The sequence below is a fragment of the Manacus vitellinus genome, unplaced genomic scaffold (assembly GCF_001715985.3).
Source record: "Manacus vitellinus isolate BGI_N305 unplaced genomic scaffold, ASM171598v3 scaffold_18_pilon, whole genome shotgun sequence".
Taxonomy (NCBI): Eukaryota; Metazoa; Chordata; class Aves; order Passeriformes; family Pipridae; genus Manacus; species Manacus vitellinus.
Window position 1 is genome coordinate 9,940,210 of NW_021939324.1, and position 71,910 is coordinate 10,012,119.

A 71,910-nucleotide genomic window follows, 5' to 3' on the forward strand; every position below is an offset into this window, starting at 1 on the left:
AAAAAGACCAAGTTGAGCAATTCCAAGCATACAATCAAAACGTTTTTTAAATGACTGTGTAGCAGCATATTCTATATGAAGTATTTCATACGGTTTTATGACTGCAAATTAATTTAGCATTGTTGGTAGGCTGGATTCAGGTGCCTGTCACTTTGGAGCCATTGCATATCTGTATAGAAAGAACATGATGTCTGAGGTAGAAGAAGAGGTGCAAATATAAATAAGGTAATTTTTTTGGTTTTTTTTAGAATAGTACTTTTTTTTTCCCCAGTTGATTCCAAGAATCAAAATCTGCTAGCACTACGATTTTGTTTGTACTGAACATGTAGAACTTTCTGAGAGCCATGAGCAGCCTCATGAATTCTCTCTGCTGTTCAAAAAACGGAACAGATTGGGTAGAGCTGCCATTGAGCAAGCTTGTAGGGCAAGCTCCCTAGAGAGCAGGAATCATTAGCTAGGGTGCTACACTGTACTTACTGAAGGCTCTCTCAGGACACCTGACCTGCCATTCTCTCTCAGGACCACACCTGACCTGCCATCCTCACGGTGGTAATCGTAGTAGCTCAGGCTGACACTTCCTTGGACAATTCAATGCCAAATTTAGTTATTATATTGGCTGTGTGATAACAAAGAAGAGCTGAGTTGCTTGACTTCAGCTTACAAATGTCTTCTCAGTGAGCAAAAAAACTTACTGGTCTCACAGTTTCAAAGGACAAGAACAAGAACTTAGAGCACTATCAAGCTTTCATTGTTTTACTGAAAATTACTTCAGTAAGAATCGATGGACCAGCCGTGTCCATCTCATTGTGGTGAGATACAGGATGACTTCACTGATTTAGAAAATGTTAATAAAACTGCTAATTGAGAGAAGGATTCCTGCAGTGTAGTCAGACATGCTATTTGATCCTTGACCTTTCCAAAGAGATTGAGAACTCTTCACGGTTCGAAATTGTCACCAGTCAGTAGGACATAATTTGCTCTAAATAAAAGGTCTCATGGTGCAATAATAATGAATTATGTGCAAATATGCAAGATGATGAACCTCTTACTGTTTACCTATATTTCTCTTTAAAATTATTTTTTATTTCCGAATAAATTATATTTTATCAGTGCATATGTTGAAGGAAGGAATTAAGTGCAAATATTTAAAATACACTGTTTAGCTTTTTCTGTTCATGACAAAATGCTTAAAGGAATTTTATTATACTTAAATATTTATCTGACAAATAATTTATTATGATAGCATATTTCTTAGCAGTTACACAAACAGTGCTAAACCCTGTATGATATATAAATTGCTTTTTGACTGCAAACTGATTTAAAGAAGTGGCTACTGTAGAAACATCTATTTTGTTGTTTAACTGTTTTGGAAATACTTGGGGATTTGCTTGGTTTTTAATCCAGTATGTACATGGTATGTCTTAGATGCCCAGGCTAAGTCCAGAATGTGCTTTTTTGTTTCCAAAATTGCTGGAATGATTACACCATCTCAACCTGCTTGTCTGTTTGTTTGCCAGATGCCACTGTACCCACAGCTCTGTCATTTGACTTCATGTCAGTGCTCCCTTACCTTCTTCAGACCAAATCAGCTGGACTAGTTCAGACTGTGCAAATTGATTGAGTTGACTTTTTCTGAAGCAGGTCAGTGAGCATTCAGCATGAACTGTTCTGTTGGCAGAGGTGGGAGCTGGAAACTTTTGGTAGGAAAGACATAAAAGCAGCTGGGGGAACATTAAGCTGCCACTGCTGTTTAGAAAGTGAACACCTCTCCCTTTATTAGTTTGTATCTGTCTGATTCAATAAAGTGTAGAATCTAAGTATTACCTTGTCACTGTGTGTGTATATTTAAATTGTGTATTTTTATGTAAGAATTACTTAGCAAAAACTAAGCTACTGTAAGGGCTTGAAAAAATTAAGTTAGTTTGACTAAGCCTTGAAAATTGTCTTACCATCTGTTTAAAAGTGAAGTGTCATAGAGCTATAATTTTGAAGTGTTGGTGTGAAGGACCAGGAATCGATGGGAAAAATTTCAGAAGTGGAAAAATATGTACGGCGATTGAAAGGACTTTATGATACAGACTTTATAGTTATTATGTATATACACATTGTATGCTTCCCCAGAATTTGTATCTCCTGGGCATGTTCAGGCTTATCCACTTCCCTGCTTTCCTGCGGGCTGGCTGGAGAAGCTGCAGAGAGGAGACAGCCTCAATTCGCCCCTTCTTTCCCCGGTTCCTCCCACGTTCCTCCCTCTTTTGCTTGTGCCCCTATCCTGATTTGCTCCCCCGTTTTTCTGTCTCATGCTCCACCCTATATTCTGGCCCTTTCCCCACCCAAACTGCTAAAGAATCCGGCGCACGCCTCAATAAACGATTCTACCTGCACCCTACCTTGTGTCCCGGGCCGTGCTGTGCCACGGCCCCATCCCCCCTTCGGACCGCAGCATGTTGGTAACAGGTAGAAACATGAGCAGGACAGAGTTTGGGCTTGACATGTTCTCCCTGTAGGTTGATCCACCTTGGAATTATTTTGGGGATGGTTTATCACAGCCCAGTCTCGCTCTCACACATTGTAGTGTGCAGGTCGGAGCCAAGGGCTGGAGTTATTAAGAATCATACTGCCCACAAGTCAGCCGAGGGAGCCACTGCAGTGGCCCAGGCTTGTCATCTGGCTGGTGTTGCAGGGATCTGTGCCATGTCATTCTGATGCCATTTGTGTACATGAGCACCTGTTGAGGCTGGGCCTGTCCATTTCACTGTTCTAATTACTACTTTGAAGCAAAGGCCGGTGGCAACAAGCAGCTGTAACCATAAAGGATGAGGATAACTTGAAGGAGCTACAGTTGAACAGACTAAGAATTCATGCACTGCAGGACTCAGAATCCTGTAGTTTCATACTTAAGGTAGAAGAACACAGTTTAATAAGATTAATACACAGTTTAATAAAAAAATACTTAAACTAGACTTCAAATCTCACCTTCTTTTACAGGAGATAATTTATGCTTTTTCTTCTTTATGCACTATTCAACATGCTTGGGTCTTACATTTTACCTTTATATTGGTTCATTTATGTATTTATTACTACTGTTACTTTAATACTAAATGTTACAGAAAGTTCCTTAAGTTCCTGTCAGAGATGCTGTGAAGGCAAGTGAGGAATATGTTACATTACTTCCTTGCTCTGCACTTTGTTTTGAATTCTGCATCTCTGTAGGTTTCTGCATCAGTCTTTCTGCAGTTTGTTGGGGCCATTTGAAAGAGTCAGTATTGTGGGAAGTAGTTAGAAAATGTGGTAAACTTGCTATTTGCAAAATTTGAGCCCATGTAGTTGTACTCATCCGATATGCTCTGAAATAGTACTGTATGTTAGTAATTAGAATGGAAACTAGCAGCTGGTGTTTCCTGACTGTATGTAAAATTATGATTTTACTGTAACTCATACTCTGTTCCTCCTTTGGTGCCAGCTTTGTAGGCAAATTTGATCACTCCTAGTTGTCTCTGGTCACTCATTTTGAGAAGGAGCATTAATGTTGAAAACAGTGGGTCTGTACTACTAGCCCAGTCATCATACAGAAGTAAAACTTCCTCTTAAGGAATTTTGCTGGAACATTTGATGGGAAGCAAGAAAAAGTGAAACCTCCATAATTCAACTATGATAAAATCAGTTGCTTGTTCTTCTCAGTTGGTGTATTTTCCCAGGGTTTCAGGGTTTTTTTGGCTGAGTAATGTTCATCTGCTTTAAGTACAGTTGATGTAATTATCCTATCAGACTAAGGTGTATCAAATGTAAAGATTTTTATACATTACAGCCTGTCTGTATCAAAAGTGTTTAAAGGAGAAAAGAACTGTGAAATCTTTTGATCTGTGATAAGCTGAATCTGAGCCAATAGTTTAGAATCCAAATTTGCTCAGTTTACAAACTCTTGAGTCTTTCTGATTAATTTTACCATGGACAGGTATCGTGTTTATAATCTTGGAAATTAAAACAATGGTGTAATTTAATTACTAAGAAAAAATTACATTGAAGGAACTCAAATCTGTCTGCAGTTTTGTAAGGCTGAATATTGATATTCCTGCATTCTTGGAGCTATACTTCTCCCAGTATTTGTTTTGAAATGCCAGCAATATCAAAAGCTGTTCTTGAAGTAAAATTTAGGGTAGTCACTCAATTTTTATGCCCTGAGAAAAATCATTGTCTGTGTGAAATGACATATCAATGCTGCCTTAAGTAGATCAAAGTAACAGGGGACTGCAAGATAAATTGAGGAATAGATAGATTGGATGGATCTCAGCATGTCATTTCACAAAAACTGACCCTTTTGGGGGATGTGTGTTTATTTTGATGGGACTTTGACAAAAGCAAATGAAAATACTGCCTACCTGAAATTGTGATTGGATCAAAACTGCTAGTGCATTTGTGTAGTTATGCACAAATTTGTGGCAGAGGCACCTCAGTCTCTTACATCCTGAGGCTGTGTCAGGCTAGTCACCCTTCCCGGTGCAGTGTACACTGATTGACAGTGGTGAGAATAACTCCCAAATGGACTCCAACCTGCAGAGAGAGCTCCAGGACCACTGTGTAATTAGTAATGCAACCATGACTACCTGGTAATTGGTAATAAAGTGTTACTTGTTTGTCTAGTGCAACGAGACTGCCTTTTGTCTTGCGTGTGCTTTTGGAGGTCCCAAGTGCTATTGGCACGTAAGGCTAGAGAAGACCTAGAGATTGGATGCGGCAAGGATGATTCTGCTCAGTGCCTAGCTGGTGCCAAGAAATGCAGTATATTTAATTCCTGGTCTCTGTTAGAACAGACTCCCGAAGCTACTCCACACCTCTGCCCCTTGGGGCGATGCGTCCAGGCGGTGGGTGGTGCTGCGGGTGTGCCCGCAGGGCCGTGTGAGGCCTCGAGCCCCAGAACCGGTTTGTCGAGGCCAGCACAGGGCACCTCCCTCCGCACACCGACCGGGGGCCCCTTCCCTTGCGTGAGGAGGAAGAGTCCGGGGGGTTGGAGGCGAGGCAGCCCGGGGGGCAGCGCAGCCCCGGGGCCCCTGTGCGGCGGGCACAGCCCCGTCTGGGCTGCCGGGGCGATGGCCCGGGGGGCAGCGCAGCCCCGGGGCCCCTGTGCGGCGGGCACAGCCCCGTCTGGGCTGCCGGGGCGATGGCACCCTCCCAAACCCGCTTTTTGCCTTGACCGAAGAACAAAATGAGCGGTGGGGGTTTGGAAAGGACAAGGTTAAACATGAGCTCCTTTACATGTAGTGAAAGACATCAGTAAATGTGTGGATATGGGGTCAGAAGCTGATTTTGACGTTGCCTTCCAAAGGAGAAGTCCTGCAAACTGCCCAGTGCCCTGCTTCACCCCTGACCTGCTCTGGGGGGGTTCGCTGGCATCAGTCACGTCTCTGGGGCTGAGCCCCTGCCACCAGTCCCACAGCCGATCTGGGCCCCCATTTTGGGGACACAGAAATCAGAGGACCTTGCACTCAGCAACACAAGTCTCAGTGATGAGCTCTCCAGCTTTCATCCTGCACACCAGTCTGTGAAAGACCAGACTGCTCTGGAATAGGCTGCAATTAGTGAAAAGACCTGATTTGTGGAAACTGAGAGGTAGTTTCCCTGCCTCACCCCGGTCCTGTGATCGAAGTGTGACAACCAGGAGCCCTTCTCCTGGGCTGTAGTTCCTGCTTCCAGGCTGGCAGAGTGGGCAAGAAGGGAAAGAAATTGATAAAATATCACTGTTGCACTCGGTGGATTTTCCTATGACCTCTTTGAATCAGAAAATTACTATTTTAGAAAAAGATTCTCATGAATTGCCCTAGAAATTTTATTTCCAATAACAAGAAAACAAAGGAAACATTGAAAAGATGGTCAAATGATTAAATAGATGACTTAATTTTTAGAAACAATTTTATTGCCATTTGAATTTAAATGTTGTTATTTTTTTATTTTACCTCCTTGGAATCTTCAGCCAGTTCAAGTTCTTGGGGTTTTTTTCCATGTGCTTTTTGAGATAATTTTGGATTTCATCGTGTGGACACCACAACAGGAAATTAGAAAGAGACAGGGGAGGTGGGGGACACACACATGCAGGGATTTTCATTGTCTGTAAGTACTGAAATCTCTACTGCACTTTTTTACTTCATTGGAGATCATCCATATTTGTGATATTACTGAAAGACAGAATGAGGCCTCTAAGACATAAGTATGAGAAAAGAATTGAAGGTACCTCACTTTCTGTTTTGAGACCAACAAAGCTATTTACTTTTCTGCACTTTTTATTTTCTTGCCCTTCTAAGAGATGAACAATGTTGGGACATTCAATATACTGCTGCCAGGACTCTCTACAAAGGAAATTCAATATAACTATTTTATTGTTATAATATAAATATGCAGTTATGACACAAGCTGTAGGGCAATAAGCCAGACATTTTGTATGAAGCCATAGAAAATACCCCCTAAAAAACCCTGACAACCTCAAGTAGATAATTGATTGCTACTGCTACTTGAAAATAGAGTGGTTACTGGTAACACAGGGAGTGCCAAGTCCTGGAGACCCCAGAGCTTCCATAAATCTGTAGTCTGACAGCTCTGTACTCCTGTGATTTCATACATGGGAAAAAAAATCAGTTTGCAAAAGCAGCAAAAGTTTGGGCAACAAATCAGTATCATGGCATGTCTGGATTCTCACTGTTCTTAACTCATGAATTAACAAGAGGTATTAAGAGAGAGATTATTAAGAAAAATGATGCCGGGAACAGAAGGTCTTTTAACAGCGTGGACAGGAGAGAAAAGATCAGTTATTAATTCTTTGTCAGAACTACAACAGAACTGTCCTTGCAGTACTGTCTGATGCAGATACATTAAAGAAACATAATTTTCTCTTGTTTCTTGAAGGCAGTGTTGAGTAAACGCTTGGGGTTGTTCATGAATGTCCTGCGGTGCATTTATTTTTGCATTCTCAAGTAAGACATATGTGTGATGTTCATCAGCAGTAACAAATGTGGCCTAATTGTAACTAATTGCAGCTACTTAGTGCTGTACATTTTGTTTCCACATTTGCCACAGATTTGTCTTGAGCAAGGTGTCCTCTGACCATTGTTATCTGAATTGAAATTAAGTTAGTGGAAAGCTCTGGTGGATACTTCTTTAGGGTAATGACTGAGTAAGCTAAGAGTAAGAAATTTATTCTTCAAAGATTCTTTTGTTCATGGATCAAAGATCCCAAAGTTCATAATGATGATTTTCCAGTCAGGCATGCTCCTTGCCACAGATGCCAGGGGTGCCTTTTTATTTGGAACTGCTTTTTTTTTCTTTTTTTTATTTTCCCCTGTGCCCCCATGTTGTAATACAAGCAAAACATATTCTATGATTTGCAGAGAAATTTGGGAGGTTGCTTCATTTGTTTGAGGTGCTTGGATAATTTCATAGGAAAACTGGAAATACCTTTGCAAGTATCCAGCTTAATTTCTAACTCATTCTGTTACAGTACAACTGTGATTATTCCCCCTGAGACTATAGCCATGGGGAACATGTGAAAAGCAATTAAGTGAATGCTATACTGATTTTCCTTAGTATGCTCTGCAGTCATACTACCTCAAGCTGTGTTCTTATTAGGCATTAATGAACTTAGACATAATGCAGTAGGATGAATTTGCCTGAGAGGCCTCTAAGGAATAGTTAGTTGCTGCAGTTCCTGGTTCAACAGAGTGTTGTCCTCTTTGGTGGTATCATTGGACAAGTGATTTCAGGGCAAAATATTCTAGACAGAAGATATCTAAGTAATTATATTACAAGTGTGATACGCTAGGGAATTAAAGATATCTACTAACATTTTTGCAAGTAATTTAACCGCTATGCTATTTTCTTCTAAGTGATTAATCAAATGTTAAGGTAGAAACATGAAAAATACTCTAACCCTCAGCTAAACCAGCTGTAAGGTACTGGCATATTACTGTCCAAAGTTACTGAACAGGCTGTTGCAGCTACTTTAGCTGACTGAACAGATGTTCATTTTTGAATTGAGACATTGAGGAAAGGTCTCAGTTTAAAAGTGAATGTCACATTGTGGCCAGATTTTGGGTTCAAGTAGACACCTTTTTGTTTGTTTCTTTTTGCCCCCTTTAAACCTGGTTGGTTTGGTTGGTTTCATTTTTTTTTGTTGTTTTTCCAGTTGTGTCATGCCATGTGGTTACTGCTTTAGATTTTTTTGTATTTTGGTGGTGTGTTGTGTTTTAAAACAGAGCAGCTTCTCAAAAGAACAAGAAATAAATGCTGGAGTTTGTACCATTCACTGGTATGCCTATAAAATAATTTGGGGCCCATTTAGACGGCAAGAGCTTTGTAAAAGAACTGTTCCTGTGAGCAGTGCAAACAAAGGTAATCCATGTTCTGAAATGTTTCAGAACTACCTTTATTTGCACTTAAAATTTGAAACTAGAAACACTAGCCAAGTATTTCTAGAGGAGAAAAAGGTAGTCCAGAAACAGTCCTATGATGAGAAGCAAATTATTCTTGTAACATTAAATCAGGACAAATAGCAGAAGGTAAGAAAAGTATCATTACCCTTATGTTGGTTGTGGCTATTTTTTTAATAATACAATTTTTTCATCATGTTTTTCCACAGTATTGCCAGATGAGAGAGAATTTCAATATGCTGCTAAAATTAACAATTTGGAAACCATGGAAAAGCTGTTTAAAAAGAATGTTAATTTAAATGCTGTAGATACTGTGAGTATGAAGTGCCTGACAGATCACTGCTATGAAACGTGACTCCTTGGGGTTGCTTGGTGGAATGCCAGCATGCTGGTGTGTCCCATCAACTGCAAGGTGGTGGAACTGTGGGAGTCCCCTCTAGGACCTAATTAAGAAACATTTCACACATCCATCATGAACAGTAGGATTTGTGCAGCATAACTCACAGGTTTTTGCATTTAGCCACTAGTCAGGGTATCACATTGGGAAATAAGGACTTCTCGATTGTGTCCCTACTATAATATTTCCTCAGTGTTCTTGGGTGACCAATTTCTCAAGTTCCCCATCTTTTAGAGTGGGAGGACTTTACCTCATTAAGAATTAATTTTTGCTACTAACATCAAAAATTTCAAGGGTGAAGTATTACCCTTCGGTTTGTATGGAACCATGGGAGCATTCTATCACATCCTCTAGCTCCAGGCTGAGATCAGAGTTCATATTTTGCCCAGAGAGATGAAAATGCTTTTCTTATGCTGCCTTGAACTCTGGGCCTAAAATCTGAGGATGTATACTTCACAGTAACAAAATATAGTGCTGTATTCAACATGAGAAGTAGTTCAACAGCAACAGAGTGGTCATGACATTAAACTGGGAGTTGTGGATAATAGCATGCCCTCAGTGGCTACATATAAATCATCTATCCATGGACATCCAAAGTTAACCACAGGTTCTAAAAAAACTTTCTTTCCCATGACTGTGTTCATTTTCCCCCACTGGAGAATGTTCAATAGTACATGTGAATTCTCTGGTTTGTTTGTGAAAAAGAGAGGGAGACAAAATTTTCTTATGTATAAACTTCTTTTGAACAGTGAGAGTGTTCCCATCAATTGCATAGTACTCTAAAAAGTCATGTAAAATAGTTCTTGCTTCCTTATTGCTTGCCAGAATTTAGGAAATTTAACTAAATACATTTCCAGTCAAGTAGTTTGAAACTTTATTCTGTCGTCCTTAAATCACACGTGTATTATGAGAGAGTTATTAGCATAGCTATGTGGGGGTTGTGCTTTGATTGATTCTCCTAATAGGGGTGTAGCTTATACTGGCAAAGCCATTCTTTTTGTTCATGTTGATCATTCCTGCCCCTGTACTCCCAAGCCAAATAAGCAAGGCTGTCAAAAGGTGAGTTTTTATAGTACTATTTCTGTGCAAGAGTTTTTTTCTGGCATAAATACACATTGTAAATCCCACCTTTTTATGTTTTTAATGCATATCACTTTAAATTTAAACTTACACATGAATAAGTCAGATGATCTGCAGAGAAGAATGAGAACAAATCAAAACCTACTTTTAAAGTTAATTGGTTAGATCTCTTTATACTTCCTTGTATGGAAACTATTAGTGAATTATATTAAAGCCAGTTATGTTGACTTTAACTGAAAGCAAACTCCCTCCACTAAAGTTTAATTCAATTTAACAATCCCTTTTAAATTCAGACCATTCATTACTTTACAGAGCAATTAATCAAGTCTTCCTGATAAGCACTGAACCTATTTACCTGTGTAAAATTACTCACTGCTGGCAAGATGGTAGCTTTCACTTACGTAGATAATGACTCAGTCTGGGAAGGTGACTAACACTGAATGAGGGAGAAATCTTGTCATGCTTTGCAGAGATTTAGTGAAAAGGAGGATATGAGAAGCAAATCTAATTGTGTAAATCTAGCTCTCAGCTTTTCAAATCAATCCATATAATAAAATAGTAAACAAGGATGCTTCTTGTACTGCATTCATCTTCTCTAGGCGGTGTTTGATACTTCATCCCACTTTGACATTTCAGTGAAGGAACAATGCTGTGTAGACTAACTAAACCATTCTGTTTTTAAAAGAATTCTCTCAAGATCGATACTTAAATTCTATCCACAAGGGAAGAAAAACGTAGGTAAAGACCTACTGTGACTGTTGAAGGAGAAATATGAAATAGTATATAGTAACAGGTACATTTGGTAATAATCAGAGAATTCCAAAATCCTGATCACCTGCACAGGGAAAAGAACTGTATTACAGACCTGACAAACAAAGCTTTGCTTATTTCAGCTGAAGCGCACTGCGTTCCATTTTGCTGTTGCGGGAGGTCATGTATCAGTGGTGGATTTTCTTCTTCATCACAAGGCTAGGCTTGACATATCAGATCAGGTAAGCTGTTTTGCTTGTTTTGATTCACACGGTATAGGAACACCTTAGGGGAAAAGTGAAAGTAGATATTTATCTTCTGCTCCCAGTTGTGCAAAGTTAAATGCTTGCTGTAAAAACTCCAGTGTGCCTTAGAACTTCACGCATTTGTGTGAAAAAACGTTGTTAGAGAAAAACATGTTGCCTGGAATACTGGCTAAGTTAAATACTTGAGTCGGCACATGGCAAGGGTGGCTGAAATACACTGTCTGTGGTAATTGTAAATTAATCATGGGCCACTTCATATGAAAGCGATCACTGAAAGTAAAAATGAGCTATGGGGATCGCTAGCGGCTCAGAAAGTACTCCTTGTATTCTTTACCTCCATTTTTATGTGAGTAGCTTAATGCAAAACTGTCAGCTGCTCTGCAGCCTCCAAGATGTTAAATGTTTATCCATGTATGGCTGATTTGCTTGGGCCAGATGGTGATCCACAGTGCAAGATTTGAGTCAGATATTAAAACCAAATGTATGGTGTGTTATTAATAAATATGCTATTCAAACCAAGAGTTTTCCATTGAACTGAGTTATGAAAATTGATGAATTTACCTTTACCTTTTTCTGCTGTTTACTTCTTATCCACCATATGCAACAGTGTTTAAGTTATAAATAAGATAAATGCCAGGTTGTGGAGAGTGGAGGGAAAAGTCTGCCTTATTTTCACATTGTGTTGGAATGAAAATGAGAGATCTGTCAGTTGCAGTTATCAGTGGCTCATGGCTTTGGCATGTTCTTGCAGTGTAGGTAACCATTTCCTTGTTAATGCTGGTTGAGTTGCTCTGAAATGTGCTCCTGAGCTGCTCTGTCAGTGAATACCTCATGTGCTGCTCTGAAGAAATATATCCTCCTTCTGGACCCTATCAACTCCTAAGCCGATCTTGCACTGTTGTAAGCAACGTTTCCCATTTGTCTGGCAAGCTGAAAGACATTGCCTGAATGGAAGTTTAAAATTAATTGTCTATAATATAAATGCTAATGGAAAAGTACTGCAAGAAGTTTTCTTCAAGTATTAGTGCTCTCTAACAGTTAAGAAATAGATCCCTGGATCTTCCACAGAGTACCAGTGGGTATAGTGTAAATTTTATTCTGTATCTATTGTAAATTATCCTTTATGGCAAATTATTTTTCACTAGGAGTCTTTCAGATTTATTTAGGCAATGAGGTGCCTCAAAACATTTTATTGGTCCTTTCATTATCCTGATAAGTTGCATTGAAGCCACAGTGGAACCCTCCACGCATGTTGGAGTTTCTATTAGACATTTCTATTAGACATTCATCATTTTGAAAGACCATTGGAGACGCTCCATCATAGTTAGCTTACAGGACTTAAATATTATGACATTACATTTTGTATTTGACAGTGATTCATGTACTCTCTGGCAATCAGTTTGATCTTGCAACTGATAAGAAATAGCATGAAGATATTGTGACTTGATTTCTGACATACTTTTTGTATTAATAAGCATAAAGTCTTAAGCCCTCTCAACACTGCTCAGTACAAAAAATAAGTTAAAAACACAGAGCAGCATTCCAAGCAGCAGATAAGTGTTGCTCCCGTCTCTAGATTGGAGACTTGATGTAACTCATGGAGGTAGTTAAGATGTTTATTGATTAAGAAACACATTTCTAAGAAACTGGCAATAAACACACCACTATTAATTGTATTATTAATTAGTATTAATAGTATTAGTAGTATTAATTCACAACTATATCAATCCCAAGCTGCAGTGATTGAGTTACAATTTTATTGTTTGTTACCATTTTTAGCATTGATACAGAATTACTGAAAAGAGATCTTATAATACAAAGCTACAATTCTTGTCCTTCTGCACTTAATATCAAGGTAGAAGTTTATCTGTTCTTATCCATCCTACCATCCCAACTACTTCAGAGGTGGACCCAATGAAGAGTCCAAGGCAGTCCCTCGCTATATTGGAAGGAGCTTGGGTCTGCAGGTCATCTTATCACCCTTAGCACAGGAGTCCACAATCACACAATTCTCCACGTTTTTTAGTTTCCATATGATTTTATGCCTTATTTGCCTTTTTTTTGGTCTTTTCCTTTGCTCACCTTTTTCCTACCCTTGTACTTCCTTTTCTCCTCCCAGACTCCCCTCTGCCAAATAGCACACAGAGAGAATCATATAAAGTGGCTGAGGTTGCAACCTCTGGAGATGACCTAGTCCAGCCTCCTGATTAGAGCAGATTACTCAGAGCTGTGTCCAATCAGGTTTTGATTATCTCCAAGGATGGACACCCCATAACATCTCCGGGCAATTGATTCCAGTGTTTGATCATCCTTAGAGCAAAAAAGATTTTTCTTATGTTGAAGTGAATCTTCCTGTACGTCAGTTTCTGCCCCATTGCCTCTGTCCCTGTCACTGGACACCACTGAATCTGGATGGTTCTTTTTCACTCCCTTCCATCAGGTATTTATGCACAATGATAAGATCCACCCAAGTCTTCTTTGACTAAACAGTCCCATGTTGCTGAACATCTCGTATGTCAGATGTCCCTGGGGCATGTCTCTCCTACGCTGGAAAGCCCAGAACTGGACATGATACTAGAGGTGTGGTTCACCAGTGAGTAGAGGGGAAGGATCACTGCCCTTGGCCAGGTGGCAGTGCCCTTCCTAATGCAGCCAAGGATATAATTTGCCTTGCGTGCTGCAAGGACACAGCTGATTCATCTTTAACTTAATGTCCACCAGGAGCCTCATGTCCTCTTCTGCCAAGCTGCTTTCTAGTCAGTTGGCCCCAGTCAGTACTGCTGCCTGAGTTTGCTTCCCCTCAGGTACAGGACTTTGGATTTCCCCCTGTACGATTTCATTATCTTCTTACCAGGCCTTTTCTCCAGCCTGTCAAGGTTCCCCTGTATTGTAGCACACCAATCTGGTCTATCAGCCATTCCTCCCAGTTTAATACCACCTATAAATTTGCTGCAGGTGCTCTCTGCCCCATCATTCAGGTCATTAATGAAGATGTTAAACAGTGCTGGACCCAGGATCAATGTGTGCATTGCTTGTGACTGGCCTCCATCTGGACTTTGTGTTACTAATCAAAGAATATTTTGGGCCTGGTGGTTCAGCTGGCTTTCAGTACAACTTGGTATACCTGTTTGCCTACACCTGTACTTCTGTTTGTCTAGAAGGATGTTATGAAGGACAGTGTCAAAACTCTTATGAAAGTTGAGATAAACATTCATGTCTCTCCCCTCATCCACTAGTCTCATTGTGTAAGGCTATCAATTCTAGTTACTTTTTCTCCTTATTCATACTTAGGAAGGTTTTTCAGGGCAGACTTTTGAAACAGTCACAAATTTTGCCCAAGCCTAGATTTGTCTCATAACCTGCACACCAGATGCATGTTCCAGATTGCCCTCCACTGTTTTCCACTGCAATTTCTGCAAATACAGGAAAGACACTGATAGACTGTAGTCCTGTGCAGAGCCTCTAGGATTATTAGAACTGCAGCATGATTAGAACTGTGTATGAGGAGGTGCTGAGAGAGGTGAGCCTGCTCAGCCTTGGGAGAAGAATGGTAAAGGGGACACCTTATGGCTGTCTGCAGCTACATATGGGGAGAATACAGAGAAGACAGACAGACTCTTCTCACAGGTGCACAGTGACAGGACAAGAAGCAATGCTCTCAAATTGCAACATGGGAGGTCCTAATTAGATAGAAGAAGAAAAAAAATTCACCGTCAGGGTGGTCAAACACTGAAACAGATTTTGCAGAGAGTTTTTTAGTCTTAATCTTCAGGCTATTCAAAGCTTGCCAGGAGAAGGTCCTGAGTGACCTAATCTGGTTGGACAGGCTTTGAGCAAGAGGCTATAGCAGTGGGACCTCCAGAAGTCTCTTCCATCCTGTACTGTTTTCTTACTCAATGAATAGTTTATGAGTAGTACCCTGAAGTCACTATCACCTCATCCGGTCACTGGTCACCACAGGGAAGAGATCAGTACCTGCCGTCCCACTTCCCCTCACGAGGAAGCTGGAGGCTGCTATGTCTCCCCTCAGTTTCCTCTTCTCCCAGCTGAACAAAACAAGTGACCTCAGCCACTCCTTGTATGGCTTCTCCTTAAGGCCCTTCACCATCTTTGTGACCATTCTTTGGACACTCTCTTACAGCTTTATATCCTTCTTGTATTGTGGCATCCAAAACTGCACACAGGACTCAAGATGAGGCTGCATCAGCACAGAGTAGAGATAGCCTTTTTGTTTCTAAGTTAAAAACAGGGGGTTTTTTTCTTTTTTTTTTTCTTTTTTCTCTTTTTCCCCCTATAATAGAAATATTTTTTAGAGAATTTGAGAGAAAAGAACCTTAAAAAGTCTAAATGGAAAATTATGGCGACTCATGGATATAGAGCCACTACATATAGTCATCTGATTTGTCATCCACTGCACCCAGGGCTAAATATCTACATAGTTTCTGGAGAGAGAGAGAATAATTTGCAGGTAGTATTTAGTACCCCCTCCCCTCCTCCCACCCTTCCTTAAAATGGGATCAGTCCTTCTCTGGAGATGCCAGACCTTCTGTCAAGAAGAGGACACACTGGACATTTAGATAAGTCTTGTTGCATTACATTTTCCTTAATTCCACTCATACTGCTAGGTGTTAATATTGCTTTTCTAAGAGCCTGCAGAGCAGAACCTGATACACTGAATTAATCAGTAAGATTTAAAGAAATTTGGTGTGAGGTGTTTTGGTGGTAGTTGTTGCAATCCACCCTGCAAGACAGAAGTAAGTTTTGGGTCAGAGGCTGGAGGTGCTGTTTTTTTCCCAGTCATTTAGGCTGGGGCAGGGGGCTGCTTCAGAGGCACCCCTGCTCAGAATGAGGCCTTCTTGGGGTAGTGATGGGTGTGTGCACAGAAGGACCCCTTTGACATGGTCTGGCTCATAGGAGAAACGCATCACACACTCAGAGATTCCCCACTGGCCTCCACAAAGCTAAGAGTTTGTGGGCTAGGCCCCCTCCCCTCAGCCTTTATCTTCAGTCTCCTGGCATGAGGCTTCTTTGCACAGCTTGCTACAGTAGCAATGTTTTAAGGCAATTAAAAAATTCAATTCCTAGCTGTAATTTCTGTCTTTGTAATTTTATTTGAAGCATGGCCTGACAGTGATTCATCTTGCAGCTTGGACTGGAAATCTGGATATAATGCGAAAATTAGTTAAAGCAGGTGCTGATCAAAAGGCTAAGAATGAGGTTTGTTATGACAAATTTTTATCAACTCTAAACATGTTTGTTTGGAAAAAAAAATCAAACTTATTCTTACAGAGTCACTTATGGTTTTTCAGGAAGGAATGAATGTACTGCACTTTGCAGCTCAGAACAACAGCGTTAAAATAGTTGATTATTTTCTCCAAGAACTTCATCTGAATGACTTGAACAAGCCTGATGCGGTACAGTGTGTTTCTTTCTGTTTATTTCTTTGATATCATGAGGCTTTTGTTTAGGACAAAACAATCCTGACTTGGGGAAATTCAATTAATTTAAATTTATTGCTAGTTACATAAACTTTTAATTAGTGACTTTAATATTGAGAAACGAGTAAAACAAACAGCCAGACAAGCACTTGGAGAAAACACCTTTTCTCCCTCTTTGATTATCTCAGTTGAACTGCAGAAACTTCTCCTCCCCTGCTCTCCTTGCTTTTGCTGCATGTGATGTTCAGTTGCATTGGTGAGGCAATGGGAGGCAGAGGAGGTTGGGGCCAGTCCACAGTGGATTCCTTTTTTTCTGCTCTTTGTTTCTTACTCTTTTCCTCTGCTTCAGCAAGCTTCTTCCCTGGGCTACAGTCTCCCTGCAGGTGTACCTTCTCTTGTGTCTCCTCTCTTGCATCCTCTCATGTCTCCTCCTGTATCTCCCCTTGTGCCTCCTCCCTGTAGCAGTGACCAGCCTTTCTTAAATACATTTTCACAGAGATATCATGTGTTCCTCTGATGGCTTGAGTGTTGGCACGTGGTGGGTCAGTTCATTCCATTGTGGAGCCAGCTGTAAATGGCTATGGAAGGGCAGTCTCTGATGTCCTCCCACACAGCCCCCTGCCCTTACCAAAACCTGCCAGTTATGGCCAACATGGGCGTATTTTTTCAAGATAGAACATAAAACTCTGTGCAGCCATTCTAAAAAGATGCACCAACTCTTCAACAGTGCCAGAACCTCATCCTCATCAGGTTTACTGTGTTTTTATTTTCCCTTTCCACAGTCTTGGGATCTTGTTTTGAAAGCTTACATAGCTAAGTAGGATATTTTATTTTTACATGAGGAAAACTTATTCCTGTGAGATCTGTCATCAAAAGAATGATCAAAGATCTCCCTTCTTTTATTTTTTTTTCAGCCTTGAACTTTATTGACCCAAAATTCTGAATTCTTTTTACACATGACAAGGCTGACAAAACAGAGTTAATTTAACAAAACAAACATTTTTGTCTTAGGCCTTGGGAAAAGAAAGGTGAAGAAGCATCTTCTCTTTGTTGAGGTTGTTTCATAATTCTCTATTAGTTGCCTGCATTTCTTTTTCTTAGATATGAGATGAGGCTGTTTTAACTAGTTGGTTAAGTGCCTCACTGTCTGAACAGTGGTATGGTTTTATGTGAAGATAACTTTCTGCAGTTGAATTGTAAACAGTTTGAAATTTAGACACCACCCAAAAAACCCCCCAAACGTGCAGCTCTAAATTCAGGCCTCCAGGATGAAACTTCTGAGATATGTTAGTTCTGGTCTGTGCTTACAGAATTCAAATCATACATGTTACACCATGGAAATAAATCTTGCAATTTTCTTTACTGCCTGTTTCTGAGCATTCTCAGATTTTTAATGTTCTTTCGATAAATATTTTCATACTGAGAAGAATTAAGATTTAAATATTTTGAGCATAATTTCTACATTTTCACCATTTCTAAACAGTTTTCATATATTTTCTTCAGGATATACAAGATGTATAATCTGTTTACTTACACTAACTATATATTTTTAGTTATTAATCTTCTTGTGTATATCTACTATTCTATTAATCTCCTTAGTCTTATGATACATACATTTTTATGTAGGATACATGTACACATATGCATGCCATGAATCTAGTAACCAGAAGCAAGTATTTCTACTTTCTCTAACACTATGTTTCTTTCCATAATTGTTTTCTAGAAAGGTAAAAAGCCATTTCTTCTGGCTTCTGAGAAAGGCCATGTAGACATGATAAACAATTTGATTGCTCTGAAACTGTTCACATCTGAAAAAGATAAGGTAAAGATTTCTTTTCCACAGAAATACAACTACAAATGTGCTTACCCAGGTTTTGGCCATTAATCTTTAAATCATTGGTCTTGAGGGCTTGGTGTAGTACCCATATTTGCAGAACCCAGTCTTTTTGCTGGTACATGCTGAAGTTTTCAGAAAACCAGCTAGATCAACAAGATCATGTCTGCCTACATGTGAAAAGGCCCTTTTCCAGTTAGTCTCAATCTTGGAATGTGTCTTGTGGATCTGCCTCCTTCTCCTTGTACGTAAGAGAGAATTGTATGTAAAAGATCAAAGGCTTTGTGTTGGTTTTAGTTAATATATTTACTTTATTCTGTGTTTTAAAATTTTAATACTATTTGACTTTTTAATTTCAAGGAGGGAAACACAGCATTGCATTTAGCAGCCAAAAATGGTCACAGTGAAGTTGTAGAAATTCTGCTTGAACAGTGGGAGGAAATAAATGACCTCAATCAGGTAAGGACACTGAAACTACTGAAAGAGATAAAATTAGAGACATGAAAAATTGTCCAAAAAATAAAATTTCAAAAGAACAGATGTGGCACTGAGTGGACTTTCTTAGTTCTGCTGCTTTTCTAGTACCTTTGCATCCTGTTTCCTTGTTCCTTGTCCAATAAATTAACCTCTGTTAACTCATTCAATGTCTCTTTCTCTGTCCTCTATTCCTCACACAATGACCTCCCCTCCATTTGGCATGCCCTTGCATAACTACTCGTAGAAGAAAACACAGAAGGGCCTTAACCTCCACTTTGCTTTCTGTTGTCCAGCATTTTTAACCATGTGATCCCATTCCTTTTAGCATCTCACATATAGCATCTCTGGTGCTTTTCAAGCTATTCACTGGACCAGTTCAACTTGCATACCAAGCATTTACCATCATAGATACCTCAGCAAGGAGGTCTCAGATTTGCACCTTGCTGTCTGAACTCAGTTGCCTGCGTGAAACTGGCTCAAACACTGCCTACCTGCTTTTGCTTTCCTGGGTTAGTGTTGGTGAGCTCAGCTGACATATTCATCAGTTGCATATTAGCTGTGAAGGTTGTATGCTTGAGCTGATGCAGTCATGAGCTTAATTTTGAGGCTTAAACAAGGAGTAGAGAAAGGAAATGCACACTAGCTGCTCATCTCAGCTTTCCTGCTTTCCAAAGTGTCTTTGTGTCTCCTGTTTCTTCTATGGGGCAGCTAGAAGAAACTGAGCAAGGTAATTTCCCTTGTTGTGGGCTGTCATGCCCACTGTGGGAACATACTGTGTGGCTGATGGTCTGTTCTGCTGGCCCAGTGGGTGAAATGAGTAAGGGACACCCACTTCTACCTGAGGCCTTCTTCTTCCTTTATCAGCAACAGATTTGTGGGTGGAGAGGTTCTCTCTTACCCAACTTGTCTGCTATTTTCAGCTATGCAAGCTGAAGAGGCACACAAGCCTCTTTGAAATGTGGAGCCCTTTTGTTTCCAAGCCTTGTCTAAGAATGTTGCTTCTACACACAAAGCTTGTTCTGCTTGTGCCCCTGCCTTGCCATGGCTAATGGAGTGACCTTCCCCTCCAGCTGGACATATTCTGGGTGGTGTAGAAACCGATCTCTCTTTCCATAGCATGAGCAAAGGACTAAAATATATTCAGTTTACCAGAATAATGGTGCGGTGATTTTAAGCAAAGTACAGACAGGATTTATTAAAGCTTTTGTGAATGTTAAAACACTAGAGTAATTTTTATTAAACCTTTGTGTATTTTAGGAGTTTAGAAGCAGGGAGTAGATCATTGTGCAGCTGATGTTAGCTATTTTAGAGATTTGTTGTGGAGACATGGAGACTCTTTTGGTGTGAGAAGATTTGAAATAAATATGAAATAAGATTATTTCTATTAAAAATCCTCCTTATAAGTAGCACTAGGTGTTTGCAATTTGTCAGAAATCCATGGCATTATACTGACAGAATTCAGTACTTACTGTATGTTCTATCATGCTGTTGCTGACCGGCAACAACTGCTACCCACCATCTTTGTTTCTGTGCCTGTTTTCAGCAGTCTTCTTTGAAAGGAACACAATTAATATTTATGAATATTAATATATGAATAATTATTAAATAATTTTCTGTATCATTAAACATTACTGTACCTCTGTCCACATAAATGCCATCTGTCACTGAACTGTTGGTGAGTTGCCACATCATTCAAGTGCTAATTTAGGAGCATTCAGGTTGTGTTCTCTTGGGACCATCTCACCTTTTGTACTGAGCTGGAAGAGCCTGATTGAGCCTACCAGAGGTGTTTTGTGTCACAGTCTTATTAGTCATGTGGCTTAAATGGGAACAGACTTTTTCTCTCTTTTGGTCTAGAACGGAGAAACTCCATTTTACTTGTCTGTTAAAGGAGGTCATGAAAAATGTGCTGAACTCTTACTGGATGCAGGGAGTGACATCAATGTTTTAACTCAGGTATGTACACAGCACACAGGTAGTGGGACATCCCAGGCAGTGGGGAAGGACATTATATTCCCTTTTCTCTGTGTACTAAAAGTGTATTTGCTCTGCTTATTTTTATGAAATAGGGAAAAATAATAAAATAGAATGGGGAATGTAGAGAGTACTAACAGAATAAAACTGATGTGGAAGAAAAATAGCATTATATTTATTTGAAAGAGTACTGTGGTGGAGTTTATTCACTGTATGCCCAATAGTACATCATATGACCAGAAAATGTAGCAGACTAGGGTAACTGAAAATCCTATGTTTTGGCAGTGACTGATCTGATGTTCTTGTTCTTGTTATCCACATCTGGTTCCTGGACTTTGGTCCAACTCACATCTGCTGAATGACCTTCGCTTGCCTGCTGCAAGAGGATTATGATTCCGGTAGACTGAGCGCTTGTTTGTTTACACAGAATTATTATGTAAAAATGTTCTATGGATTTATTTTTAAAGTTTGTTAATGTGAGTGTACTTGCTTGGTAAAGGTCTAACAGGCTAACTAACAGACTAGGATGTGTATTGACATTGTTGTTGTCCATGGCTCAGTATAGATGACAATTGAAAAGGGCTGTTGGATACTGGTGTTCTTTAGCATATTTGTTGTGATATAGTAAAAATGGGAAATTCCTTCACTATTGACAAAAGCAATTGCACATCATCCTGACTGCTGATCCACTTCTTTTAGTATCATTTTATCAAAGGGTTTTTTTTTTTCACAGAGAGGATAATAACACAAACTTAAATGGAAGATTATCCTATATTTGTAGCTCTCTTTAGTACTGGGGTTTTTTTCAGCAATAAAAATGTAAGTTTTTGCTGTCTATCAAAATTTCTTTCAGAATGATAGCAGTGCTTTGCAGGTTGCAATTCAGAATGGACATCTATCCTTGGTTACTTTTCTTATTGATAAGAATATTGACCTGGTTCCTAAACCCGAGGTGAGTGTATATCAGAATAACTGTTCTGCTGCTGCTCAGCCTGTCCTGTCTTTTGTGGCCTTCCTTGGAATTCAGACAGCCAAAGGACATTGAGTAGCTCCTTGAATTTTATACTATACACGTTATCACTTAGTTGGGATATTGATTAGCAACATGTATAGACCAATAGAGACAAGGTCCTGTTGCACAACCCAGGGAGTGCCTGAGCAGACTAGTCCAGTGCAGTGTAGACATGGCCAGGCTAAGCCAAGGAGAAGATGAGCAAAGTACCCTGCTTGAACTAGCAAAGCAGGCCTCCCTGTGTGCTGTGGGCAAAGAGTTAACACTCGTAATGGATTTTGAATAAAGATAACTAGAAGATGCATAAACACTTTGGTGTTGTCACCGTTTGAAGGTAAATGCACACTCAATGGCCTCAAAGTCTGCATGCCACCATTCTTTGGGATTTAAAAAGAAGGGGTATTTATATTATGCAAATCTTCTCTCAGTTTAAATATTAGAGTTTTTGTTACGCCTGAGATTTGCTATGAATAGGAAATTATTTTCCATTTCTACAGCACAGGATGAAAATGGCATCTCGGCTTCATGACAGGCAGTGATCACTGGCCTATTGCAGGAAGTTATCAAGGAAGAAAAATTTATGATGTGCTGGAAATGATTTAAAGTTTGGGCAGTTGTTTTGCTACTTGTTCTCACTGGCTTTCTGTAGGAGAAGCAACTCATGCAATCATAATTTACATTCTGAAAACATTTCCAGCAGGGTGTTGCATAAGAGCTTCCTTTATTTTTCTGTAGCCCTGAAGAAGTGGCTGTGTTTTATAAAGACACCGAACTGGTGTCTGGCACCCATGAATAGTAGTGGTATGGAATTATTCTTTAACTGTATTTCACAAGAAATTGATGAGTCACAGGTTCAACATCCAAAGTGAACTTGCCAACCAGATGATTGGATTGTGACTGGTGTTGGACCTGTGCCCAGTTACTTTAATAAATAATCACTCAAATAAAAACCCTTAATTTCTTACCAGCTGTAACTTGCTCTAAATATGACAGCAAGTCAGTTTAGTACAAAGAATATTTCCAGCACCAATGTGTTTGTTCCTGGAAAGTAGGTTTTGACATCCGTTTACCAAATACAGAATAAATCTGTCTTCAGGCTATTCAACTAAGGGCAAACCCAATGTTCTGAGGGAGCCCTAACATTACCCTAATCTCTCTGCCAAGGATAGCAGCACAGCCCAGGTAGGAAGACTTAAGAGGAGAGCCTTGCCACATTCCTAAATGGTGACACACTGATGCAACTCCATATTTCTATTTTCTCAGCTGTATTTGTCTACCTGATGCTGTAGGAGCAGGCTACCATCTCTGGTATAACTGCACATTGAGATGTGTTTTCTGCAATCTTGAAGCTCTGCTAGAGCATATTGCCTTTGCAATGGGTAGTTTTCAATTAAAACCTCTTTCTTGTTTGAATAAACTTCTAATAATGTACCCAACCATAACAGTTTATTATTTTCCCTCCACAGCAGAAGAATTCCCCTCTCCATTTAGCAGTCATCGGTAACAATCTACCAGTAGTAAAAAGCCTTTTGGATGCCAATCATGATATAAACTCCTTAAACAATGTAAGAAAAACTGGGAATTAACACAATTTCATTGGTAAAGAAGAGATTATGTGGATCTTGCTTGAATTTTTTTTTTTGCCTTATGAGCTCGGAGTGCAAAAAAGTAGGAAGGAAGAGGTGGTTCCCTCCTTATCTTTTTGCTTGTATTAGTCACTGGTACATGCTATGCTAATATTGTTTGTGGAAGATAAGGATAATGGATTAATTTATTGTTCAAGTGTTACGGTTCATGTGCAATAAACGACAGAAATATTTGTCTCAATGGTATTGACCTCAGAGGCAAACCCAGTGCAGCGTGGCATTTGACTGGAAAGAAGTGAATCTTTTTTTAAAGCAACCCACGGGGTGCAGTGTTTTAGATCTGTGACCGAGCCATGCTAGTAAGACACCAGAGTTAAAACTGTTGCTGAGCAGTGTTTGAACAGTACCAAGGATTTCTCTGTTTCACATTCCATGCCCCCAGGTCAATACAGGGGGGTGCTGAGGGAGCTGAGAGGGGACACAGCCGAGCAGAGCTGAGTGAAGTGCTGCTCCACACTACACAGCAACACCCTGAATGATGATGTCATAGGTCTCTGTGATGCAATCAGTTAGCATGTTTTTTCTGTACAAATCCTCCTACAATTGTTAATGACCATTTTCTGCTTTTGCTGTGTGTGTCACTTTGTATTTCTTTGCCTGTGAGGGTGATGATAAAAGCACTGCCCTTGTGCCTAATCTGGTATTTTTGGGCCCTAGAATGCCACTGTCTGGGTACTCTCATGAAGAAAATCAACAATTACACCATTTCCCTTTCCTCCTTGGAGAGGTGCTTTGTTGAAAGAGGAACAAATGGCACTACCCCTTCTTATCCTCCATGATAGGTCTGCCCCACCTTCTTGTAACAGCTACTTGGTTCCTTGAATATCCTTGTGTAATCACACTGTTCATACTAGAGTGTGTTATGAGTGTGATTTTGATTATTGTTCATAAGGTTAAACAACTAATTGGAAATGCTGCACAGGAATTCACCCAGAGGCAGTTGATTGTCAGGTGGCATAGTTAAAGTTCGCTGAACTCATTAGGAAACAGGTAGACTTCTGCTACTCACCATCATTTTGTGGCAGGGCTCGCTAAAAAGCCCTGTTGTGGATGTTGCATCATAATGTTGAAAATTATGGATGTCTAGTTGTCTTGGAACGCATTTCAGCAGGGAAGAGGTTACTTGAGAGGATAATATTGATGCAGGTTGGCAGTCGCATGAAGCACTCTGCCCAAAACACCTTGCTTTAAGAGCGAAGAGAGAGAACTTGTTAGTTTATGATACATTAGAGGGGCATTGCAGCAACTTTTCCTGAGCCAGCTGGAACTTCTGTCTGGTTTTCCTACAGAGATCCCATGTGCTGTCTTGTTTACCTGAAATAAAACTGGCAGGTAGATCACTCAGAAGTTAAATTATTTCATTCTGTGTTTTCTCACTAAGGCTGCCTCTTGTTGTGAATCAATTTTAGATTCAGCCTGAGAGCATTCTGCTTCTGGGAGGGAGTTTGATGCATTACATTTATTTGGTGTCTATAATTCCAGAGGCAGGAAACCCCTCTGCATTTGGCAGCTGATCTTGGTAATGTGGAGTTGGTGGAAGTGCTGCTTAAGGCAGGATGTGATCTCAAGGCCATGGATAAGGTAAATTGCATTCCTCACACATGCAAGGATTATATGATTTTATTTTCTGGTTTATACCCTTCAGCCTGGAAAGACTGAGGCAAGAAGAGCAATGGCTGGAAGAAGTACCAAAGCAAAGTTGATAGGCAAGTGCTTTTTAAAGGACAGAATACCAAACCCAGTTTTTACAAATTTGCTAGATTGAATTTCCCCTTTTTACAGTTACCGCTATTACAGATTTTCTGTATGACTGAATTGATGGATTTGATGTTTATTATGAGAAAAATCTAGCTCTTTAGGAACTTATAAAAAGTAATTTTCCTTTACAAAACTGTCCTCATGAGAAGTGAAGCTTTGCAAACTAGGATTGTCTCATTTTTCCCTAGCCTGACATGAGGCTTGGGGCTCTGAGCATGGGCATTGATGTGTTTTGGAAGGCTGAGGTAAGATGCTGCACTGTAATTAAGCTTTTTCATTCAGAATCATGCCTACACTTGCCAGAGAGCTAAAGTTCTCATATGGGCTAACCCAGAATGAAATCTTGTTCACTTTAGACAGCACCTTAGCCACTGGAAAATTTTCTCAACCTCTTTGTATTCTAAGAGCAGACACAGTCAATTATTGCTTGTTATGACCTTAAGCACCTACAAGTCTTGGGATAGATAGTGCCCTGGTATTACAGCAATCTTGATAGAGTTCATGACTTGTTATGAGAATTTGGCTCTGAACCAGTACAAGTTGTGTCACCTTTCTGCACTGGTTTTATTTCTTGGAGTAGTTTTTTCCTTGCCTGTTTGCTGGATGACCTCTGAGGTCATGCCTCCACTGGGAACATTTGCAAGTACAGTCCCCGTTGAACTGAATTGGTACTGAGATGCCAAAACTGACTAACAGTAGACAAGAAACAGGGGGGCCTGCTTCTGTTGCACAGTGTTGTCCTGTCCTGTTGTCTTGGCCTGTCCTGGCCTCCATACCCTGGCAGCAGGAGTCCTCAGTCTCCAGAGCGTGTCATACATCTGCATGAGTTGCAAGCTGTTAGAGCAAAGGAAATGCTATCTCAGGAGCTCTTCCTTCTTCCCATCTGCAGATAAAACTGTCTTTGGTTGTGAGTGACAGTGCACAGAGAGCTCCCTGTGTGCAAGACTACCATGCTACATGTGCATGCAGGATGCCAGCATGCCTGCACCAGCACAGGAGGCCAGAAACACCCACCCCCTCTGCCTCCCTGCGAAATGTAGAGCACCCCTCTAGAGGTGAAACTCATGGAGCTCTTATGGTCTCTGGACTCTTCACATACAAAGCAAGCCTATGCCTTAAAGGTTTAATGAAATGTAAATTCATTGGCTTCCAGTGTGATGCTTTTCTAAAAACGAGAATGATCGTGAGCAGAACTAGGAGCTACACCTCAAAAAGAGTATACTAGGGAACTTTGTAGCAGCTAGATAGTTGAAATACCTCATTACTGCATCTTCTAATTAAGAGGTTGGCTTCTGCTAGGTCTAATTTTCTAGAATGCCTAGCACTTGATATGTGGAGAACACCCTGAATATTTAAATCCAAGGCAGTTACACTCAGTGCAAATCTGAGAACAGACCATTGCAGAATTAACCCTTTAGAGCCATTGAGATGCCTTTACACTGAAGTGCTGACAGCAGAGATGGGTTCAGGTAGACCGAGCAGACCTCTGCAGCTGGATTTAAAGCAATGGCTTTTAGTTACTGTGGCTGCCCATACTACCCATGAAGCATCATCCTATAGTTGTGCTTATTTCAGTCGTCATGAGAAAAGTAATTCTCTTTTCATTCTGTGAGCTAACCTCTTTTACCAAATAAAACAAGGCACAAGTTTGCCCTTAAAGTCAATTTCCAACTTTGCCAGCCCATCATCTGAAATGCCAGTTTAACCATTACATGGGAATGGATTGTATTGTGGTAATTTTCAATTTGAGATGCCTGGGCTTGTGTGAACTTGGAAGCAGTGACTGGAGAGTGCGAGCTGGTGTAAAGTATGCAGCAGTCTGAGTGCAAGAGGTTTCTGAAAGCAGCCATACCTCACTAGAAATTCTTTAGAGGGAAGTCCAGTGTGGGAAAGAAATTGACCACCGCTGGGCTGAGGGGATAGAGCTCATGCAGAGCATAGAACTTGGATTGTAGTTACTCAAAAGCCATAAAATTGTAGTAAATACCTTTTCCAGGGAAAAAAAAAAAAAAAAAAAAAACACCCAACAAAAAAAAGATGGGTCTCTGTGAACTGTTTTTGCATTTCTTCTATGATACACTTACCTGAGATAATGTTCTGATTCACTGTCTCTACTTCCAGCATGGAAAAACTGCACTAGCTGTGGCATCAAGGAGCAATCATGCCCTCATTGTAGATATGATCATTAAAGCAGAAAGGTATTACACCATGAAACAGGTAAGAGGCATCTTTCATTACACTGAATACAGCGATAAAGGAAAAGCCAATTCTGATTTTGAAGTGTCTTTTGCTTGAGGTAGTTCCTTTTGGCAGGCTGCAAGATGCAGGCTTAATTCCTGACTAGCTGTTAAAAATGTAGGCAGATCTTAACATTTTCCTGCACTGTGCTCTACACAGAGAGACAAAGGGGCGGAGGGAGATTCTAAACTAAATTCAATCTGTGCCATCAGCATGAGAGCTGGGATAATCTGGATCCACGCTGATCCCTGGATCCTTTGGTACAGTAGAATCTGTGGTTGAAAAATGGTGGAGTGCAGATGTCTGTCACTCCTTTGTTACCAAGGGCTCAGCTGCTTTGGCAGAAGCTCCCTGTTCTGTTCCTTTTGTGTTAATTATAAAATTAAATCAATGAAATGGAAAAGAATACAGCAACAAGTGAAGGACACAGCTTAGATTGTCTGAATTTCTTACTTTCTTTCCCTAGTTGTTACTTAAATGTAGGCTGCATAGTGCTGGGCCTCCCTAAAGGGCCAAATTGCCATACCAATTTGTGACTTCATTCTCACTCCTGCTTCCTGCCAGGCAGTGTTTGTTTCACTAAGTTAGCCAAGTGTATAAGCATACTGATCCCATCCCAGTGCAGGCACAGAATTAGCCGCTTTTACCACCCCACTCCTGCCCTGTGTGGCCAAATTAATGACACTTAATGTTACAGGGCTCATAAACTATGGATCTAGATTAATTATCATGAAAAGTGCCTCCCCCAACGCTCTGTATTGTGCCTATTTGATTTGCACCAGTTCAGCTGGAGTTGTCAGCTATGTTATTGTTTCTTTTGGCTTAAAGGGGAATTAGAAGTGAAGTCAGCTGTTGCCACAGAAGACATGACAAGTCTGAAAGCAGTAAGCCCATAATGCTCCTAACCTCTTGGCACTGTGTACTGAATTGCCTGAAGAGAAAAAAAAGATAGTTAAGCAGATGGTTTTCTACAAGAGCACCAGAGATGTTTGGAAATACAAACATAAGTGTTCGTATCCTATTGCCTGAAGCTGAGAGCACAGCCTTTGGGAGCAGCTTAGATCTTACAGCTGTGGAATATGATGTTGTTCAGGTGGTGTTACCACACAGGAAACTACACCATTTGGAACCATTATTTTAAGAACTGTCTTTTTATTACATTGAGCTGACTTATCATCTATGACAAAGCATTAGTTACAAAAGGAAATGTCATGTAGATGTGAGGAAAGGCACATGATACTAATGCGTGAGTGTCATCTCTCTGTTTGACCTTTTTTCCTATTTACTGTTTCTACCCAACTCTTCCCTATCATTGTCCAGGCTGGATTTGACTGGATTTGAGAGCTGCTTTTACTATCCCACCTTGCCATTGCCTCAAAACAGAATTAGCAGCAAAGCAAAGCTGTGCTGTTGCAAACATTTTTTTAGAGTTGCATCAGATGAATGGAATCAAACATGCATGATAATGCTTAGTTACTGAACTGAGACTGTTTTTTTCTTTAAGACTCTCATAAGGTATAGGAAACAATCCTGTTGTGTTTTTCTGAATTTAATTTGGAACGAAGTACTTTATGCTTAGCACTTTTTAATGTGGCATGCTTTCATTTCCTTTTTTGCTTAGTACCTGCTTTGTAATCCTCTATCAACACTATCAAATCCTGAAGACATTTTTTCCCTTTGGAGATTGATTTGAGACAGGACCAGTACATAAACAAAATGAAATATAGAAGTAGTTTGAGCTTACCTACTTAGGAATGAGACTGTTCCCTGGGCACCACTCAGCGCTGAAACCACTGATTGACATGGTTTTTGCAAAGGTGCCCAAACAAGAAGCAACCCCATCACTCCTGTTTCAGGTGAGCTACACATACAGTAGCAACATCACTTAATCTGGAGGGGAAAATCCATTTGGTTTTGGTTTCTATCTGGCAATGAAACCAGATTCAGGTTCAAAGTGTGTGTGTGTATTGCTGTTAAGACATTTTGCAGAACGGGGTTCTGCATGTTGAAACCAATAGCTCATGCTGCCAGCAAAGGATCTGCAAGTCTCCACTTCAGCCACATGAAGCTGACAGGTCAGAGGCAGGAACAGCTTGAGCAAGTGCCTCACTGAGGGTGGGTGCCTCTTCTCAGAGGAAGATCAGCACTTCTAGAAGCAAGAGGAAAGAGTAAGAACTGTGCCTGAAACCCAACCATGTTCAAAATGTGACATATAAAGTAGACAGAGTCAAGGAGCACAGCAGTGCTGGCACAGTATTTGCTGTTACTTTGCTTTTGTGTATCAAATACCAGAGAAAGAAAGTGGCTTATTTTGCAATTAATTTACTAAGGCATAGCGGCAAAGGGAGGACTTTGTCAGTTCTGTTTCTATGAGCCATACATGGTTCCTTTACAGGCATTGAGCAAATCACCTGTCAGTAGCTACACCTGGTTGTCCAGGACACCGTCCACTACTCAGTAAGCAAAGGTTTTCTTACAAGATTTATCACCTGCTTTCTTTTTCAGACACATCTAGCTCATAGCGATGATGGCTCAGACTTCAGCTTTTCCTTCAAACAAGATCACAGTATACAGACCAAGCAAATCCGTTCCTCCCTTTGGAATCTAGCGTACAACCACTTAAAACCCCGTGAATGGAAAAAACTGGCCATATTCTGGAAGTTCACAGATGAACAAATTAAAGCCATTGAAGAACAGTGGACAGGTAGTAACATCTGAGTGGCCAGACCTAATATGTAGGCTAAAAAAACCCACAGTGCAGTGTTGCTTTATAACTATGTGAGTATCACATAGTGAAGGGATACAAGCCTTGTCCCTAGTTCCCAGGAAGCAGTGCTGTAGAACTACAGGCCACTTCTGCTCTCCCTTTTGGCCTGAAAAAACCTTCCTCTTGGGAGATCAAAACCAGAAGCAGCGAGCAGCATGGAAGGGTCTTGCAGGTCATGCTGCAAATGAGGACCTGGGAAACCTCATGACACAGAAAGACCTTGTTCATGCTCTGTCTGCATAGCTGCCATGAAACAGTAGCTTCTGGTTTCAGGCATATTAAGTGCTGGTAAAACAATACTTCTACAGCACATATTATACTTGTTCACTGCTACTCTAGGATATATTTCCACATCTTGGGCAAAAATGAAAGGAAAAATTAATTTTAAGATGTATTAGGATTTTTTTCTCTCTTAACAGTAGTGTTAGGATAAAACTGGATTTTTTTAAAAAAACTTTTATAAGCATCAATCTTCATTTTTCTTCTAGGTGAGAGGGAAATAATTGAGCAGGTTTTAAATCCTCTTGCAACTCTAAAAGTGCAAAAGCACAAAATACACTGTTTCCAGCATATTGAACAAGTACTTTGTGTATTGCATAGGGAAAAAAAGTTACAAGGAACATGGAAACAGAATGTTGCTCATCTGGTTACATGGGACGCTGCTGGCTCATCAGAATCCTGTCAAACATCTATATGAAGATCTCATGACAGCAGGATTTCAGCCTTTAGCTGGTAAGTTGATACAGAGCCCATTACACTGTCTTCCAGGAGATTGCAGTGTGGTGCCGAGGTCCCCGCTGGTGCTGGGATGGTGTGACTGTGGCAGGGCTGGAGGACACTCTTCCTCTCTGGGACTCTGCCCTTGCTGCGGGGTGAGGCTGCTTGAGAAAAAGCATTTAAGTGAGACTTGAGATTTCTAAAGGAAGACAAAAATGTGCAAACTTCCCTCCTTTGTCTTGCACACATGGTTAAATTGTAACTGGCAACCCTTCAGTTAGATTAGTTTGACCATGTAAAAACCAGAGCATGCCAAGCAAGTGTTTTCTCTTACTTTACAGAGAAGATCAGAACTTCAATTAGCACTGGCATGGACTCCAGAAAATGTGCAGTTTCATGAGTTCATCAATAAAACATGGCATATATGGTGGAATTACATGCCAGCTGGAAAGTGACTTTCAAATAATATCTTTTCTGGAAACAAAAACCTATTTTGAAGTTGTACAACGTTTTGCAAGCTAGAAGAACTTGCACTTCTGAAATGTAGGTTACTTCTTTGTCAAATGCTTGCTATACAACAATTTAAAAAATTTAAGAGTGAATGGCTGACTGGTGATTTATGACTATACTGCTAAGCAAGAGCCACCCCTTACAATTTCTACACCTCACTTAACATTGATACACTAATTCCATACTGGAACTGCAAATTAATTTTATGTTTGACATGAAATATAAATAAGATGTTTTCTACCTGAAAAAGGTCAAATTTAATAAGTAAAAATTATTAGTATAAATAAATCAACACTTCCAGAAATAGGCTGGCACCTGGCCTCATCTGAGATTCAGCTTTTCATAAAGTCTTCCTAGGATTATGACAAGTCATTCTTCTTCAGCATTTGAACTATATAGTGAAAATACACAAAAATGTCATGTCTAAACTCAAGTGTGTCTGGCTACAGAATTTTCTGTCATGCTGTATGCATACTCCAAAAAGAACATTTGATATTTAATACTTAACACATCTAGAAATTATCTACCTATTTCTTGTTCATATCTTGAATTAATATTGGTAGTGCCTTGCTGAACATATTAAAGGGTTTTCTCATTTAATATATTGCATATCTGAAAAATTATGCAAAATGTCTATCTTCTTTATAACAACATAGCAATATGTAATGGAAGAATTGAATCACCTTTTCTGTTTGTATATAATCTGCATTATTTTGGACTGAATCCTACTGTTTGTACTAAAAAGATAATCTGTATCTTTGTGTGAAGTTTTACACCAAACTGCCCTCTTGTGTGCAACCTATTTTGACATGTCTGCAAAGCATCACAGGAATATGAAGAACAGGCTGGTAAATCCTCAAATTATGGAATGCATGAAGTTCTACAACATTAGCTTGAAAAATGAGAATGTTTAAGAATTTGATGGACTCAGTACCTCACCTGGCCCAAGCTGCACCCTGGGGTGTGAAGGATACCACCCTGTTGTTCTTCATTCAAGTACACTAAGATGTAGGATATAATTAAGGTGCATGTCAACTACACTTACTCACATAAGCAACTAAAAGCATTTATAACAAAAATAAATTTAATTTTCTCTTGAACACAGATGTTAGTATCATTGGAACTAAACAAAGAGATTCAGACAAAAATCACATTGTATCCTTTATTTAAAAGTGTGCAAAAGATTCCTTAAATAGAAAGGGTTTATCTTAATAAAATAAGTTCCCAAGTAGTTTGGAGGTAGAACAACAGTTCAAGTTTTTTTCCCCTCCAGATGTTTACTACAAAAGCACTTTAAAAAAACCCCCTTTTTTTAGCAAAGGGTAAAAACATGATATGTACTTGAAGCCCTACTACATCAAATCTGAAAAGACTGGGAGGAGGTACCTTGATAAAAAAACCCCACCGGTGATAATGATATTTACTCAGTCAACAACTTTAATTGACTGAACACTGGTAGAGGTCTGGCCCTGAAGCATTCGCCCAGCTTGTCCTGCAGGTCTCGCAGTGGTAGAGCCAGAAGAATGGAGCACAGTTCGAGGATATTTAGCAGCAGTGGCTTGTGATATGGTTTGCTGAAAAGTAATCAGATACATCAAAACACTTAGTGGTACAAAAAAATTCCCATTAAATTAGCCCCAGCTGAGCTGTAGTTTAAACAAAGATTTGCAACCTAGCAAACTGAAATACACTTACCAAAATAGAAAAAAAAGGGTTACTTTAGCAGAACAAGTAATTTTTTCCTTTCTTATCTGTTATACAGTTTTTAGAATGTAAAGTGCTAAACTTCTAACTAGCTATCTTGAGCTTTTATCACCTCAATCTTATTTCAAGGTTGGTTCATTTGGGTTTTTTTTACCAAATCATTCAGAATTTTCCTCTGTAGGGCTAATTTCATCATGCCAGCTTTCCTTTTGAAGCTTATTATTTGCTATGAGGAAGCCTCTGAAAGATCTCTGAAAGGAAAAGTTTTGCAATTTTATCAACAATTAATTTTCTGCACAAAAAACTAGCCACCTTAGCGTAATAAACAGTAGTTATTCTGCTTTTAATCAAGGTAAACTCTCTCCCTTCTCAGATTAACTCGAGATATATTTCAATCTGATTGTCTTCCACTTAGGCATTTATCTGCAGAAAGAGTATACAGAATATATCTTGAGGTGGGGTCTCACATTTATTACATTTTCAGAAATCAGTTTTTGATACAGTGTTCAGGTACATTTTTTGTGACACTAGTCACACACTCTGGATCCAGAAATTGTTCTAAATGAAATAATTATCACACGGAACCTCTAACCCTCTAAGGACATACAATTTAATTATGAATATCTGCTTAGGAGCCCAAATTCTAGAAAGCTGCGTGCAGCCTGCCATAGGGCTGAGTCACTGCAGGAAATGAGGGAAAGCAGAACATTCCTCACACAGCTACCAGTAACTCCAGCCAGATTAAGGGACATGAAGTAGCTCTGCTTGCTCTGGTTGTATCACTGAAAAGAAACTGGACTTTCAGATAACACAGAGAAAACTCAGATCCTATTTTACAGGTTATAATATAACAAAAAATATCTTCAGTTGTTCTCTATACCTCCAGGTAAAACCATTTTTTGCTCAGACTGGTCTATATGTGTAGTGATTGCCTAGGCCATTTAGGCCACTTTTATAGTGCTCTTAAATATTGCTTCTATACCCTACGAATGCAACTATTTCAGTGTTTTCTTCAGGATAAATACAGAGAATAGGATTCGAAATACAACAAGCAGCAGACTTGACAAATTTGTTTGCCTCTGGACAAGGGTTTTACTTTTTCCCCCTTGCCATTTGCTAAGCTCAGCATGTCAGGTGAGTCTGTACCTCTACCACCTCTGCTGCAGTCACTCCTGCTCTATACCATGACTTGTCTTTAAACTGTGGTGGCATGGTGATGACACCAAACCTTGCTGGATCAACTACTTCTCATGGAAGAGCTGGCTAAGAAAGAGATACGAGACTACTATACCTGTGAAATAATTACTACAGAACTAAGACAAATAGATTAAAGTGGCAATGTCCTCGGCAGAGCCTTCTTCCCAGCCCAAAGACTGCAAGTACTGTTTTGCTATTTTAAACAGGACTCAAGTCTGAGTTTTGTCTAATACCTCTTCACAATACGATTTTTCTTTAAACTATTACCAAATGTATTGTAATAAGAATACTGTAACAAACATAATTCTGACTTACCTGAGTGACTGGATGATGTTTCTCAACAATGACTGAACTCATGGGTGGAGCAACTCCCATCACAGCTAAACTCCCACAAGTTCTGGATTTTTGTCCCATATCAGCTCTGCCTGTGATACGAGCAGTGATTGTTCTTCCTGCTTTCTGTTGAGCAGATGTTATTACTTTTGCCATGGGCTATAAGTAAATTAAATATTAGTTGGTAAAAAATTCTAAACATAATATTTACAGTGCTCTAATATTTTTGCTTAGTTTTATCTGCCAGGTGCCTAAATGGACCACGTGATGTTGCAGGTAGTCCAGTTATGTTACACAGGACTGAATTTGCTCCACCTATTGCAACCATCTTTTTCCATGCTAAGTAAGATATAGCATTTCAGGCAAATGACTTCTGTCCTGAGGGGAGCTAGGCTAATTTGACAAAAATCCAGCAGCATGGATAGCTTTGCTTTGCTCACTGACTGCATACTCAAGTGACAGCTAGAAGGTACTTCAATGTGGAAAACCTTTCTAGCAAGGACAGAGCAGATACCAAAAAACTTCCATGCATATAATGCTGCATCTCTCTCTGACAGTTGATAGCAAACTGTGTCATGTGGGGAAAAGAAAGGAGAGCAGTTTAGCAACAAGTACAGAAAAAGGAATGAGAAAACATTTCAAACATCAGGATAATGAAGCAAAGCATACTCTTTCCATAACAAAAGGGTATCAAGTCAAACACTAGTTGTTCCTATTGCACTATATGTAAGCGTACATACATTCTTCTGTTCCTTATTTTGCTACACTTCTGCCTCCTCAACTCCAAAATGAATTTAAAATTGCTCTTAGTGTACATGGGTTTATGTAACATTAATGAGCATTTGCAAGCTAGTGTCTTCACACAGCTATTGAAACTCTACAGCAGTGTCCTCAACTACATATCTGTGTCGCTCTGAAAAATGCAGAAATGACAATATCCAAACTAATATTTGTTATAACTGTACCTTAAAATAGAAAAAAAGAAAAAAGTTAATTTTAGCTTGTTACCAGTTTTTGAGTTGATGTCACACCAGATCCTGTTGCTGTGCTAGTGATGATCACTGGAGAATCAGAATCTAGCCTGGTCTGAGAAGTGCTTGCATGACTAAAGTGGCTAGAAAACTGTGAATAAAACCAGAGTTTACAAAGAATGAATATAACTTTCTAGAAAATAAAATTTTACTCTTTAGAAAGTCAGGTTTTTTACTATTCTAATTATCCTTCTAATTTTAATGTCTTTGCAGATATTTTACCTTTATTGTTCCTGTTTATTAGCTAATTTAAAATCACTTGTCTAAAAATTGTAGAAAGGGTGTGAATAGCATTTGTCACCATTAGAACGATAAATCAAGAGAGAGGCACACACATCTTTGTTTTAACCTACACTTCGGCATGAAATGGTTTTACAGTGGCAATGTTTTCTGGATGACTCCAGGGAAGGTCCAGAACAACCAAGCTACTGGATAATAATCTGGCTAAGCTGACATGACAATACGCTGAGTTCCCTCTGTGCCTATATGTGTTACACCCCTAAAAAAGAAGCTTTAAGGCAAGCCAGCTTTTCTTCTTTTCGGAGTATTTTCTTAAAAATTTTCTTAAAAATTCAGGCGCTTTTAAGAAAAACTCAGCAGCTTTTTTACATAAAGAACCTTGGAGAGCAAATTCTGCTTATTGTAGTGATCTTGTCTTCATTAGTGTAATGCATTTTCACCAAAATAAAAAACAGAGCTTACTGAAAGTACAGCAAGTCACAGCAGCTGTGCTCCAGTCACTTCATTTTCACAATTCAATCTGAATATACCCACAGGTTTCCTTTCATACTTTGGCTCTCTTCAAAAAACTCCAACCAAGGAAGTTCAGTTTCATTTCTAGCAAATACAGTTCTGTTCCAGGAACACACTTACCATGCCTTCCAGCTGAAGAGTAGTTGCTGGTGGAGGTGGTGGCGAGGGTGGATTATATTGTGAAGGAGGTAGCCTTCCTGCAGCAGTGGTACCATTATCATTTCTCCTACTTCCTATATCTATTATTAGAAACACAAAGTAAAGGAATCAGCACATAATCTAGCAAATCTTAAGGGGGGAGAAGGGGGAAGATAAGTTACCATAAAAATTTTACTATTTCTTTGGGATTTCTGTATCTAATTCTGTATCTATCTATATTTTATCTAATGAGAAGGATCAGCCTGTTCTTTATAGGTGTACACATGTAAAACAAACATTCCTGTATTCTACTTGTCTTTTGAGATGCTTGGAAATGTTTTTCAAGGGGCTGCTTTCTGTGTTATGTCTCAACATCCCTGTGGCATTTGTCACATACTTCTACTGCAAAGAACTGAGATTCTTCATATTGCTTGACAATATTAAATCCAGTGTGCAAGAGCTGCTCTTATACGAAGGGCCAAAATCCAGTTTAGGTAGAGAACAGCAAAACACAGAAAGATCATACTGGACTTTCATGAGGATGCAAGATCTCTAAGGGGGCTTACTGGCAGTAAAGTAAAATGTTACTTTAACTTTCCTGATAATACAGTGCAATTTCAAGAAGCCGTAGCTCACACTCACAGTGTCTTATCGCCGCATATAATGGCTGGACACTGGCCACATCCTGGCTGTAGGGCTGGGATTATCTACAGGCACCCTACAGCCCTCGTGTCCGCTCACCAGGTTACGCTGGGTAAGCCTGAGCTTGTGCAAAATCCATCCAGGATTCTTTTGTCTTGCAATGCAGACATCCTGGGGATGTCAGATCTACAGACATAAGCCAGTATCTTTTCCAAGCCTTTTCAGCCTTTTCCTTTTAGAGGAACTTCATTAAAGAAAGGAGAGAGAGAGAGGTGTTCTTATTTACTCTCCTATTTCTGAAGCAGCTGATGCCAGCAGGAGTTCCAAGATAATGGAACTTTGCTCATTCCAGGGACTAGAGTGACACCATGTGGTAGTAGCAGTGTTTGGTTTTCTACTATTCTTTGAAGTAAGCCGGAAAAATAAAAGGAAGGTGCTTCAAGTCAGTGCAACGTTCATAGATTTCAAGAGTGAAAGAATGTCAGAATATGCATTTTGTACATATCTATGTATGCACACACTCATTAAGCTTAAGCACAGACAGGAGCAATGCACAGTTACAGAACAATCAGATATGATCTACATTATTTAAAAAAAGCGTTAGGGTTTTCATAAGCAAAAAGTCATGAGTTCTTGTGACTTCAATGTTCCCTTAAATACGTAAAGAGGTTAAAAATAATCTTAATATACTAATAACAAAAAAAGGTCTAAATCACTGAGATAACTTTTACACTATCAACACTGACACTAAGTGTTATGGACCCATGAAGGTTGTAATACTCACACACTATTAATAACTTACATTATAATGTATAGGATATGTGTGTTATCTGTATATTGTACGTATATTAAACACACATTATAATAACCTAATAATAAATCTCTAAAGGGACAAAATTCTGCTTTTATTTCCAATGACAGTAGGTGGCACTGCAGTGTTCATATAAATTTATGACTGATGGAAGTTTTGATGTCCATAGATTACAAGACTAGAACAAAGCACAATCATCATCTACTCTGATGTTTGAAGTCCCTGACGTCCTGATTACTGTTCTAACTGATGAAGAATGCAAATCAACAGGTGTACAACCCTATAAATAATTATGTAACTAACTTCATTAAAACCACCATCTGGCTGTAGCAAGAAAGAGATAAGTGTGCCTGTGGCAGGGGAGAAGGTGGTATGAGAGATGGACTGCTTGGGACCAAGGACAACAGAGTCTGTGAGATGTTATGAAGTCTGATTAAAAAGCATAATGCTGGACACACAAAAAATTAGTGACAGGTACCATAACATCCAGCACAGAAAAATCTTTACATATTGTGCTGGTGCAGAGTATCAGTTCCAACTTCATAGTAAAAATCAAGGAATATCTTTGGTCCATGAAACTCAGGGGTTGATCATGGCTGCTCTAGAACTCATTTTTCTTCATTTCCTCCCTACTTACCCTCTTCTTTATAGGTCTACAGAAACAATGTTTTTGTTTCACAACACCCATCATTACTAGGGATGTTGTCTGTTCCATGTTTTTTGAAAACAGTAAACAAACAAATAAAAGCTAAAGCTTCAATACAGAGTAGTTCTTAATTAAGAACAGTGAAAAATAAAGTGCTTGGGAAATGCCGTGTAATTTTATTTCCAGACTCAGTATATCAAAAAAATCCTTTGTTCTTGACTCTCTCTAAATATTGATCCTATGTTTTTATAGCACACAGCTACTATATTAGCCAGTGTCATATGAATTTCTAAGCAACTGCACAAATACCGCTTATGTTTAACAGGCTTAGACAGCCCCTCGGGTAAGTATCCTCCTATACCTTCTTCGGGTTTTTATTTCCTCTTCATGTCTACATTTTTTGGTGAAGAATTTCTCCAGTGCAATTCAGAAACTTCTGTATAAGATTGTTAAATTTAGCAACTGAAGCTACTTGTCTAAGGACATTAACCACTGCTGTCAGTACAGCTGGTTGTTGAGCCACATGTACAGCTGTGACACTCCTGCTGGCACAGCTATTTTCTCTTTAACGCAGATTGCTGCACCAGCACGATTATGTTCCCACTGCTACAGATTGTCTCAGTCTGAGGGGGTGATTTCATTACATCAGTAAGCGTGCACAGCTCTTTCCTGTGTAGCTGCACGGGTTTTACGGGTATGCTGCTGATATAATTAGACTGGTGTTTCCTGTTCTGGCATAAAATTACAACTAAAGGCAGAACCTGAGAGATTGCTTGCCCTTTTTATATTCAAAAGCAAGACTAAGAAAGAAGGGAGAGCTGTCTGGGAAAAGCTGATTCCTTGCACACCAAGATTCCAGAGCATAAAGGTATTTTCAGGATTTCCCCTTCACTCCCCTGTAATATAGCATTTTAAGAAGTTTCCCACCCTTGGCTTCTTGTTCTGCCTTCAGATGCAGATTACCACTCTCCCAGCAATGTGGGATGAAGAAAACACGTTCTTCCTTTCAGCTATAGCACTACAAAGTTCAGTATCAGAATTTCTCAACATATTCAACAGGACTTTTTAAAGCAATAGAAATTTAATAAACTTTGTATTGCTACAAGTTACCAAGTTGAAAAAAAAAACAAAAAAAACAAAAAAGGCAAAAAGGAACTCTGTTAAAACAAACAAAAAATCCCAAACAAACCCAATGAAAATGCACATGCACTACCTGATTAGAGCTGCTGTTCATACTAACCAGGATCTGGCCTACTGTCCTTGCCCTGAAACATGGTCATTGCTTCCAGATTCAAAGCACATACACCACGCATAAAGGCTTTCTTCATGGTGTCTTCATACTGATCCCTTTCACTGTGCAGTCGCAGAATCTCAGCTTTTGTCCGTTCCAAATTAGCAGTTAGCTACGAAACAGAATAAGAAAACACTTCTCTTGGACTTATGAATGCAAACTACAAACATAATAATCAATTTGCTTTAAAAGTCACTTACTATATTTACAAAGATATGCATTTGAACTCCAAAATCTCTGGTTCACCAGAGATGAACAGCTACTTGTAATTTCTTTGTACTACAGCACAGTACTAGTGCTAGAGCTTATCCAGGGTGAGAGGACTGTCAGACCCTACCCAACCAAGCAGAAATGTATCTTGCAAGCTTTTTTCTTCTAGAAGTTAGGCATCTGGCATAACCTAGAGTTCTGCGGGAACATGGGTTCACTCAACAGAAGTGAACAGTAAGTGTTCTCAGACAATTATTTAAGCATAGGGTGAATTGTCACCACCAATCTCTCTTCTTTAGATACTGTAAAAAACTAAAAATGCTGAGAAAAGAACAGACCAAGTTACTTTTGTAATTTACTACTTAGAGTTTTTGTACTGGTAAGTCACATTTGGTAAGCCTGTTCCTAAAGTTCTAAGTTTAATTTCTTGTTGAAATACAAAGCTCTTAAAACTTATATTTTAAAACTGTTTACTTGCCATGCACCATGCACAGGTTGACAACTTCACCTTAAGCTCTGAAAATTCTTTAACAAACTTAATTGGCATATTAAAGGCAAATTTCAGCTTTTAACAGAGTAGCTATTACAGAAAAAGTACTGTACTCATCATGATCATTCAGAATAATAATGGTCTTCTTCATTAAAACCTCATAATGCATAGCCAGTATTAACAGGATGCTGTTAGAAAACAAACGGCATTCCTATTGGTGGGCAAACAGAGATTCGTCTCACTTCAGCAAAGTCCAATTTATTTCATTTGTGCATGCAGATCAGCAACATTTTATAGCAGATGCAGGAAAAAAAGTCACATCTAAAAACATAACATCTTATATCCACTCAGATCTTCTTGTATAGCTAGGAGCTCTGTTCTGCTGGAAAATCCTCACGTTTTTCAGATTTGCTGAGAAGGAGATACTTTGGAGGGATGGGAATTGGCAGCAAAGGAGCAAAGAATAAAAAAAAAGGAAATTTGAATTTACCTCTGCAATTTTGGCTTCATAATCATTGGTGAGCTGAACACAGACATCTTCTGCCCTCAATTGACAGGCTCTTGCAACTTTATCTTTCCATTTTTCTTCACTAAGAGAGCGCCACGCTGCCCACACTTTCTTCATCAAAGTTGTCCGAAATTGTTTGTCTGCTATTCTATTTGCATATTCCTTAGGAAACAAATATAACCACATGGTGTGGAAGTTGAGGTTGGCTAAAAATTTAAGTATTTAAGTGTGGATGACTGTTTTACAATTTATTATGTAGACCACAGTAGGAACACCTCAGCTGAGTAACAGGTCCTGCAGGAAAGTGGTATACAAACAGCATCAGCAAGCTCCATGTTTCTTCCTGCACATGTCATGGAGCATTACTGTCCCCGCTATGAGAAACTCCATTTGTTAACTCCTAAGTGACAGAAAACAGTGTTTTTACTCTGGTTTAATAACACTCAAGCAATAACCTCACCTACATGGTGCAAACACGCACCTGTGAAGCTATTTAGTGGGTATGTGGCACATTTGGATTCACTGCAGAAATCATATAAAACCTGCAGTCTCAAAGACTGCAGATGACTAGCATGAAATACATATCATTTAAATGAATTTAGACTTCAAGATTGTTTAAAAATTCCTTTAAAACAATTCTATTATTCTACTCTGTTTCAAAGTACTCAACAGACAATGGCTTGACTTTTTTCCCATTCCAGAGAGTATTTTGACAGCAGCATTCTTTTTAGAATTGATGTTTTCAAACTGTTATTTCACAATGTTAAACACATCAAAATAGAAACACCATCATTTCTTCAAACTGTAACAGGAACTGCAGCAGCTCTGATGCTTTTGTGTTCAGAGATTTCCTTTTCATTGCATTTTTATTTCGTGCACATACCTCTTGACTGGCTTTAACATGCTGAATCCGCCACAGCGTAAACTTTCTCATCAGCTCTACTCTCTCCTTTTCCTTTTCTATTGCTTGGGTCAAGTTAGTAATTACCTGCAAAAATATTTGTTAACACTATTTCAACACAGCTATGATCTCTGTAAGATCATACAAATAGAATGTACTTTATGCCTCAGTTATTTTTCACTTAAAGCACTTGCTTTTAACAGATGCTTTCTATGAATTTTCCCCTTAATGTAATAAAGTAGGAAACAAAAATCAGTAGTAAAATTCCAATGGCTTCAACACTCAAGATTGCAGTACCTTCATTGTGTAGTTTCAGGAAAAGTTCAATTGAATTGTTATTTCCTCCTATATCTGCAGGTTTCTGAGCTACTTTCTAATAGAAGTTTGTTTCAGTGATTACTTAACTGAAGTGTAAAGAAACAACTTATTTGCAGAAAGCTTATTCAACTGTATGACCAAAATAAACAAGCTAAGTGGTTGCTAAGAACTATTTTGTTTCAGGACAGAAATTCATACAAACTGTTTCAATCCATCTTCAGAACGTTTCATGAAATATTACCCAGCAAAAACTTAGTTTCTTTAAGGAGTTCAAAATGTGAAAGTAAAAACAAATAAAGGTCAATTTGATACATTTGAAATAATTTAAAGATAATTTTTAAGAATGAGTTTTCATAATACTGTACGTTAATCCTGTATAAGCTACTTTTCTCTCCTTAAAGATACCTAACTTCTTAGTTTCAGAATAACTGAACAGTCTCAGCTACATAAGTAACATTGAAATTATCTAAAATTAGAAGTAAACTTGCATAAATAAGCAACAAATCAATAAGAAAATAGAAAGCAAATCAAATTAGTATATTCAATTAATTAATTCTGTTGAAAAAGTGTCATATACTAACATAAAACATCAACTTTCAATGCTGCATGCATGCTGATATACACTAGAAGTCTTAGCCTAAATCCATTTTCATTAATTATGTTTTTGCCAATAAAAGCATTTGTGAGATTTACAATGTGAAAACAGGAAACTACAGTACTCCTAATTTGTGAGGCTTATGATTTTGGGTTAAGTCCATGTCATAATACAGCAGTTTTGACAGCCATAGTGTGATACATGGAAGCACTTTCACCTTCCATTCAGGTGATAGCAGTAGTAATTTTCTATTCATATCAGTTTTTTTAGAAACATAACTATAAAAATGGCTGAAGAAAAATTTCTTTGGTAGCAGAAAAGAGATACAGCTTTCAGAATTATGGCACATTAAATATGAGTGACCTACAATGATATCCAATAGAATTAGAAGTTTGAATGCTATACACTGAAATAAGTATGTAAATATGCACTAGTTAAACTGTATTACACTAATCCTGTTCTTGTAATGTTACAACCTTTATATTTGCTTGGTCTGTAAGACTAGACTGTTTTCCAAGTGGACACAGAACATGATCTTCATCCATATTTTAACTCCCACAATCTATGTTTTTTGAAAAAAACGTGAATAGGAATTAAAAATACAAACTTCATTAAGTGTTCCCCAGTACTAGGTTAAAAATTCATGATAGCAATAAGAGGATTCAATTATGTTATGTGATTGCAAGACTGTCAATATTTCATATCCATTTCCACAAAACTAGTTAAGTTGGAAGTTGTTTACATTTTTGACAGCAGGAAAGTGTAAATCACAGACCCCAAATGTACAATCTTAAGAATATGTACGAATGTAGAATTCCAAAGAATTCTAAAACAGAGGCTCTTTAACACTTTGGAGACTGCTACCCATTTGAAATTCAAGAAAACCAATTAATAATTGAAAAACTAGACGCTTTTAAAGTGTAAGAGCTAATAGACTCATCCAAGCCTGTGTAATCTTCATGAAACAAATAAGGAACAAGAGTAGACTGTAGATTTAAGAAGCAAACAATGCAAAGTATGTACACACACAGTGTCAAGTTTTCATTGCTACTGTGGAGAACACTACTAGCAACAAGGATTGGTTTTCTACTACACAATCTAAATACATTATTTACTTCTTCACATTACTTGCCTCAAGAAAAATGTTGTTCAAAGAGATGGAGTAAAAAATTCAGTGTGGATATTTTTAAATAGAGAGGAACTATTAAAATGTGAAACTGAATTACTACCTCATCTTTCCTGGCAATAGAAATTTCATAAGTATGTAGTAACTCCTTCAGGTTTTCCATCTCATTGCACAATTGTTTCACATGTGCAGCATGTTTCTCTTTTTCTTGTTTCATTTGAAGCTTGTGATGTTGAATCAAACTAAGTTTCCAATTTCTCAATTCTGTCAGAATGTTTGTCTGAAAAGTTAAAAGGACGACAGTAATGCAGGTAGTTAAACTATTCCCTCCTCCCTAATATTTTAATCTTAAAACACTTAGCAATTAAGGAGAAATGAACATTTACAGTGATATCTTCATTACACAGGACATTTTTAGCTATAAATATTACTAGACACAATGAATTATTGAATAATATCTGAACATCCCTAATAGAGACAGTTATTCCAAAGTTTTTGAAATAAGATATTCTAATCTTTACATGCAGTATGCACTACCAAAAAAAGAAAACCACCATTCTCCAGTGTAATCACACAGCAACTTTTTGGGCACTCACTTATTCTACAACACACTGACATCTGTGATATCTATGATTCCATAAAAAATAAATACCTTAAGACTTCCAGTCCAGAGATCAAGTATATTTTCTATTTGATTGAGCTTTTCATCTTGTAAAGTTAATTCAGTCATTATGGTTTCATTGACTTCTCTTGGACCATGTGTGGACCCTTGCGAAGAAGTCGCTTCTGAAAGAATAAGTTGTTCCATATTGGTCTCAAAAGTCTGCTTCACTGATGTTAAGATAAAAATGAAACAAGAGAATAAGGACTGACACTTTGGAAAGGCTACCTGGTCCCCATTCTGAATGGAAGTCAAAAGTCAGGCACTGATAGCAAAGAAAAGAAATATTTATGGCATCAGAAAGCTCCTTTTCTCACATGAGACACAGCCCAATTCAAATATATACTTCCAAGACACAAGTGTATTTAATTACAATTCTATTTTAACATTAGGCAAAATGTACTGCTACCTTTAAAAACAGTATCTTAGTGTCATTTAATTTTAAAGAAGATGATCACAGCAAGAACTAAAAATATACCATTGCCAGAACCAACATCTCTAAGTAAAGGCTTCTGGACTATTAACATCTCAGGTCAAAAATCTAAAAACTTTTGCCTTTTTCCTTAATGAGACTGTAAACTCCTGAGGTCAGTGGTGTTCCTTCGAGCGTTCACAAAGCAGCCTGGGGCTATATTTCCATGTTGATATTTACCTGCATCTATTTTCCTTAAAGCCTTAAATTTGTTTATCTAATTAGAGTTTAAACAATTTGAGAAAGGAAATATCTACTCTGAATTTATATAATGCCTTAAACAACAAGCCTTCACTTTCAGGTGCTGTGGCTATCTACCACTGCAATAAAGGTTAATCCATGCCCAAAAGCTAATTGGCATGTGTTTGAACTAAGAATAAAGAACTTAATATTCAAGTGAACTGAAGAAATAAAATATTGTTTTATATTTAGTTATTCCTGACAGAAAATTTGCTATTTGAGTTGACAACTGAATAAAAAAAAATTGGAAAGAAGAGGGATTAGCAGCTTCCCGTTATTAATAACGAACAGGACAACTTCAAAAGTTCTCTTCATAAACTGAGAGAGGAAACCTCCAACATTTTAGTCTTCACTTCCGAAAACAAATATTGTCTCTACAATTGGTTTCTCAGTGGGTGAATACTATATTTTGGGACAAGCCTGAAAAGATAAGCTTATCTGTTTGTCAAAAAGTAGTATCTTCAGTGGACACTGGAAATGGATGTTTCTAATTTATTCAAGGTAGAGCCTGATGGTTGATACTCTTTTATAGTTACTGTCGCTGGTAGGTCTCCTGTCCAAAGAAAGTCAGAAGACCTCTCTGGCTCATAACTCCTCGCTACACAGCTACTACACTCACTCCCAAGAAGAAAATAAGGAAGAGCCATGATGCAGAGATAGTTACAACTGCTTTTTGATGTTTCTGTCAAGCTAATGCATAACCAGACATCACAAAATTAAAATCAGCTTGCGCCGAAGAAGTCCCATCTAGCACATCGTTTCTATAGACTAAATGTCCTACCCAATATCAATAAACAGAAGATCATAAACAGATTGTTCCCCATCACACAGTATATTAAGATTGGGCTTCAGATTTTTGTCCTTCTTTCTCCTGTAAATGAGAGAACTATTGCTTAGTTAACTGCGGAATTTGAATACTCATTGCTTCTAAAAAAATCTCCAAAATATGCCAGTCAGATGATCCAGACTACTTGAAATGCATCTAATTTCTGTGATGGAAAATCTGGTTGGCATTTGACAATATAAATTCTCTGTCAATTGTTACCACTGTCAAATATTCCCAGTTCTGTCCTTCACCACTTGTTCCCATTCCTGCATGTCACTATGTTCTTCCTTCAGTTGTGATGTGAAATGCATGAAGGCTTGTTTTGATTTTTAAACTTTTACGATGTGGTTAGATTGCAAAGGTATCCAATTTACACAGCACAGTTTGCAAAATACTTCCAAAGGAAAAAAAAACAGAACAAAATGTAACCAATAAAACCAGGATATTAAAATAGACTGACCACTGCCGTAGTCTGAGATCATAACATTGCAAATTCATCACTCCTCTTCCCTTAATCCTCCCTATGTACAGATTATCCTAACTTACCTTTCATTTTTCTTATTTACCGTATCTATTACATGCTTATATCATCATTTTACATAACTCATATTGGCTTTCCAGCATTGCCATAATTTTGTAGTTGTACACATATAAATTTAATTCTTATTTCTAACACATTCCTTCTGTCACCTCTATTCCTTCCACAGCATTGCATGATGTCATTCAGTTACAGTGTGCTAAGGTTATCAAGGACATGGAACCATTTGGATACGAAAAGTATAGAAATCTACTTTATTTAATAATCTCCACATGCATTTACTCCAACAAATCTCTAGACTGTATTCTTGTTATAGTAGAGGTAATGAAATTAGCTGTTTATCCAGATGTCTGTTATCCAAGTACTACGTTTGGATTTTTTTCTGTGTTGTTCTAGTATCTGACTTGTTCTGCTTTTATTAAGTAAATAAGCTCTGACAGAGTGTTCTCACACATGACATGCTATTAGTGGCCCAAGCTCAGTGTAGCAATTTTCTAAAATGTTCTTAGAAGTTTAATGGATCCATACTGAGTACTGGAAGCCTGAAGAGAAGGAATTTTTCCACTTTTTGGTTGTGAGTCATCGTTACACATCTCTGCAACAAACCATTTACTGCTCCAGTCTTAGTAATCAACTAAACTGGTAACAAGAACAAGAAATTAGATTTTATGTTTCGAAGTTTAAAAGCGTTTGGACATTGAATTGTATAGTACAGCATGTTTATTCTAATTACTTTCCTTTTTGGTTGGAAGCTCTTAGGGAAGATACTATGTATATATGTATACTTAAATTTCCTGAAATAGAGATTACCAGTAGTTAGACTTCTACCATCATAATGGTAACATTCACTTCAGGTTTTAAAACCTGAAGAGAAAGTAAAAATGCCAGATCAACGAATACTGCAAAACCAGAACTTAATTTCAGAAGGCATCACGTGGCTTTGGAAACTCTGTTGGTCTCAATATCATCACAGAAGAAGGGGAAAAAACCATTACAAATATGAGGAGCTAAGCTGGAAAGCAAACTTGCAAAACTGGAAATGTACTATATATATGCTATATATATTTTTCCAACTGAAGCTATTAAAAAACCTAAGTCAGAAAAGTTGTATCATTGTTCTTATACTACCTGTTGGGCATACTACCTGAAGTCTTACTGTGTCTGGCATAATTTTTTGCCCTTGCAGGTCTGTCAGCTGGTGTCAGTTCTGAGGCAGACTCTGTCCACTTTGATAAATCCTGTGCAAACTTTGGAGTCACTACAGCATCATGATGTGGCTCTTCATATTCATCCTGTTGCAAAGTGATGATAAATAATTATAAAACTACAATTACATTTCTAAAGCCAAGCTATATGAAAGGAGTGGAAATTATTTTCTATACTTTTTGAGAGGTGAAAAATTAAGAGAATCTCCCTTAAAGTTGCAAAAGTGAACTGCTTTCCTACAATGATTCTAACAATCTAACTTCCTCTTGTTTAATCTTCACATCCATTCTAATTACAACTAGATCCACTGTAATAGTTACACAGAAAGACTCTGCCAGATGCCAGAACTGGATACTATAACAGGCATTTTAAACACAAACAAAAACTAGAAAAAAAATCCAGTTCCAAATCATATAAGCTATTAATGACTCCATATTAATTCTAATCACTACACTGCTGCAAAGAAAAATATGTATTTTTATAACCATGACAAAGATGCTACTGAACACAGTCACACTTTACATTCCGTACCATTACAATTTCTTGTAAATCCAATCATTGAAAGACATTTGATTAGCTACTATTTTTTTCAGAGTAGATATAATTATTCTCACCTTATATCATGTATTTTTAAAACTGTATAGGGAATGTGTATATATAATTAATAAAGAAACCTTCCTATTAAGAAGTTATAAACTAATATAACTGGTATGTGGCATTATACTATACTATGCACCAAAGTAAGCCAATTAACATTTTTTAAAAATCTCCTAATTAAACAGATTTTCAGTATTTAGTGCTCATTGTGAAACTCTAAACTGTATTACAGCTTAAACATACAACCCAGTTATTCATTAAACAAGTTCCAGTAGCAGTTACATGCTGAAACCAATCAAACCCACTAATTAAAGATTTGGAAAAAAATGCCAGTTGGAAAATACTAAACCAGACCACTATCAGTTATTTTTTTTTCCACTTAGTACTATCATACTAATTCTGTTTAGTATCCCAGTGAGGTCAAACCTCAGAAACCAAATGTGAATTGAAAAATTAATTTCTTCTTCAAGTTGGGGAAAGTCAGAGTGAAAACAATCAACGAAAGGTAACAATTATGTGCAATGTGTTTTTGAATCCAACAACTGAAAAAGATAATATTTTAAAACTTTGTGTAACCCTTACATTTTTGTGGGTTTTAACTACTTGGAGAATTTAAGAAGATTGGTTTTGTACATTTTATCTGAATTCTAGTTTCAATTTAAACGTCCATTTCCTATCTTCTAAACTATGATGTTAAAATTAAAAGCTGAAATAAATGTCTACATAATTACAAACAAATACATAATGTATTTTTTTGATAAGCAAGGGTGTCACGTTCTGTGTAAAAGGTATACTTAGCTACAATTTTTCTGTAGCCATATATTTCTAAATGAATACAGCTTAGATTTTATCAGATGTTAAAAGAAGAAAATAGATATCTTCAGATTAGTTATTCGACCAGGAACTACATGGATCTGTAAAAAACTCCCTGCAGCAAAACTTATGCAGAATAAAAAAGGCCCTACTAGTCTTTACCTTAGCTAATCTAAATTAAATGATTGTGCAGAAGACACTAGATCACTCCTCTGTCTTCTCCAAAGAGGTCAGGTGACCAAATTGTCCTAAACAAGTTAATTCTCAGAGCTGATCCAGCTACTTCCATGATTACCTTATTCAATTCAAGGGACATAGTAGGTAAGATGCAAGTTGTTGGCTCCTTTTGAGTTGCCCAATTTAATCATTAGCACACAATCTGTCCTGCTATAGGCATTCCTAGCACTCAAAATATACATATAGAGTTATGGCAGGAATTTTCTTTCAAGTTCTAACACTGTTATTAAAACCCAAAGAATCCACTCTTTGGGAATACGCACTCTTACATGCCAACAGAAAGTGTCAACAGACAGCATCCAGTGATAAATCTGGAAATAAATGTTTATAAATTACAGTATTACAACACTGTTGGAATGAAGTTAAAAGGCAAATATCAAAGAAAACAAAGTATCCCAACTGTAACCAGAAATTTAGACATAAAAAAATAATCCTGGAGACTGCAGTGAGAATATGTATGGAAACATTGAGTGATTAAGTGCATTACCTCAATCTTAAATTCTCCATAACAAGGATGCTGCAAATGGAATGCAATATTGACCAATAAATTTCCAATAGAATCGTATTGTTAATAAAATTAACAATATATCCTTTTTGTTTACTTACTAGCTTGGTTCTGCTTTAAACAAAACTTTCAAGCTGTTTTGTCAACTACAAAAAAAATCTGTTATTGTGTAAAACAAGAGGTTTATAGTTCTAGGGCCTGAAGGTCAGTGGAACCCTATTATAAGTAAATGGAAATTCTCTAAAACCAGTGGATTGTTTTTATAACAAAAAAGTAATAATCTTGTCTCTATTTAGAAGCAACACATTACCAAAAAGACTCAAACCAAACCAAACAAAATAGACCTTTCAAAGTTATCTAAAGGGAGCAGAACAGTTTCCTGTCAACATTCCTATTGATCAGCTGTGACACCAGTGTTCCTTTTCAACAGTAATAAACTCTTACAAGAGGCAGCTAAGAACTGTGGGCTTGGAGAAAAGAAGGCTGAGGGGCAACCTCATTGTTCTCTACAGCTTCCTGAGCAGGGCAAGTGGGGAAGGAGGTGCCCATCTCTTCTGCCTGGGATCCAGTGATAGGATGTGTGGGAATCGTTCAAAGTTGCACAGGGGATGATCAGATTGGACATTAGGAAGCATTTCTTTACTCTGAGAGAGTAGTCAAACACTGGAACAGCCTTCCTAGAGAGGTGCCCGTTACCATTTAAGGGGCATTTGGACTATGCCCTTTGTAATATGCTTTAACTTTTGGTCCGCCACAAAATGCATAGGCAGTGGGGCTAAGGATTGTTGTAGGTCACTTCCAACTGGAACTATTCTATTCTACGTTAGACATGTTCTCTCATTAGCAAAACAGTCATTCATTAATATTAGTTTATCATTCTCTACAAGGTGGCCTTAGAACCTCCTTGTTAATCAACCAGATCATAACAGAAAATTCTGGTCCTTTAAAATTTGTAGCACTATGTTTTTATCCGGTTTTCTTACCACAAAAAGCATTGGAAACACAGATGTATTACTATTGCTAAACAAAAATTAAGAAAACTTATCCATGAGACATGACCACAAACAGAGAAGTATATGAATTGCCTCTAAACAGGCAGTTTAAAAGGTACAAGTCAATCCACATAGAAAAAAAAGAAAGAAGAAAATGCCTTAATTTGACAGTGTTTCTGCTGTACATGCCCATGCCGCCAAGGGACAAACGTAAAGAGGCATTTCTACAGGGCAAATAGCAAACCCTGTTTTTGTCAAAACTATCCTGTTTCGGATTGAATTCTACCAAAGGCAAAAAACCATCACCCACTACTTAAATAGGAATAACCAATTATTAAAGGATGAAAATCTGCTGCTTTCAAAAGAATAGGACAAAGACTTTATCCTGTATCTTTGCATCCTCTTGAAAAAAGGCTAAAATAAAACTTTTGCTTCATCCCTCAAAAATAATGGCTTTCTATCCTACTGTGTCAAATTTTGGTTTCTTCATAAGACTTAACACAAATATAAAATAACACCAGAAAATAAAAAGGTAAGAAAACTGTACTATTTTACTTGCAGCTACCAACCTCTTAAGATTGAATAAGATTTTTCACATAAATTGAATTCCTTGTGAAATGCATGAAAGGGAAACCAACTGAAGATATTTTAGCATCAGATTTTTTTGGGGGCCTAATTTGTTTATTTTCAATAACATTTCAATTGTTTTCCTGTATATGTAAAACACAAAGATGCATGTTTAGTTAGATTTTCTCATAATTATCCTTTGTCAAATAAAATGCCATGACAGTGAATCAAATAATATTGCCTCTTTCCTACCTGAAGATCTGAAGAAAGAGAACTGTCTGGAACAGAGTCTTTTGGCAAAATTGGACTTGTGCTTTTCTCCTCATCTGATGACATTCTGCACAAAGTTAGTCTATAAAACAGCAGAAGCTGAACTTCATTCTTCAGTTTCAGTATGTAAGCATATATTCACCAACATTTTCCCCAGAAACAGAGATTCAGCTGTAGAAACTGCATCAATACGCATTCTTTGGGCTAAACTGATTGACTAGTCTCATTATATAATGCTAGGTAGGAAAGTGCCTGATCCAGAGCATACTCAAAATCATGGAAATACTTTCACTGACTCATAAGTAAAAAAAAGGAAAGACCACAAAGCAATGTCAGTTCTTGCAGATATACTTCAGATATACTTCTGTGTCAATCCCTCATTCTAATTCACACTGTATTGTCTTCAAATTTATCAGCTTGTTCCAGTACAAAATTCCTACTACACAGGAATGCCTAAGCTACACTGTGCCCATACACCAAACAACCTCAACCACAGCCCAAGATGAGATGATGCCCTAAATGCTCTCCTCAATACCCTGAAGCTGAGTGGTCAACATCAGTCTCCCTCCACTTTTCTGAATACTCTTGCTTTATGGGCCCAGGAAGACGAACAGATATAGAAGGACAAGTAATGCCTTAGGTTGAAGTAATCATTCCAGCAATTTCTAAGGACAGTGAGGCATTCTTTGAACATTTGGGAAGTAGGCAATGTTGTAGAACTGATAAGAAAACTTGAAGACTTTGTGAAAGATATATGTATCTTTTAATCTACTACTGAGATGAATAGGTCCTTGAGTGAAGAACTGAAGTTCTTGTGATAAGACTCGATAGAATAAGGGGAAAAAGGACTCCAAAGGATATGGGGGGGAAGATGAAAGAAATTAGAAAATGAGTGCAAACTGAGTATAAAGCAAGGTGAATTTGTTAATGAACGAATAGCAGAGTGATGAAGCTGCCTGATGCACATGAAAGACAATCAGACACATTGAACAGGGAGTTGTCAGAAGAGAGTAAGGACACCACCGTAAATAACCAGAGGAACTGCTCATGCAATGTAGCAAGTAACTTGGAAGGAAAATTTATTTTTAGAGAGACCTTTACCACTGTCAATTATAATATTTTCAGTTGTTTTTTAAACAGATGCATTTTGTGACAGAAATGTAATTTTTAGATTGCTAGTTATACTGTCATTAAATTGACAGGAATATCTTACTTCAGCACTATCATCTTTTCTCAAAATATCAAACCCCACACATTGACATCACAGCTCTGTCTGTAGGAATACAGATGGAAATTAATTATCTTTTTGCTCTTTGAGCTATTCTAGACACTGATTCTTCCTGTACCACAAAAGCTCTCTCTGCCACGGGTATTTACACCTTTCAGAATGGCAAGCTTATTCCTGTGCTGATAAGGGACATTTTAAAAATGGTATAAAGACAATTTCAAATGCTGAGATTTCCTATTGCACAAAGTTCAAAAGATATTATTAATATCTCCCTACTTCCTGCTGAGTCCTAATATACCAAGTATGTATTTTAAGTACAAAATAGAAAGTCTAATGAATGTTTACTATATATTTTTTATTGCTGTAGAATGGTGTGTAGATGAGAGAAGAAATACTAGCTTCCTCACCTCTTCTGTTTTCATTGTCTCCTGCTCTGATAATTTCCTCTCTCACACACAAATTATTCCTTATCTGCACCTTTGGTTTTGGCCTCTCTACCTAATAAAATAGCTTTATACTAGCACCCTACCTTCCTTTAGCTGATAAATTCTTTCAATACCAAAAAAATACTTCTTCAGTAATCTTAAAAAAATCAGCTGCAACTTCACGTGCTTTCCCACATAGATAGCTTCTCAAATTGTGGATCCTGACTACTCTAAAAGCCCCAGATGCACCCAAATGTGGAGGGGGGGTGCGTACATTATGGAGGATCACAAAGGACCAGCTATCTAGCACTTACAGGAATTAGATGTGTATTTGCAGTCAGAAGTTATAAATACTGTTACCTTCCCTTCTCAGTCCACTTTGAAAGAACTAAACTGTTGATTTTTCTGAGACATGGGGGGGCAAATGGAGTTCCATGTGAACATAGATGAGTCCAGAGAAGTGGAAGAGAAAGTTTTTTTCTGAAAAGTTTGGGCAATAACATAAGACCAATCTCCTGATTTATGTTTTTGGTTTTCTAAGATCATGTCCCTGACACACACTCTAGTGGATCTAGTTCTTTACTTATCACTGAAACTACTCCATGGTCTTTTAAAACTCAAAAGGTTCCTTCATCATAAGCAATGCTACCTCTCCCCTCCAGACCACCCTTCCCTTCAAATCTGTTAACTGAAACTTACCTGTTTGACATTGTCTTATATAAGAAGTCACTTGCTTTCACCTCAAGCTCAGTGTGTTTGGCTCCTCTTCCCATCCCTCTTCTTTATAACCATGGACTAGCCCTCCACTGTGTTTGTCCATCTGGTCTCCACCCGACTGCCTTTACTGACTTGAGCACAGCTTTAGATTCCACTAACAGTTTAATACTTAAGAGTTTGAGCTTTCCTCACATTTCTATGTTTTGCCTGTTTTACTGTTAATGTTTGTGTCTAGAGTTTGCATTTTGATTAGTGCAGCATTTCAGTAAAAATCCTAGTGAACCTAAAATTCCAGATATCTGTACAAAACAACAGATTGCATTGCTAGGATAAATTAGGAGAAATACAATTATTTTAACCCTGTGTTTACAGACATGTCATTGCTACATCATGCTACAATCATAGCATATCCTGAGCTGGAAAGGACCCACAGGGATCAAGTCCATGTCCTGGCCCTGCACCTAGAATCATACCATGTGCCTGGAACATTGTGCAAATACTTCTTGAGCTCTGTGAAGCTTGGTGCTGTGACTGCTTCCCTGGGGAGCCTGTTCCAGCCCAACCACTCTATGGGCGATGAACTTGTCCCTGATATGCAACCTAAACCTCCCCTGACACAGATTCATGCCATTCCTTTGGATCCTGTCACTGGTCACCAGAGAGATCAGTCCGTGACCCTTCTCTTGCCCTCATGAGGAAGGTGTAGACTGCAATGTGGTGTCCCCTCAGTCTCCTCTTCTCCAGGCTGAACAGAACAAGTGACCTCAGTTGCTCCTCATATGCCTTCCCAAGGCCCTTCACCATCTTTGTTGCCCTCCTTTGGATGCTCTTTAGTAGCTCAATATCTTTCTTATACTGCAGTGCCCAAAACTGCACACAATATTCAAGGTGAGGCCGCCCCAGTGCAGAGCAGAGTGGGACAATCCCCTCCCTTGACTGGCTGGTGATGCTTTGCCTGATGCCCCCCAGAACACAGTTGGTCCTCCTGGCTGCCAGGGCACTGCTGACTCATATTCAACTTGCCATTGAGCAGGACCCCCAGGTCCCTTTCTGTGGGGCTGCTCTCCAGCCTCTTATTTCCAAGTCTGCTCACACATCCAGGGTTGCCCTGTCCCAGATAGCCTCTCTGTCTTTGAAAAAATCAACAGCTCCACCCAATTTAGTATCATCAACAAACTTACTTAGTAACCCTTCCAGTGCTGTCTCCAAATCATTTATGAAGATGTTGAAGAGCATAGGGCCTAAGATTGAGCCCCATGGAATCCCACTAGTGACAGGTCATCAGTTGCTGACCCATCACACCACATGTTTATCCAGCTGTGTGCTGGACATTTTGTCCAGAAGGATACTGTGAAAGACAGTATCAAAAGCTTTACTGAAATCCAAAAAAGATTACATCAACTGGCTTCCCTTGAACAAACATGTGGGTTACCTTGTCATAAAAGAGAATTAAGTTTGCCAAGCAAGACCTTCCTCTCATGAACCCACACTGGCTGTGACTAATGACTGCATCAGAGTTGAAGACTGAAGCAAAGAAATCACTAAACATCTCTGCCTTGTCAATAGCCTTGTTTGTGATGTGACCATCCTCATCCTGTAACAGGCGCACGTTATTTCTGGACTGCTTTTTACTACTGACATACTTTAAAAAACCAATTTTTTTTGTCCCCCACAGTACAGGCCAGCTTCAATTCTAATTGAGTTCTGGCCACATGAATTTTCTCTCTAGAGTGGAGAGCTGCATCTCTGTATTCCTCCCATGTCACCTGACTTTGCTTCCACTAGGCATACACTTTCTTTTCTTGTCATAGCTCCAGAAGAAGATCCCTGCTCAGCAAGCTGGCCTAAGAATAACTTGTCTGCTTTAATCTCAGTGAACAAGCACTAAGTCCCACAAAATACCAGACAAGTTTCTAAAAGAGAAATCAAGGGATATTAAGACACCATCTCTGGGTCAACAAGCTGATTTGCTCAGCTGCAAATATTATATGGTGAGACACGAGACTGCTACTTTTAAGAAACTGGATGCAACTATAAAGATTTTGGTCTGACTCACCATGGTTGCTCTCCTTCTTAATTTTGAACTAATTAAGCTGTGCTCAGGTTTCTGCAATTCTGGCTTTGTTTTTAACTAAAGGTGATGCTTCCAAATAACTTAATGTTTCATGCAGATCAGAGAACTCAACACCTAGGAAAGAGAATCACAGAATGGGTAAGGTTGGAAGGGACCACAGTGGGGCATCTGGTCCAACCTCCCTGCTCAAGCAGGATCATCCTAGAGAACATGGCACAGAATTACATCCAGATGGTTCTGGAAAATCCCCAGTGAGGGAAATTCCAAAACCACTCTGGGCATCTGTTCCAGTGTGTGGTCACCTGCACAGTAAAGAAGTTCTTCCTCATATTCAAGTGGAACTTCTTATGCATCAGTTTCTGCCCATCGCCCCTTGTCCTATTGCTCAGCACCACCAAGAAGAGCCTGGATCCATCCTCTTGGCACCCTCCCTTCAGATGCTTATAGACATTGATGAGGTCCCCTCTCAGTCCTCTCTTCTCAAGGCTGAACAAGTCCAGTTCCCTCAGCCTTTCCTCACAAGTGAGACTCTCCAGTTCCCCTCATCATCTTTGTAGCCCTCTGCTGGACCCACACCAAGAGTTCCATGTCTCTCGTGCCCTGAGGAGCCCAGAATTGGACACAGCAGTCGAAGTGAAGTCTCACCAGGGCTGAGTAGAGGGGCAGGATGAGCTCCCTCGACCTGCTGGAAGTGCTCTTCGTAATGCACTCCAGGATACCATTGGCCTTCCTGGCCATAAGGCCTCACTGCTGGCTCATGGACAGCTCGCTGTCCACCAGGACCCCCAGGTCCTTCTCCACAGAACTGCTTTCCAGCAGGTTGACCCCCAACCTGTGCTGGTGCAGGGGGTTATTCCTCTCCAGGTGCAAGACCTGCACTTGCCCTTGTTGACTTTCAGACAGTTCTTCTCTGCCCATCTCTCCAACCTGTTGAGGCCCTTCTGAAGGGCAGCACAGCCCTTTGGGGTATCAACCACTCCTCCTAGCTTGGTGTCATCAGTGAACTTACTGAGGAGGCATCTGTCCCTTCATCCAAGTCATGGGTGAACAAGTTAAACGACCCTGAGTCCAATATTGAACCTTGGGGGTCACCACTAGGGACAGAACTATACCACCTGCCAGTAGATGCATGACATACCCTTTCCCTTTAGCTGCACCCCCCTGCAAAGCAGCGCTGCTCACGCTTTTAACTTCTCCCTGGAGCCCCTCCGCAGCTGCCCCCGGCGCCGGCAGCGTCCGCAGTGCCGCGACCGCCGCTGCCATGGCAGCCGGGGACAACAGGGACACCGCGCCGAGCGTCTCGAGGCGGTCTGGCGGCGGGGAGCATGATCAGACTGTGAACAGGAGATCTTCCTTCTCTTTGCTTTGCTTTTACAGGGCCTTTAAGGCCACCAGCCCACCCCCCCGGGGGCGGGGGCCCCCCGCCGGCCCGTCGGGAAGCTCGGGGTGGGGACGCGGGCGGCGGGTAAAGCCGCCGGGCAGTAATACCGGTGCGGTGAAGAAGGAAGGGGCGGTGGGAGTGCCACCCCCGGCCCCGCCGGCCAAGAATGCGGGTGCTGTGGAGAAGGAAGGCGCGGCGGCAGTGCCGGCACCGGACCCCGCTGTGCAGGGACGCGGGGTGCTGTGCAGAAGAGAGGGCGGCCCCGCGCCCCAGCCCGGCCCCCCTCCCCGCTCAACCTGCGGCCCGCGGCGCCTCCCGCACCGGCCGTTCAAAACTGCCCGAGCGAAAACAGGAACCACAACGCACGCCCATAGGCTCGGCGGGCCCTCGGCAAGGCACCCCTCGATTGGCCGGTTTAGGCGGCGAACCGGCCAATCGGACCGCCCGGCCGGAGGCAGGGCGTTGCCGGGCCCCTCCCCTATTGTCCCTCCGCGGGCGGCTTCGTGCCGCGCGCTGATTGGCGGCGGCACAGGTTGGGGGCTGGCGCGCGCGGATGGAGGCGCGGGGCGGGGCGGGACGGTGCGCCCGGCCCTGACGGGAGGTTCCGGGTCGAGTCCCGGCTGGCCCCGGTTCGGGTCCTCGGACCGCACGCTCCCGGTCCGCTCCGCCCCGCGTGATTGCCTTGGGGTGCCGGGAAGGGAAATGTGCCAGCTTAAAAACTTTGGCTTAAGGTAGGGGAGCCTGGGGCTGTCCGTGTAGGAGAGCAGCTGCTGACGGGCGTTTCTGTACAGAATGAAGATTAAAAAAAAAAAGTAATTTAAAAGAACAACTCCTTGGCACTCGTTCATCCTTAAGCGCTTCCACCTGTGCTAATAGTGAAGATAGAAAACCTCCCCGAGGAGCAGTTCTAAGTAATTCGTGGAATAATGTCGCAGAGGGAGCTCTGGACTCGTGGTTTCCAGCGTTTCTCTCCGGTGCCAGCTTTCCATAAAACCTTGCGTAGGCAGACGAGGGGCGTGTATTCGGGAGCTAAATACGGCCAGCCCTGTGTCTGGGCTGTGTGTCGCACACCCCGCCCCGTCCCAGCGAGGAGGGTTCTCCTGGCTGCCATCTCAGGGATGTAATACACTGACATCCAACACCAGGTGTTAAAGATGTTGCCGTCGGGCATCAAAGAGTAGAGAGTCCGTCCGTCTGCCAACTTTCTTTTATCCTAATACCATGCTAATCGATCTTTCTGTAATGCAAGCTGTGACATAGAAAATGCTGCAATATCATTTTGAAATAATTTACTGAACTCTGGCTACAGCATGTCAGTGGGTATGCTAGAGCCACAAGTATCCTGATCAAGCTCCACGATATGTGATTGAACCTTATACTGCACCAGAATTTTGCCTCATAACATGAGAAAGATAGCTTAGGCATAAAATATCCAGACATGCACAAAACTATAGCTTGTAATTTGCCTTTTATACATGTTTACAGCAATATACACATCTTGTTCTAGAATCTTTTGCCTCTGTGAAACACAATTGAGCAAGTAAGGAAAATATCACAAAATTTCACCTCTCTACTTGAGAACAATTTAAACAATTTAAATTGTTCTCAAGTAAGCCTTTTTCCATAGTAAAAGCCTACTTCAACATTTGTTGAAGTTGGAACTTAGAGAAAGTGGCAATGGAGGGCTGTTGTTCACTGTAGCACCCAGTAAGGTCTGCATGATTTAGTGAGCAAAAACTCCAGCCTGAGGAACCACTCATTATGCAGTCATTGTGTTTCGTTAAGGCCTGTTATGAGATTTACTGAGATTAGTTTCCAGAAAAGCATAATGGAAGGACTGCATTTGCTGATGGATTTTAGTAAGCAAGAAGAAGTGTGTGGTTTCAGAAATACACATTTTCATAATGATTTGGTTGCATTTATCTATGATGGTGTCTTCGGTTGCAGTTAGGGTTAAATTTGGGGTAAAAAGGAGCTGTATTTTGTGAGGTGTGCAAGAGCACTGGCCTCAGAGCTTGTACCAGCACTATTCCTTTTTTTGAGTGCTAAACTGAACCTGATATCCAGCTGCATATTGGTGACTAATGGCTATACCAAAGCAAGGCATATTTTTTTTCCCTTGCCACAACTGGCTTTTCTTCAAGGTCACAGCTGAAGGGAGGATTTTGTAATAAAACAAAGTATTCTTGGGCAAAGGGGAGTAGGGTTGTTACTGTACAGGAGGCACAGTAGCATTTGTAGTCATGAAGTATGGCAAGATGTGTGATCGCAGGACTTCCTCTACACATATCTGGTGTTTTAAGAGGCTGTATAGCTAAGAATGAGGGAAAAGCTCCTCCAAAGACCAGCTTTAGATCACCAAATCCAAATCAACTCTATCAACCCTTCTAACTACTGAAAACCAGTCTCCAAATTTACTTTTTTTTTTTTTTTTTGTGATTGAAATAGGGTCACAAGAAAGTAGAACTACTGTTCTGAAATGCTTTTGAAATGCTTATCAACATCTAACTTTTCAAAAAGGCTTTGTTGAAAAGTTTTATATTTTTCTGGTGCATATTAGAAAAAGAGCACAAGTTTCATGTCTCAGACCCAATAATTTATTAATCAAAATGGAGGGATGACATATGATTCTATCATTCTGTTCATGTTAATTTGTATTACACACTGCTGGTGAAAAGTGTGATGAATCTTTCTGCATAAAATTGTTTTTTAAGTACATGACTACCATTGCTGCATAAAACATAGCCTTTAAATATGTGTTTAGTTTTCAGTCTTACATCTTTGGGAAAATACAGACATTTGAAAATTGAAGGAATCTGCAATGGGTACTCAAACCAGTTTTTGTGATGCAAACATCTACTGCTACTTTTTAATTAGATGGATAAAAAGCAAAGGAGATCAAATGGTATCAGGCTGATTACTAGTATAAAAAAATAATTGTAGGTAGTTAGAGAGCAATGAAATGACAATAATTACCCTATTCCCACACTGGAATATCTGATAAAACCTCCCATTGAAACTTCCTGATTTTGAATTGTATTTAAGAAATACCATCCATCTTTCATGTTGGATTCTAGTGTACCATAGAATGTACAATTATTTTCACAGAAAGAAGGAGATTTTTCTGTGCCTTTATGACCACATGTGTTCGTCTTCTGCTCTAGCCAAGCAAATTCCACAGCAGTGATTGAAGCCAGGAAAAGTATGACTATCTGTGAGGACTGAGAATTAGTTTTGAAACTGTTACTGTCCTGTGCTTTTTTGAAGGAAACAGGGAGAAGGGAGGCAGGAGGTTGAACTGATTAAGGGCATTAACACATTCAATGGCAAAAGGTGATCTCTTTTTTCTTTGAAACAGTTTCTCAGGAATTCAAAGTTCAAAGTAAACATCATCTAGTTTATATGAAACAATAATGAGTTTCTAGTGTTTTCTGTAGTTCTACAGGTTACTGAAACACCTTTTTAATGTTTTCTGTTTTCCCCCTGTATCTATCGTGATTACATGATGGAAATCCAAATGCTTTGTAATAACTTAAGTGTGGATACTGGAGTGATTACTGTTTAACTCTACCAGATTAACTGTTTGCTGTGTGAAGAGAAGATCTATCTGCTCTCATTTGTAGTGCTAGATGCTGCTCTGGCCTCTAGTATATCTGGGCCTTGTACAATGTAGTCTCATGGTCCCTTTTCTGCTCCATGGCTCCACATGTCTCAAAGAGAACCGTTTAGTGTCTGGAGGCAAAGAGCCAGGGAGAAGGTGCTAAGCTACACCTTTTGGGGCTCTACATTCAAAGAACTGTCACATTATGACTACCAGCTTGTGCAGTGGGGCTGTTGTAATTGTGTGGTCCAGGACCATTCTTTTCTCATCATATGAACTGATACAGTAAATATAGCTGATTGACAGGTCACCCATCTCAAATCTCACATTGAAGTTTTTGTCCCAGCAGCGTTAGGAATCATTTTTCAGAATACCACTACTTCATACACAATTGAAATTCTTATTTTAGGCCAAAAATGATGGCTAAAGACAGTGCATATGGGCAATGTGACTGTGCAGTTCCACATATTTTGGAAATGACCGGCAGTCTTTTCTTGTGATAATGCTGATAGTAGAGAAATTTATCCTGTGAATGTTGAATACCTCAGTGTTAAAGGGCTCTATCTTCTGCCTAAAATCCGACTCTTCCCTTGTAAAAATACTCTTCTGACTAACTTGTGTGTTATATAATGGTTAGTGCATATATCAACTATATATCCTTTTTCAGAAAAAAACCTCATGTGAATTGGAATTACTATTGAGAGATTGAAAATAGTCTGGAATCTAGTATTTACTGTGTCTGAAAATATATTCTCCCTTTGTTTTTTTCCCACAAGTCTATTAGCTTATAGTTTTACAGACACAAGACAGTGTTGATGAGCCTATAAGTGCAATAGGCCTAGTGAATGTGTTTGTATATACTTAAAAGTTTCTCTCAGGGCACTGGAATTTTTTTCACTCAATTAAGTGTTTTGACATCAGTCAGTCAGTCTGTCAGTCTTTTCCCCATCATTAACAGCCTCTTCTGAGATAAGTTATGAAAGGATTTTTCATGAATTGCAAGGATGGTTTTTCTGCCAAAATGACTTATCACCATGTTAGATGAAGATTTTCAGCTGCATGGGAAAAAATGCTTCTCTTACAGGTAACTATACATTAGCCTGTTTTTCAAGCTTCTGTCTCTTTTCCAGTGTGGTACCAAAATGGGTCTGTCAACAATTTTGCCAAAAAGCACTTGGAATATTTTTGTGGTAATGCTTCTTTTTCCCTGTTAAGCTGTAGAGAACAGGTGAAACCTCTGCTCATAAGATATCAAAAGATAATGTCCCTAGAGATCTTTCAGTGGCGGGGTGCACACGTACAACATATTTATGATGACGTATTCAGCTGCAGGGGCAGTAGAACACCACTGTGCTCTGGAGTATTGAATAACTGTAAAAGGCACAGCATCAGCTTCTTTCAAGACTAACAGGGCTGCCCACAAATCTGCTATTGAAAATCATTCCTGAAGATGAACGATGGTTTTGGGTTTGTAATTGCTTCTTGGAGCAGCATACAGGGTTTTAAAGAAAGGTAAAATTGTGTTTCATATGGGAGTCTATAGAAAACAGTTGGCAGCAGTTACACTGTTCTTTTTGAAAACAGGCAAAAGGTTTTCCAAACTTAATTGTATAGTGATCTATTCCTGAGGAAAAGCAATCTTTATAAATAACAATTCTGATGTTTATTGCTGTCCTTAAAAAATCTGCTCACTGAACTTGCTTTTACCACTTTTAAGAGGTTCTTTACCCAGTGGAATACCAGGCAGGTTATTTAGATGAAGTTTCCATTAAAAAGCACAGATCCGTTTAGCAAAGGAAGTGCAGGAAAACTCTGAAATGATTGATGTGAAACAGACATTCATCCTTCATCTAAGAGCAGCCCATTTACGTGAGTGATTGTATAACAGTCATAATGTTTTAGAATCTCTTCACCATCTTATGGCAGGATCAACAGGTTGGCCGTTGGCAGATGTACACATATATATTTGCATTTCGTTTCAAATGCTTTCAGCTCCTTTGCCTCTAGCCATCTCTCCCTCTCTCCCCATTCTCTGGCAAGTCTTGCGCTCCCTGTGTTTGCCTGCTCCGCATCATCACGGGCTGAAGGACGCTGTCCTCTGAGCTGATTTCTTCCTGAGACGTGAGTCAGCAAGCAAGGTAGCTGACGACATTGCCGGGATGTGCCGCGCAGAGATGTGCCTCTGCAGTGACGCCGCCTTTGCTCACAGAGGAGTCAGCAAAGATTTTTACATCACCTCCACACCAGGTGGCAACACATCCTGCTGCTTTGCTTGTGATCTGGATGTAAAGACACAAATGCTTATAATACGCAGCATTGTGCAGAATTCAGTCAGTATAGAACGGAAAAATCAGCTTGAGGTGTTGAATGTGTTCATATCCTGTCCACTGGTTTCCTTCCTGACTTTCTGGCTCCTATATTCAGCTTTAAAGGAACTTTCCTTTTTTTTTAATGAGTACTGAAAAGTATCCAATCATCTTGGGATGTTCCACAAGAGGTGTTGTGATATTCAGCACAGCATTTATAGGACAGCTCTCTAGACATGTCCCAGGAGTCATTGTGTAAGGAAGATATATGAGGCAGGAGCTTGAGGTTGCACTGCTTAAGATGTGTAGATCCAGTTATCTAAAAGCCACCATCAGTTGTCCCACTGTGCTCACCAGGATGAGAAAAGTGCCAAAGCTCGCTTTAGTGCCTTTAGTTTGGTCCCTCTCCCTTGGATCACAACCTAGAATATGATCAAATGTTTTTGATAACTTTTAGAGCTGTAGAATTTTCTAGAATTTGGGGCTTAATGGAAACTTTTTGACCGTTACAGGATAAGACTCAGTATTGATATATGTTCTTGATGACTTCTAGAATCATAAAGAGAGTAGCAATATTCTGGCTCTCTACCCCTTTCTTAAAAAAAATAATCAGATTAAGTGTTTCTGAAATATGTATTGTTATTATATTTATATCATATTATATTAAGGTTGACAAAGACTGATGCAATGCCATTAACTAAAAGGAAGAAAATAATTTAATGAGATGGTCTAGATAGTGTAAGAGCATGCATGAAAACTGCCCTTTAAGATTTAGAGAATATTGTTGGCATTAATTTTAAAATGCAAAATATTATACATTATGACGGTGTTTTCTTTCAAATTTTCTGGTACCTAATTAATAAAAAACTTTTCTCTGCTAATAAGGAAAGATTCACACTCTTTGAAGGGTTAGCACCTCCAATTTAGACTGTAATAAAAACTTTGGTCTTCTAAACAAGTGTTCGGAAAAGCTGCCTGTCTGTGTATGTCTGTGACATTCAGGCTGAAATGTTTTGTGTGGTATTCATGCTGCTAACTTAAGGCCTTTTTATTGCAGACATCTTCTGGGCTATTCATTGTGGATTCCCCTTATAGTTGCTTAAGGGACATCAGAGGTAGCCTCATCTGGAAAGTCTTTTAGTCTTTTATACTCTTAGCAGAAAAACAACTGCCTGCAGGGTTTGGTTGATCTCATACATTTCTAAAAGGTCAGATGAATCATACCACAAAAGTGCTTATCTCTGTCTTGTGACCATAGAGTCTAGACAACTAGTTCAGATATCTACATTTCAGACATTTGCATTTGCTCAGATGATTCCTATCTTTTGAATTTAATTGTATTTCAAATGGAACTACAGACTCTCAGAGAATTTGATTATTAAACCCCAGAATTTTTCAGTTGGCACCCTAATTCTGCAAGCCTGGCTTGAATATTGATCTCAGTAATTCTAATCCATTTTTGGAGTAAGGGGACACAACTCCCATTACATCAGGTGAGAGACAAATCTGGTAGGGCCTGTTTCATTTCAGAGCACTGTGTTAGCGTAATAAAAACATAGCAAAAGCAGGGTAAGGGAGGAGTTTTTGTTAAAGGCTTACCTGTCTTATTTTTTAAGATTTGTACAACAAATGTAAAAAGCAAAACATAGCTGTAGTTAAATAAAAGTTTTTGAAGATTTAAAATGCAAATAAGTAAACTGACAAATGAGACATTTATGGAAGACAATATTACGAAAGAGGATGGGAAGATAAAGTGTATATGAAAGAAATGATATAGACAAAATTAAATTCTTGAATGTGAACTGAAATTAAGGGAATAAAAGTACTTATGGAAATTTTTGCAACTTTAAATGAAAGAAGAAAGAGAGGAAGGAATATGAAGGCATGTGTGTGTAGATAAGTGACAGCATTTTAGGCAGAATGTCAAAAGCTTTGACATTGGAGTGAAGCCAAACAGAACCAGTGACAGTGAAATGTAAGTGTGTATGGGACTACTTTAGAATGAATTGATTAATCAGCAAAGTTAGAGGCTACTGTTCTGGAAATCCCCAAGAATAACTGCCTTTTAATTGCTAATTTTTTGAATTCATAAGTTACCATGTAGCAAAGTGTTCTTAGATCAAGGAGACTAGAAATGAAAATAAACACCCCCTAGCACTCAAAGACCGTCTCTGACTATCTTTACAAGAAGACTGAGACAGAGATTGAAGATTGAGGTGGCAAATGTAGCTAAATACAGTGTTATCTATAGTGTGTTGCGATGATGAAAACATCCCTGACTACTCAACATATTATGGTGAATTTTGAGCTGCCCAACCTTACTCAGGAATGAGGTCTTTTGTTTACAACAGATTTTATAAAAACATGAATTTGGTGCCTAACGATTGCTATCTCTTCCTCTTAAAAATGCTGTAGTTGAACTGGAAAAAATTCAAAGACAGGTAAAAAGGATGATCTAAACTATGATGTGGTTAGAACAGGAATAATAACTAGGTAAACCAGAGTTCTTTACCCAAGAGAAAAAACTACTCTATGGAAATGTTAAAGCGGGTTAAAAAACCCCAACTGGAATGAAGGTGGTGCATTAGGGATTTCTTGTTTAGTCTCACTTCCAATAAAAAGGATGGAGAACATCAGTTGATGCTAACAGAAACCTCATTCAAAGGAAGCAAGAATACTTGGTTATTCATCTTGCCTTAGCATCTGTAATATCTTTTGCGAGAAGCTCCACAAATTCACTCTACAAAGTTTACATGCCTTCAAAAGAGTAGATAATTTAATGGAAGGAACATCCACCAATACCTATTGAACATAAAGACCTTGTCTCTGATTGAGGAATTGTAGGTGTTACAAGTTTTGGGGGGTTAGGTCATCTGGGAGAAGTTCCACTACGTGCCATATTGTTCCCTTTTTACTTTGAGTACTCTTTTGGAGACAGAGTACTAAGCTTGATGAACCACTAGCCTTTGTTCAGACCTAGAATCACCCTTATGTTAGAAACAATGCTGATCTAAAATAAAAATAGATTTAATTGATAGCATTAAAATAGACTTGCAACAAAAGTATGTAATTTATATTGAGATTTTTTTCAAGTAAACATACGAAATTGATCAGATTTCATTAAGGTAGATTTCTTTTTATTGCATGCATGAACTACAATTTTCCTTACTATTGTTTCAGGAGTGTGCTTAAGAAGACTGGAAATGTTTGAATACGTCAGTCCTGTAGCAAAAACAGTGAAGATTATATATAGGACAATAAGTGGTGAAGAGACATATTATCTTTAACTCTGCTTTCTAATTTTCTTCCTCAGACTTATCTAGTTTGCTTCTCTTTTCGGTTTAATTCACTAAACCAAATGTTTAATTTTCTATCTCCCACGTGCTTTAGGTTAGTAAGTGAAGTTGTGCCAAACCCAAGAACATTGACTTCCTGGTTTACATTGTTATCAGTGTGTTTCTTTTCCATTTACGGGAGAGCGTATTTGCCTTGTAGTACCTACTCTGTGGTAAGTGCTGCAATCACTCACATTTTCCTGCTTCCCTTCTCCAGGACTGCAGATCATAATTTTCCAGCATGTTATGTGTATACAGATGGATCTTCTATTTGTGGGAAAGAACTGCACAGTAATAAGAAATTTGATCTGGAAGAAGAAAACGAAGGTAAACAACTGTTTGCTGGTGTTGTGATGATGTATGTGAGGCTTGAGAGGGAAAAGACACCTTTTAATGTAATTTTCATTTTAACAGAATTATTGAATATGGCAGCATAAAAGCAGTTACCATTTCCTGCCCTACAGTCTTGTATCTGGTTTGATGCAGAAAGTCAGAACTAATTTATGGAAATTGGCATTAAAATGAAGGTGAACTGTTTATATTCGATTACATAGATATATTAATATGAAGACAGTAATTTAGAACATCTTTAAAGATACTAAATTCTTTTACCATCAAGTTCATACTCACTAAAGTCTATGTGAGAATTTCTTTTTGCAGTACTTGGAAACATACCACCCATTTTTAGGTGGGTATTACGGTTCTCCAAGCTTTCTTTTCCATTACATAATCAAACAATACTCCAAGTTATGTTGAAAAAGAGTTTTCAGCAACCTGCAAAAATAGCATACCAAGAGATTTTTTCAAAGTGTGCATAGACATCAGTGACTGAAAGATTGTAGTTGGAAACAGACCTTTAAAGAATACCTCAAATGGATGAGCTACTGTGTTGCAATAGAGAAACTGGGAATCTGGAATTACTTCAAGTAGCGTATCTGACCTGTAGAATATTGGTATGTGTTAGTGCTTATCTCTTTCGAGTGTATAGGTTGATTTTGATAGATGGTAGTTAGGGGCAGGAGGAAAAAGTGGAGAAGGAGATGCAGCAGAAAACACCTTAAAAATGATAGCGCTCTCAGTCTGGACAAAGACAGAAGATAATGCAGTGCAACCAAGCATCCTTTCTCTCAGGAGAAAAAAAAAAGGATGTGCTCCATGCTAATTTAGAAAACATTAATTTAGATGATATTGTAAACATTTGGGATGAGATTCTGCTTGCATAAATTTAGTTATACAACTCAGAGTTACATCTGAGCTAGAAGTCAAAATGTGTGATTTACTTTGTCCTAAAGTGGAAATCTGAAACCTATTATGGGATACAGGTGACATCTAAAGCTAAGTGAGAAGTTTTCCATTCTTTGTTGAGGTGAGGGTGCCCTTAATGTGCTGTGGTGTAAGGAGAGGAAGATGAGTGTGGAGAAAAGAAGTTTCTTTTTCAGATTCAAATTCAGGATATTCATGATCTTGTTTTCATGGAATGTTAGGTTGGGAGATTAATCAATATAGCTTCTTTGGCTTAATAGAATCACAGTAGTGTGTATTGACTCTTCAAAGAAAGAGACTGGTTGTAAAGAAGTATAAAAGCAGTATGGAAATTTGTGAGGAGAAGGGAGAGATTTTGGGCTCGAAACAGCGGTACTCAGAATTTCATTTGACACAGTGAGAAATTGCTCTGCTGGAATCAAAACCTCCGTCTAAGGAAGGAGCATCCTCCCTGTTGGATGCTGTGAGGTGTCTGCATCCAGTTAGTGAACTGTCAATACAGACTGCAACAACACATGCCCACACTTGTGATGTGCATATATGAAGTCATGGGTTCTTTCACAGTGGTGTGAGATTTAGCAGGTTGTAAGGAGCTGCACAGATTCACAGAAAGCTAGAGCACCCACACCTCTAGCAGGAGATGTGTAAGGAAGGGAACCAGCACTCCCAGATGAGATGTGTGTGCTTGTAACTAACTACTCAGTGGTCCTGTGAAAAAGATTTGCATGTATAATTGTGTTTATGTGTCTGTGATTAGAGCTTTTTGGGTGGGTTTTTGTAGGAGGTAATTTTTGTTTGTGTATATTATAAGCATTTCATATGCATCTAATATTGCGGTTTATTAACATTTTGTTTGCATCTAATATTGTGGTTTACTTGTAATGCTGAGTCTTAAATATAGAGATCACTGATTGCTGGTTAATTACATGCTGTTAATTGCTTCAATTTTGATTTTCCATCTGATGATGTATCACCTTTAGCCAGAGATCTCTGAGCTTGGTATACTGTGACTGCTCTAAGCATGGCTGCGTGAAGTACAGCACCATGGAAGAGAAAGAATAGGTATTTTTTTGCTGTTGCATAGTAGCAAAGCTAATAGCTTGGTGGTAAGTAAGTTTTTGATTCATGCTGACATCTTGCCAGTCTCTGAAATGCTTACCATTGAAACTTTAAAAATTTTGTCTGTAGATGCAATGAAAAGATCAAATAAGCATCAATTTTGTTATCAGTTAACTTACAGTAGTTCTTGAGGGATAGAGGAGAATCCTTCTAAAACTAGGAGCTTGATTAAGAAACATAATTCAAGAAGGACAAGTCATAGTTCCTGCATTATGACTTGAAAGAAAAGGGAAGTAGAGTAGGTATTACTGGTGGAAATTAATAATGCACCAAGAACATTTCCTTTGAGGCATTATGCAAAGTGCTGCAGTCCAGTTTTATGGTGAACAGATTCTTCAAAGACAAAGTCTTGATTAAAACCTCGGAAATAGATAATTGAGTAATAGTTGAAATAAATTTTCATTTAGTCAGATGACATAGTTAAGATATGTTTCACTATTTCTAACCATTTGTAGAGTTTGCAGCAAGTTCATAGGCTTTAGATTTTGATCTTGAATAGCTTTGTGAAGTTATGTGTACAGTAAGCAGAGACTGTGATCTATATTGACTTTTAACCTACTTTCAGGAAATAAGGCACTGTCTTAGCCATAATTGTGAAGCACCATTGTGCAATCCTTAAATAGTTAAAATCCTACATTTTTAGTCATTAAGACACTATTTGCAAGACTGCATCTTACTTTTTTTCTTCATGTTGCTTCATGCTGCAGTTTTATCATTTCTGTTTTTAGTTCTTCAAAGATACTGGTATGTCTTGAACATTTTTTTTTTTTTACTTCTAGAAGGAACAATTGAAATACAATATTAAGTAAATTACATAAAGACTCTAACTAGGTGGCCTTGGCAACCCTTAAGGAAACTCATATTGTTATGAAAAAATTGTATTTTCTTCTCTTTTTTTAATTCTGATTACTCAGATGTAGCATTGCATCAGTGCAGAACAGTTAAGTGTTATGATCACTGATAATACATGGCAAGAATACATCACATCTAGAAACTATCAGAGTCCTTTTGGAATTTCTGTGTGCTGAATGCAGGTGGGACATCAGGCTGTCAGCTCTGTAACTCACTTTATTCCTGGTACCTAAGGGACAATTTTAAATATTAAAGTGTTTATATGTTATTATGTATTTAATCAGAGATGGAGGTTTTGGTCAGCCCTTCAAGGATACAGACTCTACAATTTACATCATAACTACATCTGTTTAGACAGGCATCATTCTCTTTTTTTTCTGTACAGAAAACAAGGATTTCCTGAGATACTTCTGCCTATCCTTGCCAATATTTGATAAAGAGAAGGATCTAATGTTCCTAAGAAAATAATTGTCACTAAGGAGTTCTGTTTGTTCCTTGATCTTGTAATATGTTTGTGAAGCATTTTAAACTCTAGATAGAAAACATACCAATGTGTGCAGCAAAGTGTCTCTACTTGTTAGATAATCATTATTCCTAACAAGTGATCAGATCCAACATACTTTTTCATCTGTTGTCTTTTTATTTACTCCTTCTACATTCGGATCATGAACACCTTTCAATGAGACCAGCAGCTAAACGGAATGAGAAATGGTAAATTTGAAAGAACAGCTTAGGGAAGTCAAGCAAATTAATAACTGACTCTGCTTATGGCTGGGAAACTTACAAGGTGTATTGATTCTTAGTATTTTTGAGAGGCATTAACTGTTCATTTCTTTTTTAACCACACATAGAAGCCTGTATTTCTAAAGCCTTATTGTGGATCCAGGGCTATAATTTGTTTGACTAAGCAGTTGATTTATTGCTATAGTACATTTTCCAAAAGCTAGTTTTTTTTTCTTTCTCCTAATATCTGATAGTATCTTACCTAACAGAGCAGTGCTTAAGTAGTTAATTTCATATTTGGAAAAGCTTTCTGTAGTGCCAGACCATCTCCAGAGTATTCTGATACAGCTTCTCCTCATAGACAATGCTAATGTGATGGTATTTTTATGTTTGTTTTTTTTTTCTTGAGGTTACATGGATTTTAGCATTCATATAGAGTGAAAACTCCATTTATCCTTTTATCTAATCTCAATAATCTTTCCATTACACAATGTTGATTATTAGGAACTATTCAAATTTGGTCATGGGTATTTCAGTTACATTGTGTTGCAAATTTAGCACTTTTAGAGCGTGTCATGCTCCTCCCCTGTCTGCATAACTTGATAGGACTGTAAAGTCTCCTTTGGATTTCATAATGTTCAGACAAATACAGATCATCTGAGTGTGTAGTCTGCTTTTGTTGTCTTCTTTCCCAAAATAATTTATATGTAAGCTCCTGAAAATGTGGTACTGAGAGGAATAATGCTTGGAGTTTTTAGCTTTTATTTTCTTTGATAGCCTCTGTAATTATTTGTTTGTTTACCAGTTCATTTCACATAATCTTGCATACCCACTGACTTAAATTTTTGGGACCAGTTTTGTGGTACAGTAGTTCTCTAGGTACTTTGGGGTTATTTTTAGAGAAAGGCAACTTTTCCTGGGGAGATATGTGAAATTTCAGAACAAACTTTTCCGGCAAACTTGTACCATATTTTGAAATTAATGAAGAAA

At 38.8% G+C, this 71,910-nt stretch overlaps 3 protein-coding genes across 13 annotated transcripts in view; 2 read left to right on the plus strand and 1 right to left on the minus strand.

Annotated features, from left to right (window-relative positions):
* Window positions 1-1,820, plus strand: part of POLK (DNA polymerase kappa) — a 33,597-nt gene extending 31,777 nt beyond the window's left edge. For all 8 annotated transcript variants that reach the window (XM_018070438.2, XM_018070436.2, XM_018070442.2 and 5 more), the window contains one exon: window positions 1-1,820. This exon is cut by the window's left edge and continues 31 nt beyond it. In XM_018070438.2, coding sequence (XP_017925927.1) covers window positions 1-54 — 54 coding nt within the window. In that variant the 3' untranslated portion in view covers window positions 55-1,820.
* Window positions 1,821-8,625: 6,805 nt separating this feature from the next.
* On the plus strand, window positions 8,626-31,204 carry ANKDD1B (ankyrin repeat and death domain containing 1B). Its single transcript, XM_018070481.1, has 15 exons — window positions 8,626-8,727; window positions 10,785-10,883; window positions 16,026-16,124; window positions 16,217-16,321; window positions 18,069-18,167; window positions 18,540-18,638; window positions 20,514-20,612; window positions 21,014-21,028; window positions 21,484-21,582; window positions 23,109-23,207; window positions 24,771-24,869; window positions 27,168-27,263; window positions 29,790-29,988; window positions 30,652-30,783; window positions 31,110-31,204. Exons 1-15 carry the CDS (start codon window positions 8,680-8,682, stop codon window positions 31,166-31,168), a joined length of 1,446 nt encoding a protein of 481 aa, XP_017925970.1. The 5' UTR covers window positions 8,626-8,679; the 3' UTR covers window positions 31,169-31,204.
* On the minus strand, window positions 30,623-56,454 carry POC5 (POC5 centriolar protein). 4 transcript variants are annotated; one of them, XM_018070478.2, is made up of 13 exons: window positions 56,323-56,454; window positions 51,879-51,978; window positions 47,854-48,001; window positions 44,625-44,758; window positions 44,076-44,252; window positions 41,916-42,020; window positions 41,015-41,194; window positions 39,774-39,936; window positions 36,417-36,535; window positions 35,521-35,634; window positions 34,495-34,671; window positions 32,665-32,852; window positions 30,623-30,929 (listed from the first exon to the last, which is right to left on the minus strand). In XM_018070478.2, exons 2-12 carry the CDS (start codon window positions 51,960-51,962, stop codon window positions 32,703-32,705), a joined length of 1,551 nt encoding a protein of 516 aa, XP_017925967.1. In that variant the 5' UTR covers window positions 51,963-51,978; window positions 56,323-56,454; the 3' UTR covers window positions 30,623-30,929; window positions 32,665-32,702. The 4 variants fall into 4 exon arrangements, with proteins under 4 accessions (XP_017925967.1, XP_017925968.1, XP_017925966.1 ...); XM_018070479.2 differs by having other exon boundaries at window positions 30,623-30,932; XM_018070477.1 differs by lacking the exon at window positions 30,623-30,929 and having other exon boundaries at window positions 32,586-32,852.
* Between the last annotated feature and the right edge of the window lie 15,456 nt (window positions 56,455-71,910).

Excerpts from the sequence above, each read along its gene's own strand:
- ANKDD1B (XM_018070481.1), top strand. The coding sequence starts at position 8,680 with ATGGAAAAGCTGTTTAAAAAGAATGTTAATTTAAATGCTGTAGATACT. Across the intron at positions 18,639-20,513 it reads AAATAAATGACCTCAATCAG|AACGGAGAAACTCCATTTTA; the intron begins GTAAGGACACTG and ends CTTTTGGTCTAG. Across the intron at positions 30,784-31,109 it reads AGGATTTCAGCCTTTAGCTG|AGAAGATCAGAACTTCAATT; the intron begins GTAAGTTGATAC and ends CTTACTTTACAG.
- POC5 (XM_018070478.2), bottom strand. The coding sequence starts at position 51,962 with ATGTCATCAGATGAGGAGAAAAGCACAAGTCCAATTTTGCCAAAAGAC. Across the intron at positions 44,759-47,853 it reads CAGACACAGTAAGACTTCAG|AAGCGACTTCTTCGCAAGGG; the intron begins GTAGTATGCCCA and ends TTATTCTTTCAG. Across the intron at positions 36,536-39,773 it reads GGACAGTAGGCCAGATCCTG|ATATAGGAAGTAGGAGAAAT; the intron begins GTTAGTATGAAC and ends TTCTAATAATAG.